This window comes from Physcomitrium patens, chromosome 15, assembly GCF_059467195.1.
Source record: "Physcomitrium patens ecotype Gransden chromosome 15, ASM5946719v1, whole genome shotgun sequence".
NCBI lineage: Eukaryota > Viridiplantae > Streptophyta > Bryopsida > Funariales > Funariaceae > Physcomitrium > Physcomitrium patens.
In genome coordinates, this window is record NC_143424.1 from 4,445,835 (window position 1) to 4,517,923 (window position 72,089).

At 34.8% G+C, this 72,089-nt stretch overlaps 1 protein-coding gene across 3 annotated transcripts; it reads left to right on the forward strand.

Moving 5' to 3' along the window:
* The first annotated feature begins 538 nt into the window (after positions 1-538).
* Positions 539-56,460, forward strand: LOC112292510 (cellulose synthase A catalytic subunit 7 [UDP-forming]). Of its 3 annotated transcripts, none has more exons than XM_090256279.1 (13): positions 539-1,042; positions 2,496-2,691; positions 3,051-3,256; positions 3,526-3,637; positions 3,936-4,122; positions 4,443-4,709; positions 4,914-5,259; positions 5,489-5,626; positions 5,807-6,145; positions 6,421-6,700; positions 6,977-7,173; positions 7,305-7,667; positions 7,785-8,971. In XM_090256279.1, the coding sequence occupies exons 1-13, from the start codon at positions 965-967 to the stop codon at positions 8,364-8,366; spliced, it is 3,291 nt and encodes a 1,096-aa protein (XP_090112405.1). In that variant the 5' UTR covers positions 539-964; the 3' UTR covers positions 8,367-8,971. The 3 variants fall into 3 exon arrangements, with proteins under 3 accessions (XP_090112405.1, XP_073395313.1, XP_024396834.1); XM_073539212.2 differs by lacking the exons at positions 2,496-2,691; positions 3,051-3,256; positions 3,526-3,637; ... (7 more) ...; positions 7,305-7,667; positions 7,785-8,971 and adding exons at positions 50,012-50,207; positions 50,567-50,772; positions 51,042-51,153; ... (7 more) ...; positions 54,815-55,177; positions 55,295-56,460 and having other exon boundaries at positions 816-1,042; XM_024541066.3 differs by lacking the exons at positions 539-1,042; positions 2,496-2,691; positions 3,051-3,256; ... (8 more) ...; positions 7,305-7,667; positions 7,785-8,971 and adding exons at positions 48,303-48,924; positions 50,012-50,207; positions 50,567-50,772; ... (8 more) ...; positions 54,815-55,177; positions 55,295-56,460.
* Positions 56,461-72,089: the final 15,629 nt, after the last annotated feature.

The following is a 72,089-nucleotide window of genomic DNA, read 5'->3' on the forward strand; positions in this document are numbered from 1 at the left end:
GTACACGTCCAAGCGCTCCCATTTACTCATTCACCATTATTGGTCACATCACTGTAAAATCCCACAGCCCGTCAGTGGAAAAGAAAAAAGTAAAAGTAAGAAACCCAGCCTTGCATCCTCATCCTGCAGCCCTCCCTGGCATCCAGGTATTCAACCCAGATGCCACAGAAGAGGGTCCCCAGACCGGGCCGGGTCGGGTGGAATGGTGGGGCTGCCTTGGTGTCTTAGGTCAACTCCTAGCTGACCGAGAAGGCCCTGCCCCTCTTGTCTTGGAGGCCTAAACAAAGTGCCCCTATTTTCCGTGTGTTTGAAATTCTAATATTAGTGATGGCCTGGGGTCTGCGAGGCGTGCATTAAAAAGTTACCGAATTCTAAGTATCGTGGTGGTGGTTAAATTCTGACGTGCGCTGCAGCTGCTCGGTTCGTTTGCATGACGCAGTCGATGTGAGAGCTTGTTCCTGTGGATTGTCATGGTGGGTTCGGCTGGAGTAAGTCTTTAAGGAGCCCTGGCGGATTTTTCCTTTTCGGGGGAGAGTTTTGTAGGAGTTCTGTTAGAGTTTTGTAGGAGTTTTGTTAGAGTTTTGGTGGGGTTTTAGAGGATGTTAAGTGAGGGTCGTAGAGTTGTCAGTGTGTTTAGGAGAAAAGGCCAGAGGTAGAGTGACGGAGACGGGGGGTGGGGAGTGGGGGGTGGGCAGCCATAGCCGTCGTCGCCTTCTGTCCCGGTCCTCCAATAATTCCAGCTCAATCGTCACGCGTCCTCCTGAGTCTTCTTCTTCTTCCTCTTCTTCTGCCGGAGGGAAGGGGAGATGATCACTCAGAGGTGAGGTGCGAGGAAGAAAGGGGGACGAGTTCCCGAGTGTTCTTCCCAGTGGCATGGGTGCTGGGTGAGAAGAAGGTGGTTTGTGAGGGAGAACAGGGCTCGAGGAGGTTGGAGCCGTGGGGGCAGTGGTGGAGTTAGGGAAGCATGGAGGCCAATGCGGGGTTGGTGGCGGGCTCGCACAACCGCAATGAGCTGGTTGTCATCCGACAGGAGAGCGATGGGGTAAGGAAGCTCTGGGCTGCGTTGTCTTAGTCATACTTTGGAAGTGACCAAGCGCTAAATTTAGACGATTGGACACATATGCTGTGAATGTGCTCCTCTGCAGCAAGTCCGAGTTCGATACTGAATGTGTTCTGGTTTGTGTGATCCGGATCGGTGAGGTAGAGTTGCTGTCCATGGCGGTCTGTTTTCAACAGTGCGTTGATACGGGCGTAGTTTCGTTGATGAATGAACGTTAATATTTTATGGATACTTCAAAATGTTATCGACGTGCATTTCGCGGAAACGATTGTAGTCTTGCCGCCGTCTATGTTCAGCATTCTTAATTCAGACTTTTCCGTAAAGTTTCCCTCCTGTGTTCGCCTTCCTTTGATCTTCATATTCCGGGACTTGGGTACCACTGGACGGAAATGCATCGGAACTTGTCGCTTCCTTAGGCGGCAAGATTGTTGCTAATGTTTTCGACGTACTTTAATGCCTTTTAATTTGAATCGGTTAGAGTGAAGCCCGAACTGAAGATTGTCCGCGATGCTGCTAGGTGCTTCAAAACTTTTTCGGGGGTTCTTGAGAAAACTTCATGGTTGACGCATTCAGATACGAAACCGAGTCGTCAGAATTTTCAGACTTGATCTGTAGGTTCTGCATAGCTCCCTTGAGGTGACCACACAATAGGGGAACCGACTGAGCCCCAACTAAATGCATTGGTACAGGGTGTGTGGACACATGTTTCTACACTTCATAAATGTAGCTACTCATATTACAAAATTACCCGCCCCCTCTCCCCAGGCTAACCTGCATCAAGACAAGCCCTTCAAACTTGTCAACTAATCCCCAGTCCTAGTGCACAGTCATCGCTCTATAGAGTTCTGCAGGCAGTCCAATAAATTGTTTACAAGCAATCCGTAGTCCATTAATCTTAATCGACAAAGTAAGTTCCAAGGAAAAATCAAAGATTACGCGCGATGCTCCTTTCAAGTTTCCTAACAGTTCTTAATTTAAGCCTCAACTAGCACAGAAGCAGATCACCAGGATACAAACCGGAATATTCTACAGCCGCTTAAGTAAGCCTTTAAGACCACATGTAATCCTCAGCGCACCCGAGTCTGTCTTTTCTCGCCGACATAACTGCGCCACAGCTCTTCTGCACATCATGCAGCAAGACCCCCGATTTCGTATTGCTGCTCGACGTCACGATAAAAAAGAATCCTTCCGAAGCTGCCATGAAACGTTGGAACAATAGTGTTTCCTGGAGTTTTCAAACAGTGCCCCCCTTCGTTTCACCGAGTCCCTCACCCCTGATACCCTCTTCTGCACCATGTGATGTGTGTTGATCCTGGTGCACCCCAAATCTGCTCCAAAAGGAGGGAGTTTTCCGTACTTGTGCAACGAGGTAACAGCTCCAGTTATTGTGGAAGTGGACACCAGTCTCATGGATCTTGTTGTTGGTTGTGTGCAGCCGAGGCCGTTGAGTAATGTGAACAGCCACATCTGTCAAATTTGTGGCGATGATGTGGGAGTGACACTGGAAGGGGAGATGTTCGTGGCGTGCACCGAATGCGGGTTCCCGGTGTGCCGCCCCTGCTACGAGTATGAACGGAAGGATGGGACTCAGGCATGTCCCCAGTGTCGGACTCGCTACAGGCGACACAAAGGTGTGCTTTCTATGGCGTCCACGTGTTACCGAGGTTTTCGTGGGTGCGGTGTTGCAGTGAGATTAGAGTTTCTGGAGCTCGACAGTGCTGCATTGTGGTTGAGGTAGTTGTGTGAGGGGTTGGATTGCGCGTAGGATGTTACCCGAAGATCTGTTCACTCCCGGTGCGGCTTACCGGCCGCGGTTACTGGGAGTTGGAGGTTTCCAGATTGGGGAGCGAATTGCAGTTGATTGCAGGATGTTGGAGCCTGTTGGTCATGTCGGTGAGGATTGTGAGCGTCGATGGAGCTGAGATGTGCATGGACTGTGAGAGCGAGCTTGAGAGTGTTGTTGACGGAATTGTGGGATGTGGTTGTGAAGGGAGTCCTCGAGTGAAGGGAGACGACGAAGAAGAGGACACCGACGACCTGGACAACGAATTCAACCACAATGTTGATATCGACAAGCACGACAAGCAGCAAGTCGTGGATGAGATGCTGCACAGCCAGATGGCGTATGGTCGTGACACGGACGTGATGATGTCTGCAATGCAGCCTCAGTATCCCCTTTTGACGGACGGACACACGGTACGTAAGGGTGGTTCCAGTCGCGAATTTCACATGCAACGGGTCGGATTTGGTGTCTGCGATCTCGGGGCGCCGGAGGCGCCGCAGATTTTAAGGACAGGGCGTCAGAAATGAGAGTGTGTAGAAATTGGAAATGAGAGATGTCCGTGTTAAGCTATGCGGTGTGGTTTCAGATTGGGTGGTCTGGATGGTAGCGAGGTGGAGGGTGGCGTGTTGATTGTGGCAGCTGATTCCAGTGGCACGTACCTGACCCAAGTGTGCACGCGCAGGTTTCTGGAGCAGGCGAATCGAATGCTACGTCACCCGATCATCAGGCGATATTTCCTGTTGCAGGAGGGAAACGGATCCACCCTGTTGCTTACAGCGACATTGGAAGCCCAGGTGAGGCCTTGCAAGGCACAGGAAATTTTGAGCGCGAAAGGATTGTAGTTGATCATGTTTTGTATGGAATGCGTTGGTCATATTGATAGATGACGGCCCTTGTCCGAGCTGCAAAGAAGCGCTGTAGTGCGTAGTGGTGGTACGAAGCACAGTGTTACGTCCGTGGAAGTATGAAATGCGTGAACGCAGAGCTGGGAATTGTGGTTCAGCGTGGGTGTGGTCTTCCGCAAGAGAGCGGAATAAAAGAAAGCAGCGAGCAGGGACATGCACTGACTGGGGCGTTGCATTCTGATAACAGCTAGGCCACTGGATCCGGCGAAGGATCTGGGATCGTATGGGTACGGGAGCATCGCCTGGAAGGAGAGGGTGGAGAGCTGGAAGCTGAGGCAGGGAATGCAAATGACGACGACGGAGGGAGGGCAGCTCCAAGCAAGCGGGAAGGGCGGCCACGATGAGAACGGGCCAGATTGCCCGGACCTGCCAATGTGAGTTGTGTCGGTGGGAGGTGGGGCGCAAGGGCTGGGAAGGGAGAAAGGGGTAGTGTTGTGGGAAGGGGGGCGGAATTTGTGTGCAATGCATTGTTGATGATGCTGGGCACAGGGCTGTGGAGAAGCAGAAGCGGTGGATGTATGTGGTGGCAGCGGGATGCGTTGGGATTGTGGGCATGGCACTGCTGTATGTCTTGGGGGATACGTGTGGGAGGTGTTGGAATCGCATGGTCCGGTTGCGGGGCATGCGAGGATGTGTGAGCAGTGTGAGAGTGATGGGACGTTGGGTGACGGTGTGGTACGGTTGTGGAGTGCAGAATGGACGAATCGCGACAACCACTGTCGAGGAAAGTGCCGATTCCATCGAGCAAGATCAACCCGTACAGGATGATAATTGTGATTCGACTGGTGGTGATTTGTCTGTTTTTCCGATACCGTATCTTGAACCCTGTGAATGAAGCGTACGCCCTGTGGCTGGTGTCGGTGATTTGCGAGATTTGGTTCGCCATATCGTGGATTCTGGATCAGTTTCCGAAGTGGCTGCCCATCAACCGCGAGACGTATCTGGATCGGCTGTCGTTGAGGTGGGTGCAGTGAAGTTGGCGGTGTGAGCAGTGGAGTGTGGTGAGAGTCGAGGGTGGTGGGGTGGTGGTAGCGTTAGAGAGGGTGGGTGGGGAATGTGGGTCCTAGTGCGTTGTGTATGTGGGCAGCGCGGTGGTGGTGGTGGCGGACGAGTGAGTGATGAACGTGACGTGTGGCGTTGTGATGCGGCGGGGTGGTTGGTTCAGGTTCGAGAAGGAAGGGGAGCCGTCTCGGCTGTGTCCCGTGGATATCTATGTGAGTACGGTGGACCCAATGAAGGAGCCACCTCTGGTGACTGCGAACACGATACTGTCGATTCTGGCTGTGGACTACCCCGTGGACAAGGTGTCGTGCTACATATCCGATGATGGTGCATCGATGCTGACGTTCGAGGTTCTGTCGGAGACGTCGGAGTTCGCTCGGAAGTGGGTGCCGTTCTGCAAGAAGTTCAACATCGAGCCCCGGGCACCTGAGGTGTACTTCGCCCTGAAGATTGACTACCTGAAGGACAAGGTGCAGCCAACGTTCGTGAAGGAGCGGAGAGCCATGAAGGTGAGCAGGCGGGTGGATGCGTGGAGCGCTGCACGGATGTGCGGTGTTTGGGAATGCTGTGTTGGGTGTGTGAGAGAGGGTGAGCGCATGCATGGGGAGGTGGAGCGAATGGCGTACGGCAATGCTGTTGTTGTTGTTGTTGTTGTTGGTGGTGGTGGTGGTGGTGGTGGTCGTGCGGGGCGGGTGGAACTGGGGGACTGAGTTAGGGTGATGAACGGGTTTTTTGCAGAGGGAGTACGAGGAGTTCAAGGTGCGAGTGAACGCGTTGGTGGCGAAAGCGCAGAAGATGCCGGACGAAGGATGGACAATGCAGGATGGAACGCCGTGGCCTGGGAACAACACTCGCGACCATCCCGGGATGATCCAGGTATGTGGGGCGGTGGATGGGATGGTTGGGTGCAAGGAGTGTGGGGTTTTGGGGAGTGGGATGAGATGCGTGGAGTTTGGCGTGGAAGGTTGGAGGGAGTGGAATTTATGTTGCTTGGACGGCGTGGGCGGTAATGGTTGTGCTTGTGAAAGATGATGAATGCGCGCGTGGGGATGGCAGGTGTTTTTGGGACACAGCGGGGGTCACGACACGGACGGGAACGAGCTGCCACGGCTGGTGTACGTGTCTCGAGAGAAACGACCCGGGTTCAACCATCACAAGAAGGCCGGTGCCATGAATGCGTTGGTGCGGGTGTCTGCGGTGCTAACAAACGCGCCTTTCTTCCTGAATCTGGATTGTGATCATTACATCAACAACAGCAAGGCGCTCCGGGAAGCGATGTGCTTTCTGATGGATCCCATCGTGGGGAAGAGGGTGTGCTACGTCCAGTTTCCTCAGCGGTTCGATGGCATCGACAGGAACGATCGATATGCCAATCACAACACCGTTTTCTTCGACGTAAGTGTGGATGGGAGCGTGAATTCCGTCGTGGGCCATCGTGAGGGCGGGAGTGTGCTGCATGTTATAAATATGTCCCGTGGTTGCGGAATGTGGGTTGGGAACGCGGCGGAGGCGGTGGGAGGTTGGGGTGGGGTGCAGGGGAAGGGTTGTGAGAGTGTGGTGGTGGGTGTTGTGGTTGCGCGGGCACCGATGATGGTTGATGTGGTTACATGGGGAGGGGTTTGGAGCACGTGAGGAAGTGACGCGCGTTTGGTGGTATTGCATGATTGCAGATCAACTTGAAGGGATTGGACGGCGTGCAGGGCCCGGTGTACGTGGGTACTGGATGTTGTTTCAAGAGGCAAGCGATTTATGGTTACGACCCTCCTCCGAAGGATGCGAAGGCGTCGGGTGGGCGGAGCCAAGGCGTGTGTCCATCATGGCTGTGCGGGCCCCGGAAGAAGGGAGTTGGGAAGGCGAAGGTTGCGAAAGGCGGGAAGAAGAAGCCTCCGTCGAGGAGCGACTCCAGCATTCCCATTTTCAGCCTGGAGGACATCGAAGAAGGCATCGAAGGTAGGGGGAGTGGGTGTCAGTGGGATGGTTGTGGGTGAGGGCGTTGTGATGCTGTTTGGCGCATGCAGAGGTTGTGGTTGGAGTCGGGGGGCGTGTTGATGATGATATGCCATGTGCATGGTTTGTTTGGAGAGCATGGTTTGTTTGGAGAGTGTGGTTTGTTTGGAGAGCATGGTTTGTTTGGAGAGTGTGGTTTGTTTGGAGAGTGTGGTTTGGGCGTGGGACGTGGTGTGTAAGTTGGATGGTTGACGGGGTGGGTTGGGTGTGCGGGCGCAGGCATTGACGAGGAGAAGTCGTCGCTGATGTCTTTGAAGAACTTCGAGAAGAGGTTCGGTCAGTCTCCGGTGTTCGTGGCGTCGACGCTGCTGGAGAACGGAGGCGTGCCGCACTCTGCGAATCCGGGGTCGCTGTTGAAGGAAGCCATCCACGTGATCAGTTGTGGGTACGAAGACAAGACGGACTGGGGGAAGGAGGTGAGGGTGAGGGTGAGGGGGTTGGGTGGTGGTTGAGGTGATGAATGTGTGGAGTGCGCGGAAATGAGAGTACGTGGGTGGACGGAGTGCGTGCAGCGCTAAGAGGTTTGGGTGGGTGTGGGTGAGTGCAGATCGGATGGATCTACGGGTCCGTGACGGAGGACATTCTGACGGGGTTCAAAATGCACTGCAGAGGATGGAGGTCCATCTATTGCATGCCGACGCGACCTGCGTTCAAGGGGTCGGCGCCCATCAACTTGTCGGATCGGCTGAACCAAGTGCTGCGATGGGCGCTGGGGTCGGTGGAGATTTCGCTGAGTCGGCACTGCCCTCTGTGGTACGGGTACGGTGGAGGGAAGAACGGCGGGCTGAAGTGTCTGGAGAGGCTGGCTTACATCAACACGACGATCTACCCGCTGACATCGTTGCCGCTGCTGGCGTACTGCGTGCTGCCCGCGGTGTGTTTGCTGACGGGGAAGTTCATCATACCCACGGTACGCGGCCGCGCGGAGAGGTTTGGGGTTTGTTGTGGCTGCGGGGAGGGTGGGTGGTTTGGCGAAGGTGGAGGGTACGGTGGTTCTGAGTGGGTGGTTTTGTGGTGGGATATGCAGATCAGTAACCTGGCGAGTCTGTGGTTTATTTCATTGTTTATCTCCATTTTTGCGACGGGCATACTGGAAATGCGGTGGTCGGGAGTGGGCATCGACGAGTGGTGGAGGAACGAGCAGTTTTGGGTGATCGGAGGCGTGTCGGCGCACTTGTTCGCGCTGTTCCAGGGTCTGCTGAAGGTGTTCGCGGGTATCGACACCAACTTCACGGTGACGTCGAAACAGGCAGAGGACGAGGATTTCGCGGAGCTGTACATGATAAAGTGGACGGCGCTGCTGATTCCGCCGACGACGCTGATCGTGATCAACATGATCGGCGTGGTGGCGGGGATTTCGGATGCGATCAACAACGGATACCAGTCGTGGGGCCCGCTGTTCGGGAAGCTGTTTTTCGCGTTCTGGGTGATCGTTCACTTGTATCCGTTCCTGAAGGGTCTGATGGGACGACAGAACCGGACACCGACGATCGTGATCGTGTGGTCGATCCTGCTGGCGTCCATCTTCTCGCTTCTGTGGGTGCGCATCGACCCGTTTCTGGCGAAGGTGAAGGGTCCCGACCTGTCGCAGTGCGGGATAAACTGTTGAGTGGGGGTGTGTGATGGAGGAATCGAGGAAATGGATGTTAGGAGTGCGACGCTTTGGAACGCAACGTCAAGGTTCTTTGGATTGCGACGCTTGGGCGGGGCGATGATTGTTTTCCGTGGTGCACGGAGGAAGTTGGTTAAATTATAAGGTTGGCGGATCACGGCCGAAGAAGCCTAGATGCGCGCTCTGGCGCGGAGTCGTGAATATGAAGCAAGGTTCCGCATTGGCGGTATCGAGGTGGGCGACGAAGAGGTTTGTAGATAATAAGCTCGAGTCGAGGTTGGGTAGATACAGGTTGGGGAGGGTTTGACGAGAGATGGACTAACAAGTAGGTGGGTGAGTCTAGAGTAGGTAGTAGCACGGTGGATTGTGTTGGTCGATTGGCAAGCGTTTCTGTTATCCATATTGCCGTTGGAGACTTTGGTAGACGTGTGTCGGGGTTTGTGTCTCGGTGCAGCTCCAAATGAAACTGGTGCCCTGGTTGGGTGGGAAGGGTAGCAGAGGGGTTTGCTCATACAAATTAGGCCGTTGCGTGAAGCAGGTGCCATATTGTGCAGTATGCCGGTTGTGAATGGAAAGATATCGTGAATCGGATGTTGAATGGAGGATGTGGGCATGTGAGTGCGGTGCTGGAAGTAAGGTTGTATGATGGCGTTGGTTCGGGTTGATTTGTTAGTTTATTGGGGCGGATGTGTGGTTGTGCGAAAGATCGTGGGCTTTTTTGTGTAGGTCGTCTCAGGCTCTGCTTTTATTGTGCAGCGGCTCGGCGGAAGTTCGGTCAGTTAGGAGGGGTATCAGATGTTTGGGGTGACGATTGCCGCGCTGAGTTCCATGAATTTGTGTATTGATTGGAGTGCCTACTGGTTGGACGTGAGAGTCTGATTTGTTGGGGGCGATGACGAGTAGTTGTGGTCAGCTTACTCACTTGAATCGTGGTGACACGGGCATGGGTGACGGTGCGGTAGTTCGTGGCAAAGTGCAGAAGTAGTTGGCTTGTCGTGGGAGCGCGGTTGGAAGGTGAGAGGGTAAGGAAGGCAGAGCATTGTTGGGAAATGAACACACCTTTGGTCGACAGTGCATGAGTGTGTCGGTGTGGTTTCAAGATAGTCTTGGATTACATGGGAATTTGGTTGGTGTGGGAAGTTTAGATGACGTTGATGGGAGATGCCTCTGTGGTGATGATGGAGTGTTGCATAATCAGAGCATGAGGAGTGTGTGTAGCATTATGGTCAGAGCTGTTGCGTGTTCCAAACTTGGCTTCTCTGATGTCGGATGCCCCTGGGTTGCATATTGCAGAGGGTATGAGTTTCACCTTCCAGAGCAGTGGTGGTCCTCTGATTTAATTCTTGAAACAGCATATCTAGTATAAATGCATTAATTTAGAATTCTTGACCACAATAATTTTAAAAAGCCTTAGCTTGCAAAGAAACTAATCATGAAAAATCATTCTCAGGTCAAGAAGACTTGAAAAACAAGTGAATAAATTACTAGACTTTCTAATTTACTGTTTGAACTCTTTGATTTGAATATATATTCATTCTGCACTAATATATCCCAATTTGTATTATGGTATATTTGTTTCTACAACTTCTTTTGCATGCTCTCACCTTTTATTGATTGTGCAAAATTTTTACATAAGTTCATTATGTTCCATAATCAAATTCATTTTGGTAATATAGTTGTCTTTCAATTTGTCATCAAGAAATTATTGCTGTGTAATTATGTAATTTTAAATTCATAAATTTATCTAAGTTTTAATATCATTTTTATTTTAGTTTTTATTTTTGTACTTTTTTTCTTGAATTACTAAATCATTGTTTAACTTTGTTTAAGTTTTTTGAGCCTTTATTGACTTTCTACTTACATTGATTATTCTCCTCTATCATTTAGTTTAAATAAATAAATAGACAAATTTTAGATTTTTTTTACAAAAAAATATCTTCACATAATTAATCACTGTAATCATCAGATCTTAATTTCTTCAATGCAATCCACCTTTAGTTCTTTTTACTTGTTTTAAAATTGTCCTTGCTAAATTGTAAATTATGCTTCAAGATATTTTTTTGATTACTTCATGTTGTCTTTTGTTCTTGCATACTTTGTTAATTTATACTTTAATTTTTGTTATTTTATTATCATTTATCAATAATATTTTATTTGATTAATGTTTTTAATTGTCTTCTCTTTTGTTTATCCTCAACTTATACTCACAGTTTAAAATAAAACGTCTATCTTCATTGATTTACTTTTATATTACAATAGTTGTTTACTATGATACTTCACATCATATTCACATCATGTTTCACACATTGATACTTAGTTGATTATAATTTGTATATATAATGTTCAAAAGATTTTTTTTGCAAAAATTGCAATGAAGTCATATTCTTCTGAAAGTGTTTTCCTTTGTTAATGTGTATATATTTACAACTTTTAATAAAAGTAACTACTAGGTAATAGGTGTTCAAGCTTGAACACCTCTCTTTTAGTGTACAGACACTCTACTATGCCACACCCTTGCATACATACAATAATATCCTTTCTATTTGAATTTTTTTTTAATGATGATATATTTTGATGATGATGCTGTTACTATTTAAAAGGATTATGAAAACAGATAAAAAAAATAAGAAAAAAATTGATATCTTGTTTTGTATTTAAATGATGCATTTTATATGCTAAAATTTGGACGTATGTTCTATATTACAAGAAATAAACTTTAAAATTATGCAGTCAACTTGTACAAGTAAAAAGATGTATAACATTTTTTTCAAAAATAAACATTCTTAATAAGTTAATGAAATTGCATAGGAAGAGAGAAGGAAGAAGAAAAGGCTCTATGTAATAAAATGAAGTGTCCACCTAGCAATTTTTTTAATAAAGTAAAATTTCTATTGTAAAAAATAAAAAAATTATAAAAGTATACAACACATTCGTACTTTTTTTGAAATAGTTTTTTACTTATTTAATAAATTAAGTTTTTTATTCACTCTTTTAAAGAAATATGAAAATGATTAATATTACTAATATTTATAAATCTATTGTTCAAGCTGGCATTAAGTTATCTAAGAAAAAATATATATTCTTTATTTACAAGAACCTGTAGCCATTTGCTCTTAACATTGTTATGGTGGATTTTTAAAGTATTATTATTAAAGTATAGTATATTTTTTGTAATTATTTGGAATAGAATGAATTAATTGAAATGAAACAAAAGTACAAAAAGACATCTAATGTAGAAAAATTAAGAGATACTTCAAGCCATCTTATACAAAAAGTGTCAATAGTAATAATATCAAAATACATAAAAAAATACCAATTTTAAATTTTATATAGCAAACAATAGTTCTTCTAAGATAAAACTAAATATAATAATAAATTATTAGTTTACTTTGTACATGCAAGTATGTCATGTCACGTGATATGGCATTGAGTGCCAAATTTCATTAGATGTATGTAATTTGATAGTAGTTTTTTATCTATTAATAATTTTTTTGTTAATTGATTTATTCATGTCAATTAAGATTTGAGTACTTAAGTAGAGAAAAACCCTTGACTTGACATTCTTGTCAAGTCATGTCTTATGAGTGATTTGGAGAGTGAAAAAACTTGTTGTAAGGATTTGCTTGGACTATGGTGTTTTAGCCATTTTAGTAAAGGTTTAGAGTTTTCCTTATTTTCATACTTACACCCTTGAATTCTTCCTTTATGATGTAAGAGATAGTTTGATTTACTTTGGTATAGATTTCTAATCTTTTACTTGATAAGAATCTCTTCAATTTGTAATATAGTAAATTAGAATTAAGTAGATCAAAAAAAAAAAAATTGCTATTGGATTATGGGCACTTTTGTACTAGGTAGTAAAATCTAACTGGGTTGTAATGCCGCACTACTGTATATGGCTATATTGATCATTATGGATATTATACAATACAAAGTATAGGAGTACTAGATCCAGAAGCAGTATTCAGTACAGGGCATTGAGGCAAAATTGTGAGGCAATAGTGGAGCACAAGGTCAGAGTTCAAGGTTGCAGCATGAGGCAATCATGAGGTGGTAGTAGAGCACAGGTGCTAGAGCACGAGGTTGCAATATTATGAAGTACAACATCATGAAATCAAAGTTTCGATACTAGGCAATTGTAATTGATCTATTCAAGATACAAAGTTATAGTAATTGGATTTAAGGTGCTAAGATAGAGCTTGCAATAGGCAATGATGTGGTACAATATCAATATTTGGACTGCAATAGAGGCATATTGTGACATAGAATTTTGATTGCATGAGTTTTGTAATATAAGAGGATTTTGGTGCAAAGCATTTACACTTTGTGCAAAAGATTCAATACAATAATTTGATAAAAACTACTATAAAAACAACAAGGATGAGTTGGTGGCTAGTGGTAATCAATAACAACTTGTGGCATTTTCTTGTAGTGTCATACTATAAATGCTTACAATATGTAAAATATAGTTAAAACATATGATATGTTGACAAATCTAGATGTGTGTTAGAGTGATTAGTAGATTAAATTATAAAGAAGTTGGTATGAAAAACCTTACTTTATTTTTTTTTACTTATTTTTATTTTGGCATTATATATATATATATATATATATATATATATATTTATAGGACCTAAATATTTAGTATAAAGCCTTAGAAGAAGGTCAAAGCCTAAGAAAGAAAATCCAAACTAGTGGGAGGCTAATTCGGAGAGATGAAAGCAAGGCATTGTGAGATGAAGGCAAGGAATGGAAAACTTCATCCTTATTGGACAAATACCATGCCCAATGGGCTTTGAAGAGGCTACTGACGACCTTAAGAAGGATTTCTGTGACTTCAAAGAAGGTATTTGGAAATTAGAAGCCATTATTGTTAGGTTTAGGATTTGAACTATAATTTTTGTGCAAAAATTAGAGGATTTGGAGTTAGGATGAAGAAATTGTAGATGTTTGAAGTTAAGGTATTAATTTAAGATATACTATTATTCTTTTGTAAATACAAGGAGTTTTACGGTAGTTTTTGAAGATTGGAAGATGCAATTGGAATGGCCATTTCAAAGCCTACATCTTTTATACATGAATTGTTACTTTTGAAATTCATATAAAGGAGATATAAGAAGTTGAAGGCGATACTTCCAAATCAAAGGCAATAAATAAGTGGTTTTGTTCATAGTAATGATTGGAACCATATCTTGAGTTTTTGGAAGAATTTTTGGCTCAAACCTTTTTGAGAAGGTAGATAATTGTGTTAAAAAACTAAAAATATAAATTTTGTAGAATTTTAGTATTTAGTTTGTGAGATATGAAAGAAATTTTACATAAGTATATAAAAACTAGAATTTGAAGCTATTGTTAGAGTTTTCAAGATATCTCAAGATCCACAATGAATTTGTAATTGAAATTTGTTGTGGAAGTTGATAAGAATACATCAGTACTTCATATAAATTTGGAGTAAGTTTGGACGGTCGGATCAAGAGTTATGAGATATTGAAGTTTGGAAAAATTTCCACATGAGGGTATACAAGGATTTAGAGGATTTTATCATATTTTGATGGTTGTTGGTTACTTGAGGCTTATGTATTTGGTGTAATTCCTCCAAAAGGGAAATTTTATATGTAAACTTAGGAATTTTCTTATTTTGAAGCTTGATTGAGTAATTAATGACAACTAAGAATCCAATGCTTTCTTGAGGCAAATTCTCTTTGTCTCAATAGTGGCTAAAGGTATCAAGCCATTGCGTTAGGTGTATACAATGACAGGGTTCTTGTGGTCATAAGACCATGGTGACAAATCCATGGTCATAGATCTATTACATGCTTATAAGATCGAATATTAAAAAAAAAAAAAAAAAAAAAAAAAAAAAAAAAAAAAAAAAAAAAAACACACACACACACATACACATATACACACATACAATGTCCAAAATTCTTATGTGTCAAGTTTTGAAGCTCATTCCAAGTACATATGGAGTCCAAATTTGATTATTTTTTAGTCAATTTTATGTATAAGAGATCCAAGGAATTTATTGGCATATTTAATTTTGGAGTGGAGATTATTTGGAACATTGAAGTGGCATTTGCTAAATCCTCATTGCTTTCTAAGTGAATTTTTGATTTTTTCTCACTTCTCCATATTTCATTTTATTAAAATTATCTTTTATTATCATAGATTTTATAATTTATGACTATTAATTATAGGCAAGTGTTGATTGCTCTAATTTACTTTGATTTTTGCTTATATGTTATTCGAGATGAGGATCTTGTGTGGATTTTAAATTTTTTGTCATTAGTATCTTCTTGTAATTTAGAATATAGTTCTCAAAGGTTTTTTTTGTGATTATTCCATATTATATTTGTACTAATTTGTATTGATAGTCATATCATAAAAATGAGGTTGAATTGATAGCCAGCAAGATGCTTCTATTCATGGATATATTGAACGTATAGTAATCTGAAAGTGATTATTGGTGAATTACAAAGCTTGGTAGTTTTGCAAGCATAAGTTGCCCTATTAGCCTTTAGATAGTTACAGATTTCCAAGTAGTTTCTTTTATGGTGTGTATTAAGAGTCAATATTATCAATCTCCTTCATCATATTACTTAGATAGTGACTATACTAAGGACTTTAAGATATGAGTGGATATTAATGAGGCTTTTTAACTTGTTTTAATATTGAATATTACTTGGAGACTTTAGGTCTCAAGAGTGGACATATTTTATAAGATGGAGGATGATCATTGCAACATTGTGAAGAATATATTCTCAAGAAGAATAAGAGATATTTCTTTGTCAGATTGAAAATTCAAGTTTTAAACATGGATCAAGGAGAAGCATCAAAAGTCTCTCACTTTCAATGAGTGATATGCCTTTGAGTTCTTATCACAATACTTGGAGCATGAGGCAATCCAAATCTATAGAAAATGGAGTAAAAAATACTCACTTGAGTTGTGTGAAGTGGAATATTATTAGGAGGCATGCATAGAATTTATTTCAATTTTTAAAGAGGATGTTATGTCAAGCTTTATGTCTATAATGAAAGAAGAAGATTCAATTCAAAAAGAAGTTGGTATCACAAAGAAAATATAATACATTTGAGTCTTTTTTTAACAAAAAAAGATACAAAAAGAAAAAGAGTAGTTACTTCTTTAAGTAGCACTCCAATTACTTTATTTTGGATAACTCAAGCATCGAAGGTAGCTTTAATGGAAGAGCCACCATCATTTAAACCTTTCCAAATATTTATTAAGCACTTGAAGCATGAATATGGGAATTTTAAGCATGATCAAATGTAATGTATTTAAGACTTCTATTATAAAAAAGAAGATATTCTACATACTATATATGTGCATTTAGCTTGGTTTGCAATACAGTCAAGAGGTGTATTTCTTTTGAGCCAACTTGTTAAGATTTTTTTGTTTAAGATTAATAAGAGACTCTTGGATTTAGCCACATCCAGAATTATTTTTAACTATGATATTAAAGCAATATTGGCACAAGCATTTGCTGAAATTGAGAAATGCAATAAAACACTTTATTAATATGATACTACTAATATGATAGCTTAGATGACAAATGTATGTAAGATGAAGAAGATAGCAACTGCAATAAGTGGCTTGACAAAAACTCAATCTAAAAAGATTATGTAATTTTGGAAATGTGATAGATCTAATCATACAAAGAATGATTCCAACTATCATAAAAAGAAGTAAGTCTTACACATAGAGAAGTCTAAGCCAAATATTGAGATAGCTAAAGTAGGAGATAAATCTTAGAAGAATCAATTAAAGTGTATTTATTGTGATAAGCTTGAATACAATGAAGATAATTGCTTCATATTACATCTATACAAATGGTCCACTTCAGGTAAAAAAAAAAAACCTTAAAAGCTAAAATTATTGAATTAGAAAAGATATTTAATAGTGTGGCCTCATTAAACTAAGTTATTAGATCTCATGTGACTCTAGAACTAAAATATATATATATATATATATATATATATATATATATATATATATATATATATTTCCAAAAAATTATATATTTGGTACATTGAGATAAATAGTGGTTGCAGCTACAATATGTCTATAAACAATAATTAAGAATATGGCACCTATAATAAGTGAGGTATTAGAATCCTTATCAAGCCATTCAAATAATTGTGAAGATCTTAATACTTATATAATTGCCTTTAACTTTTGGCCTTGTGGATATTCATCTGACAATAAAGTCTTCTATTTCAACTTCAATATAAGATAAAAATACTAGTATTAAAAACATGGTACATACTTTGTCTTACAAAGTATTGAATATGTCTATATTTTTTAGTATTGACTTATTATCACGGACATACAACTGAAGAATGTTTGAAAAGATTCTAGAAGATTCTAAAAGGTCCTAAGAAGATTTTTATAGATCCTAGATAGTTCTAATAGGTTCTAAGAAGATTCTAAAAGATTCTAATAGATTCTAAAAAAATTCTAGAATGTCATAAGAGATCTTGGAAGGTTTTAGGAGGCTTTAGATGATTTAGGAAGTTGCCAAAGAAGGATCTTAGGCTTGCTTTATTTCCAAGTTTCATGAAAACTTCTCAAGAAGCTTCTTAGGATTTAATATATATATGAGTCAAGGTTGAGAGAATCCTCAATGTTGACAATTCAATTCTTCTAGTCTAACAAGGATCTTCTTGCCTTATATCCAATTATTTTTATAATATCAAGCTAACTCCATTTCTTGGTCTAGAATCCTTCTCTTGTATACAATCACTAATAATTTGTTGAAATTACCCTAAAATAATATTAGAAGCATGATCTTTCTTGATTCAAAGTTGATTATCTATCTTCTTGGAAGTACTATAGCATTTTCAAGGTTATAGATTATCTTCTTTTAGACTAATATTATTCTTTTTTTTAATATTCTTTTAGTTTTAGTTTTAGTTTTAGTTTTAGTTTTTTTTTTTTTTTTTTTTTTTTTTTTTTCTTTGAATGCATGTATTTCTTTGATTTTTTTATGGAAGAAGGTAGAAAAGTCAATATGACAAACTCCAAAGAAATTAAGTTAGATTCTATTATTAATACTCTTGAAGCATTGAAGATCAGGACAAAGACTTTGTTGAAGTAGAATAAAGAACTATATATGATCATACATAATAGTCAAGGAACCAGAGTGTTTCAACTCCCACATCAAATGACAATAGAGGTTTTAAATTTTTAAATGACTATATTTGCTTCAACAAACATAGGAGGTGCATCCACTCAATGTAATTATTTGACAATAATAACAATACAAGAACCAAGGATCAACCTTTTAAAAAAGTTCAATTTTACTTGTTTAAATTTTGTGGCTTTGTAAACTAAGTACAACTAATCACCTTGCTTCAACCTCAACAATATTCTACTGAAGTATTCCACGTTGGTTTGATTATAACCTTACTCTCAAGTCAAGCTTTATCTTAGTTTGCTCCATTATTTGAAAAGATTTTTTTTATATTGCATAATTTTAAAGCATTTTTGGCAGCATTTGCAGAAGCATTTAGTGAACATGATAAGATTCATTCTTCAAAAACTAAAATTCAAAGCCTTTAATAAAGAATGTGTTTTACATCAATATATGCCTTAGATATTCAATAATTAGCATGTGATATAAATTAGAGAGAAGATACATTGATAAGCCAATTTCATTACAGATTAAGAGACAATGTCAAAGACTTATTGTTATGTATGCCATATCTTCAAATATTCAATGAATCCATTAATCAAGTTGTAAAGTGTAATAATTATTTATTTCAACAAAGATTAGATAAATATTTTTCAATTATGCCACATACATATACCAATTATTTTATAGCTTCTTTACTATCCAATTCTAATGCACATTTGGAAGCAAAAGATATGTAAATTGATATTGTTTGCTTTGTCTCAGAATGAGGTTGCAACTTTAAAAGAATACATTGATGAAATTCTAGCTAAGAAATTTATTTGACATTCTAAGTCCCCAGCTAGTATTCCGATATTATTTGTGAAGAAGAAAGATAGATCTTTATAAATGTATGTTGATTATTGCAATCTTACTAAAATCATGGTAAAGAATTGATATCTATTGGTGTTGATATCCAGACTTCTTGATTAACTTAGCCAAGCAAAGATTCTTAGAAAAATTGATTTATGAGGTGCATATAACTTGGTATGCATTAAAGAAGGAGATGAATAGAATACATCATTTTGTACTAGATATAGCCATTTTGAATACAATGTCATGCCTTTTGGACTTATTAATATACTAGCCATATTCCAATTCTTAATAAATGACATATTTTACGAGCATCTAGACAACTTTGTAGTGAACTATTTAGATGATATTCTGATCTTTTTTTAAGAATTTGAAAGACCACGAAAAATATGTTCGCCTTGTATTTGAAAAGCTACAAAGTATTGGACTATATGCAAAACTGGAGAAGTGTGTATTTCATGCACCTCAAGTGAATTTTTTTGAATATATTATTTTCAACAAATGCCTTTTTATGGATCCAAAGAAGGTACAAGCATTCATCAATTGCATAAAGCCAAAAATTATATATGATGTCCAATACTTTTTTGAATTTGTAAACTTCTACACGGTTTTTGTTAGGATTTATTTCAAGATTGGTACTCTACTTATGCAATTGACATGCAAAGATAAGCTAGACTACAGCCCCAAAGCAGAAAAAGATTTTTAAAGCTTAAAAGATACTTTCATAACAGCTCTACTTTTGATACATCCAAATTTCAATAAGCTCTACTTTATAGAGACCAATGCCTGAGACTTTGCATTGAAAGCAATCCTATCATAACATAGAAAAGATAGAAAGCTTCATCCAATTGCATTCTATTCTAAAAAATTCTCAGCAGCAAAAATCAACTACGAAATCCACTATAAAGAGTTGCTTGCCATAGTGGATTCTTTCTAAGAATGGCACCACTTTCTTCAAGGCACCTTTCATCATGTCACTATATATACAAATCACAAAAATCTTCAATACTTTATGTCAACTAAACTCTTGAATCCTTGCCAAGTGCGTTGGAGTATATCTTTATGACAATTTGACTTTTGTATTATATATCAATCTAGAAGCCTATATGTCAAGAACAAGAACTTGATAAAGATAAATAAACAAGTGAGACTTCTTTCAAAAAAAGATGAAAAAATAGAAATAATTCAATGTGTATATTAAGAAAGAAACTAGAATGGCTATTGCCAAAAGATAAGAAAACTACAGATCCTTGAAACTAGACTAGAATCAAGAAAGGAGTTGACAAGAGTGAAGAAGACTTTACTCTTGTCCCTATATATACTATCTAACTAGGGACTATGTAGCGATGTTCTATAGGACATCCAATATGTATTGATTTTGTAGAACACATGCCTTGACTTACAAGATAAGTTTTTTATATGTGGACCACATAGTTAGCTTGGTCTTCAAGCTAACAACATGTGTGGCACATGAGCAACTTGTTGACCACGTTTCTAATCCAAAAAGTCAATTAAAGACACCTATAAAGTCAAAGCAATGTCTATGAAGCTTCTAGGAAGCTTTCATAGCAAATATTATAGAATTAATTTATTTTTATTTACTTTTACTTACTTCTATCTATTTATACATGTAATTATTGGCTTACATGCATATGTTCGTGACATTACCTCTCTTTCTAGGGACAAGTATTACGAGGAGCGGTCAACATATGTTGAAGAAATCTATGATATGACAAATTATATTCGCCACATACTCTCATCTTTATTCTCTTCAAAGGTGATTGATAGGGCCTCTCAACCATCAATAGTATCTCATACCAGGCCGGAAAGACCACCCAATTATTTGATCGTTCTTGAGGCTTTTATAACTTCCTTCGAATAAAATATTTGGAATATCGTCAGCAGTTGTTCCTACTTCTAATAAAATCACCAAACATCGGGAGTTTCTTTCAAGGTCATGATACCAAATACATTGTATCTCTCCATCTATTCGAGGAAGAACATGTTGTTCTTGAAGATCTTCATCTTGTTTGTATTGTCTTGAAGGTTGTGACAACCATAATGTCTCTTTCGACAAGTCAACAAATAAAAGCTCTTGAGTCGAATCCACTGGTTGTTGGTTTTCCATCTGCTTGGCATCACAACTATAAAGAAGCTACAAACAAAGATTGAAAGTAGAATGTTATCTTGCCTAGATCTTGTTTTTTTTATAAGGAAGATTTTCATCTTGATTTTGATGGATGTCATCAATGAAAAACCTCTACCGCCTTTATTGCATTTGCAAGATTATTTACTAGCTTTCATGTGCATTCACTAATATCATATCCATACCAATGGACATATTATTTTAATTTATTTTGACGCCACCTTGAATCTAAGACTTCTTTTATTTTGAATTCTTCATTATTGTCCACATCTATAGGAGGAGGTAGAACTTGTCTTCTTTTTGGTATGTCCACTATCTTGTATGGTTTAAGAAGACACACATGGAATACTGGATGGATTTTTATTGACTCCGATAGGCATAAATGATATGTAACTGGATTGATTTATGCAGAAATAGAAAATGATCTAAGCTTTCGATAGTCCAATTTGCTTTAAAGATGAGTGGTCTTAATATTGCGATAAAGTAACCATACCTTGTCACCTATGTGAAATGGTGGTTGTTGCTTTCGATAGGCATCCGCATTGACTTTTTATTGTTCTTGAGCTTCTTTTAATTGTGCCTTCATCATTGCATATAGCTCTGATAAATAAATTTCCAAATCTTTTGTCGTAGGATTATCAAGTTTTGAAAAGTCAAAAGTTTTAAGTCATGGATGATAACCATAATTTACAAAAAAAGATATTTTTTTTGTAGAAGAATATACCGTATTATTATAAGCAAACTTTGCCAATGGCAAAAAAGTTGCCCAATCATCTTATTGGTAGTTGATGATACATCTTAAATATTGTCCCAAAACTTGATTAACATACTTTCTTTGTCCATGAATTTGAGGAATAAATATCAAAGATAGTTTAATATCCATTTTTAGAATCTTGAATAGAATCTACTAAAATCTTGATACAAACTTAGTTCTCCTATCTGATATAATATCCTTGGATAATCCATGATAGCAATAGATATTGTCAAAAGGAGCTTAGCTGTTTCTTCACCTATGATGGATTTTATACATGGTACAAAATATGCCATCTTAATAAAAATATCTACTATCACGAATATAGAGTCATAAGAACCTAAGATTAGAAGATCTGTGATGAAATCCATAGAAATAAAAGACCATGGTTGTTTTGGAATGGGTAGTGGCTAAAGAAGTCCCATAAGGTCAATGATGAAGAGTTTTTGAACTTGAGCAAATATCACAAGATTGTACAAAATCTTTGACTGCTTTCCACATTTGTAGCTACCAAAAGTCCTTGGATATTAGTTCCAAAGTTTTATTGTACTCAAAATGTCCTGCTACTGGAAAGTCATGACGAGCTTAAAGAATACGTAATCGAGTTTCACTTTCTGGAATATATAGGTGTCCCTCAAAATATAATAGATTATTCTTGAATTCAAACTTGGAAGTATGATGAGACTTTGAAGGATTTTTCTTAATATTACGAATAAGAAGATCAAAAGATATACTTGATTAAACTTGCTTAATGAAAGTTGAATCAACAGTTAATGTTGATTTCATTGTTCAAAGATAAAGATGCTCTGGCTTCAAGAGAATTGTCTGTTGTTGATTGAAAGTAGCATCTCCTTCCTTTAGTGTAAGATAAGATTGTCTAGAGAGTGCATCTGACAAACCTTGTTGTTTTCCTAGTTGATAAGTGATCTTCAATTTGAATCTTGATAAAGACATATTTCAATGGACTTAGTGACGATTCAAAATACATGCTGATATAAAATATTCAAGATTCTTATAATTCGTATACATAGTGACTGGACTAGAAGCACCTTCTAGATAATGGCACCATTCTTGAAATGAATCCACGATTGTAAGAAATTCTTTGTTATAGATCTCATAGTTGATTTTGGTTGCTGAAAATTTTCTAGAATGAAAAGCTATTGGATGAAGTTTATCATCTATTCCCATTTGTAATAATACAGCACCCAAAGTAAAGTCTGATGCATCAATTTCCATAAAAATAGCTTAGAAAAATCAACACAATACAAGATTGGTGTAAAATCAAAGGCTATCTTCAAAGCTTCAAATGCTACTTTCACTTCTTGATTCTATTAAAGTTTGTCTTTATAAGTCAAATGTGTAAGTGGAGCTACAACTTGAGAGAAGTCTTTGATGAAGATCCAATATTAGTTGACAAATTCCAAAAAGCATTGGACCTCTCTTACCATTTTTGAGATCTTCCAATCCATAATAGTTTAAACTTTCTTAGGATCCATCATAAGTCCATCATTTGAAATGATATATCTTAAGAAGTCAACTTAAGTAGTTAAAATATACACTTTTCTATATTGACACAGAGTCCTACATTTCTTAGTTTTTATAACACATGATGAACATGAAATTCATGTTCTTTTGAGTTCTTAGAATAGATTAAGATGTTGTCTAGGTAACAGACAACAAAATCATTTAACAACTTTTGAAAGACATCATTCATTAAATATTAGAATACTGCTCATGCATTTGTAAGTCTAAAAGGCATGACGTTGTATTTGAAATATCCATACCTTGTTTAAAATATAATCTTCCATTCATCTCCTTGTTTGATCCTATTAGATTGTATGCTCCTTGTAGATCTATTTTTGTATAGATCTTAGCTTGATTCAACTGATCAAGGAGTTCAAATATCAAAAGTAGCGGATATCTGTTCTTAATGGTGATTTTGTTGAGTCCTCAATAATCAACACACATCCGCAATGATCCATCTTTTTTCTTTACAAATAAAATTGGAGCTCCTGGTGGAGATTTGAAATGGTGTATGAAGTTCTTAGCTAGATTTTCTTCAATATACTCCTTGAGTTCAGCCAATTCATTTTATAATAAATTATAGATTGGTCCAAATGGCGATTGTGCTCCTTCTAGAAGATCCATTTAGCAATCATAGGAATGATGTTCCAGAAGAATATCCACATTTTTCTTTTCAAATATATCTTGAATATCTTGATATTGGCTTAGAATGCAACTTGAAGTCTTTTCACCAATAGAAACAAGTGTGGCATAAATAGTACAAGGTGATCCTTCTTTTGCAAGATGTAAGAAAGCTCTTACACCTACAAATATAGGTTTAATTGTACTAGACTTATGACTTTCTACTTGATTCATTTCACTCTTAATTAGGCTTTTAGAAAAGTCAAGGATATGAAAAAATCTAATCTATACAATGATTATATTTTTCTAGCCATGATAAATCTAAAATGATTGGATTGGAAGGAGATCTAATGATATTAAATATTACAAAGCTATTATGACCATTATTTGCTACTTTTATTGGAAGGATTTCATGAGTAACATCTCTTAAAGACAAGAGACGACCATTTATGACTTCTATATGAACAGATTTAGTTTTTTTCACTTAAAATATGTCATGTCTTTTAGCAAATTCTTCATCAAAGAAATATGCTGAGGCTCCTGAATCTAGTAAGGTAGAGGCTTTGTGATATTTAGGTCCTAGAGTAATAATTATCGTAAAACATAGAGAGGATTTTGAGGAGAGAATAGGACCTTTACTAGTTGTTGTACAAGGTTCCAGCCGCACTGTCCCTATTATAGATGGACAAATTTGTTTTCTGACATACTATCTTCTTTGATTGCAGTACTCTTCATTTTATAGTTACATCGCTTCTTTGGACAATGTTGAATAGTATACTTAGATTCTCCATAATATGAGTATAAACCTTCCTGATAACAAGAAGTCTTTTCTTGTTCAATAAGAGGTTTGAAACATACCACATCAATTTGCATATTCTCTACTTCCGAATGTATGTGTTGAATAGATGTTAGTATTGCCATTAAATTATAGTAACGTTGAAAATCACTTGTATGATTCTCAAATTGAAATTCAAAAAGACGATTCTCATACTTCACAGCAAAGTTAATTGCTTGACTTAATGTTTGAGGATTAAGTAAGTTGAGCATTAATTTTTTTACCTCTTATTATAATCCATAGAAAAATTGGCTAACAAGTGCAGCATCATCTCACTTGATATCAATTACAAGTTAGTAAAACTGTGAAGCATACAATGTTACTGATCGATTGTCTTGTCGCAAAATATGAATCTTATTGGTTACAATACAAATTTCATCATATTCTCCATACATGGATCAAAACTTTGCCAAAAAAGCCTCCAAATTATCCAATATTAGATCTTGTTATTCAAGAAAAGATGAAAACCATGATAATGTTAAACCTGAAAGAAGAGTACCAATGAATCTAACTTGCAATCATGGAGTTGGATAGCTTTGGAGTTCAAGTCCAATCACAAGTTGTACTTGATTGATAAATCCTCTAAACTTTGATATGGTACCATCAGACTTCTTGGGTAGGATAATTCTATGTTCTCTAATGCTGGAAGGATATTCCACCATAGGAGAATGGACATGATTTGGTACAAAAGTTGAAGCAACTCTAATCATTTCTATATCTTTACTTCCTACCAATCTTGTTGCTCTTTGTGGTGGTAAATTGAGTTGATGGATTGCAACCATTAACTCCTTCAATTGCTCTTGCATTTGTGCCATTGCACTCTTCATTTCAGTAAGTTTTGCCATTATAATACTTAGAAAAAAAAGATGTCTAATATCGCTCAAGATAAATAGAAGAAAGGACTTGTAAACAAAGAAAATACTAAGGACAATATCAGTTTAGAAGAGGATAATTGAAAACTTCTAATACGCTTATGTCTTATGAAGAGAAAGGAATAATCTACTCTTAATCAAGATTAGACAAAGCTTTGATGTTATAAGTGTACTCTTGTCAGTCTGTCAAGGACAAGAACTTAATAAAGACAAATAAATAAGTGAAACTTCTCTTAAAGAAATATGAAAAAATAGAAATAATTCAATATATATATTAAGAAAGAAACTGGAATGGCTATTACTAAAAGATAAGAAAATTAAAGACCCTTGAAACTAGACTAGAAGCAAAAAAGGAATTGACAAGAGTGAAGAGGGCTTCACTCTTATTTTTATATATACTATCTAACTAGGAGCTACGTGGCAATATTCTATAGGACCTCTAATATGTGTTGATTTTGTAGGACACATGCCTTAACTTACAAGGCAAGTTTTTCTACGTGTGGGCCACATAGTTAGCTTGGTTTTCAAGCTAACAACATGTGTGGCACATAGGTAACTTTTTGACTACGTTTCTAATCCAAAAAGTCAATTAAAGTCACCTATAAAGTCAAATTAATATCTATGAAGCTTCTAAGAAGCTTCTATATCAAATATTATAGAATTTATTTATTTTTATTTACTTTTATGTACTTCTATCTATTTATACATGTAGTTACTGGCTTATATGCATATGTCTGTGATACCATAAGAGTTATCAAATGCATTATCAAGATGTTTCTATCTTAAATCAAAAGAAGACGAGACAACATATGATTAAAAATAAGAAATCTTGTTAAAGTTTGAACAATTTCATCTTTGAGCAACCAATGTATCAATGCCTATGGATTTATCATTTCTTGATCAGATTTGTAAAGCCTCAAATGAGGACCATTTTGTTCTTAATATCAAGCATCTTGCCAACAACCTTTCTAAAGAGTCTTTTAAATTCAAGATTAAAATATATATATATATATATATATATTTTTGAAGAACATTTGTTCATTCTTGAAGGACCAAGTTGTCTACGCGTTCTTTAAACATACCATGACTTCGTTGCAGCTTAACATTTTGATTCTACAAGACCTTGGAACTTTTGTCTAGAGACTTTTGGTGGCTTAAAATGTAGAAGGACATAAAGGAATTTGTACTATCATGTGATACTTATTCAAGGTCAAAGAACCGTCAACATCAGCCATATGGACTTCTTCAACCTCTTCCTATTCCAATATAATCATCGTCATCTATCTCCATAGATTTCATTATAGATCTTCCACCATTAAGCTCATTTAATATTATCTTCATAGTTGTTAATCAATTGACCAAGATGGCACATTTTATATCTTTCAAGAAGTCAATTACCACTGAAGAGATAGCAACATTCTTTATTGACAATGTCTATCATTACCATGGTATTGTATTGTAACACGACCACATAGTGAAAGATAATAATATAGATCTTATTATAAAAGAACCAAGTTAAAAGAAAAAATAGAAAAATATGGATAAAAGATAGGAAGGTAAAAAAACTTTTAGTAGTAATGCTGCCATTTTTTTAAAAATAGCCTCTACTTACTTTATAGGACCAAAAATAAGGCAAAATAAGATAGATTGGAAAAATAAATGATATAGATAACTTTAGGAGGAAGTTAAGAATAAATTTTAGTAAAAATTATTTAGAAAAAATAGATATTGATACCCAAGGAGGGCCAGTTATCAATCTGGATTGAAATCAGATCCTAAGGCACAAAACCGAATACCTATGACAACTCGGAGATTCTTTTGCAGATTGAAGAAAGAGGTTAGAGAAAAAACTTAATAGGTTTTCAATGATCATTAGTTTTGGGTGATTTGGATCTATATTGACTTTGTAAGAGCTTTGCAAAGTCAAGTTTATTTTTGGATGACTTGGATTTTATGAAATAAAATAAGGTTGATGTTTTGGACAATTTCAAGAGTTTTATAATAGATCTATGAGAAAATTTTTATGGATTAATTATTATAGTTTTGCTTAATGTGTATTATAAATTTTAGCTTGATCTAACAGTTAAATTGAGGGTTATTGAGGTTTAAGTGGATCAAGGTCTCAGAAAGTAGAATTTTAGGTCTAGTGAGAGTTTTTAAGATTTCTTGTAATCTACTCGTTGGATTGGAGTGAAATTTTTAGGTGAAGATAGTAGACTTGTTTTTTTATATATATAAAATTTTTGAGATCAATAAAAGAGTGAAAAGAAGAGATATTGACCCTGGGAGATTAGCATCAAGGTTGGAAAAGGAGGCTGGTTAATACCTGAGCATGTTTTTAAGGTTATCGTCTATTTGGTAATTCCAATCTTTTTTAATTTTTTTGTAATTATTTTCTATTTGATTTTTAAGAAGTGTGGAAATTTTGAATTAAGTTCAACTGTTCATTCATTAGTTATTAAGATTTAATTCTGTTGTAGAAATTATTAGGATTTGATTTAGAGTTAGGATTTAGTTAGGATTTGATTTAGTGTTAGGATTTGGTTAGGATTTGGTTAGGATAAGATTTAGGATTACGGTTTGATTTAGGGTTTAGAGTTTGATTAGGATTTGATTTAAGATTTAGGACTAGAATTAGGATTTGGTTAGGATTTGATTTAGGGTTAGGATTTAGGATTTGGTTACTGTGTCGGGGTAGAGAGGTTTTGCCTCAAGAAAGCGTTGGGCTTCTGGTTGTCACTAATTACTCAATCAAGCTTAAAATAAGGAAACCCTAATTTTATATATATAAGTTCTCCTTTTGAGACAATTACACCAAATACTTAAGTCTTAAATAACCAACAACACCCAAAATATGGTAGAAGTACTCTAAAACCTTGTATATCCTTATGTGGAAATTCTCCCGAATCTCAATACCTCATAACTCTTGATCCAACCGTCCAAACAAGATCAAAATTTACATGAAGTACTGATATGTTGTTATTAATTTGTACAACAAATTACAACCACAAATTCATCGCGGATCTTGAGATATCTTCAAAACCCTAACAGTCGCTTCAAACCCTAATCTTTATATACCCACGCGTAATTTTCTTTATATCTCACAAACCATAAGTCCAAATGCCACGAAACTTGTACAGATAGCTTTTTAATACAAATTTTTACATTCTCCCAAAGTTTGAGCCAAAATTTCGTTCAAAAACTCAAGTTATGGCTCCTAACACTACTTTGAACAAAACCGTTCACTTACTGCCTTTGATTTGAATGCACTGTCTTTAACTCCCTATAACTCCTTCACATAAACTCCAAATGCAAAATTTCCTTTGCAAAAGATAGATTTCTTGAAGTTGCCCTTCTAGCCGCACCTTCCGATCTCCAAAAGCTTCCGTAAGACGCCTCTTAAATTCAAAAGAGTAACAGTAGGTCTCAAATTAACACCTTAATTTCAAATGGCTATAATTTATTCACCCTAACTCTAAACCCTATAAAATTTGCACAAAAATTGTAGCCAAAACCCTAAACTTTACAACCCTTGCCTCTGATTTGGCTTCTTTGAAGTCGCCAAAACCCTTATCAAGGTCGTAGGCAGCCTCCTAAAAGCCTATTGGGCATGGATTTTGACCAATGGGGATGAAGATCCTTATTTCTACCTTCATCCAACCATGCCTTGGTTTCATCCCTCTCAATTAACCTCCTATTAGTTTAAATCTTCATCGTTAAGCTTCTACCTTCTCCCAAGGCTTCATACTAAACATTTAGGTCCTATATATATATATATATATATATATTTAATGTCAAAATTAAAAGAAATAAAGAAAAAAAGTAAAGTTTCTTATACCAAATCTTTTTAATTTAATCTACTAGCCACTCTAACACACATCTAGATTTATCAACATATAATATGTTTTAACTAATTTTTACATACTGTAAGCATTTACAGTACGACAATGGTTTGATTTAGGATTAGGGTTTGGTTTAGGATTTAGAGATTGGTTAGGATTTGATTTAGGATTTAGGGTTTAATGTTTAATTAGGATTCTATCAAGATTTGATTTAGGATTTAGGGTTTTATTTGAAATTGTTTAAGATTTAAGATTTAGTTAATTTTTGGCCTAAAGTTGGAATGAAGTAAGATTTCAACTAGGATTAAATTAAAATTGAATTAAAATATATGTAAAATATGTTAGTAATCATTCTAATATTTCTTTATGATTTCTTATTATTTCTTTGGAATTTCTTTGAGGTTTTCTTTGAATTTGATTTAAGCTTATTTAGCATTGTTAGTGTTCTATTAGAATTAGGAATTTTTTGTTGCAATTTCCATTCTACCTTCCACAGTAAGGTGCCTGGAGCATTTTCAAGCAAGACTTCATATATTACGACAATGGGTTGCCAAATGATATTATGTCGAATCGTCGGCCAGAATTTGCATCAAGATTTAGGAAGGCACTCTTCAAGATTCTTAAGGTTGACATCAATCTTTTTTCTACCTTTCATCATCAAACTCATGGCTAAATAGAGCAAGTCAATCAAATTCTTGAAAAATATTTGAAAAGCACTATCAAGTATCAATTAGATGACTAGAATTCTTACTTGTTGTTGGTAGAGTTTGCATATAATAACATAATTCAAGCATCTATATAATAAATGCTATTCTACTCAAACTACGATCTTCATTTAAAGTTGGATATGATAGAACCTTTAAAGTTGGCAAATCTAGCAACAGAGGAGTTTAGTAGGATGATGGCCAAATTTCAAGCAACCATGAAGACTCACCTAGAAATGACTCAAGAATGTTATAAGCTAGTAGTAGATGAATTGAAGAAGGAATATCTCCTATTTCAAGTTAGTAACAAAATATGGCTTCTTCAACGTAATATAAAAATCAACAAGCCATGTGATTAATTAGACTACCTAAGATTGGGACCATTTATGATTCAAAAACAAATCAATAATATAACTTATTGCCTAGAATTACCTTCATCCATGAAGATTCATCTAGTCTTTCATGTTTCATTTTTGAAAAGGTATAAAGAATCAAACATACTAAGTCAAAGACAACCACTACCTCCTATGGTTGAAATGAATGATCATATTGAATTAGAAGTAAAAGAGGTATTATATTTAAAGTTAAGATATAGAATGCTTGAATATATGGTCTATTGGTGTAGATACAATATCAACAATTGCATGTAGGAACCAACTAACAACCTTGTAAATGTACAAACAAAGGATCAAAAGTTCCATCAATAACATCCATCCAGACCAAAAGTAGCAAAACGAGGAATAATAGCTTAGTAAGATAGCTTCACCTTGAAGATTTTTACTTCTTAGCTTCATAAAGAAGGGGAGGAGGTAGCCTTTGAAGAAGCAATTTTTTCAAATAGTATAAGTTAGTAGTTCAAGTTTAAAACCATAGCCTATTTATATTCTTTTGATTTTATCTATTTCATGTGATATAGATAGTCAAGAAATAGACACCCTGTCAGTTATACTATCTCAATTAAGTAGCTCATGGAGATGATTTCGAGATGAAGAACTATTTGAATTAAGAAGACGTCAAAAGATACCTAGTAATAGGTTGCTAGTAATTATGTTTGAGGTAGAATTGCCTATGAAGGATGCCTAGAAGGAGTATTTGTAGGATAATTTCATAACAAAGATATCAAAGTTCATGTTTGGTTACAAGTAGAAGGCTTGGAGTACTATTGATGGCTCTAAGGGCCTATAAACCATTTACCTTACAAAAAATAATTGGAATATATAAGAGATATTATGCGACAAATCTTCAACTTCTTGCACATATACTAACTTGTAGTAATATTGCTTCTTGGAGACTTCAAAGCTAAAAGAAGAGATGATGTCATAGACATATAACTAAAGAAGGTTTGAGAGAGTTCTTATAAATCTTAGAAGGTTCCAGTAGATTCTAAGAAAGTTCTATAAGGTCATAGGAGATCCTAAAAGATTCTAAGAGGCTTTAGATGATTTAGGAAGTTGTTGAAGAAGGATCTTAGGCTTGTTTTGTTTACAAGCTTCATGAAAACTTCTCAAGAAGCTTCTTAGGACCTAGTATATATAGGAATTGAGGTTGAAGGGATCCTCAGTCTCGACAACTTATTTCTTGTAGTCTAGTGAGGATCTTTATGCCTTGTATCAAATTATTTTTCTAATATCAAGCTAATCCATTTCTTGGTCTTAAATCCTTGTTTTGTATATGGTCGCTAACAAGTTTTTTTTATATTTTATATTAAAGATACGTGAAATTTATATTCTAAGAGTATTAACAAGCTTGTGAAGTTTTGTAATGGTTACAAATCTATATTTACTTCTATCAAGAGTGACATCTAAAATTTTTTTCCTCTATAGATAACTTATACAAATCTACAAATCAAATTAGAGGTTGTAGAATACCTACTTCTAACACAAAATAAAAATTTCTATTAAGAAGGATAGCCAACTCTTTTTAAGAAAAAAATGAGCATTAAAAAATTAATATGTTAGTTTTAAAAGTAGATGGTCTACAATCTTCATAATATAATAATAGAAGTAAAATAATTCAGTTAATTTTAAATATAAAAAATAATAAATTAGCACTCTTGTTAAACTATCAAGAAAATGATTTTTAAACAAATAAAAACTCAATACACTCTTGATTATTTAAAAAGAGTAGATATTTATTCAAAACTAATATAATATTAAAATTGGAATGGCTATTATCAAAGATAAGAAAATTTCAAATCTTGAAATAAGACTAAAGGCAAGAAAGATGTTGACAATAGTTAAGAAGGCTTGCCTCTATATATATTATCTAATTAAGAGCTACGTAACAACATTCTATAGGACTTTGACACATGTCTAATATACAAGATACGTGTCTAACTTATAAGACAAGTTTCCTATATCAACACCACATAGTTAACTTGTACCACAAGCTATTAACATATGAAACATGTGGTTAACTTTTTGGCCAAGCTTTTTACCTATCAATCAATTATAAATATGTCTAATGTCAAATATGTGTCTATGAAACTTTTAAGAAGTTATTTTTATTAAATATATTATATTAAGACTTGTAATACTAAAGCTTTGTATTTTTTGATAAATAATAGATTATTTTTTTTACTTGAAAGATTTAAATTATTTTAAATATTATCTATTATTTTTTAAAGTAATACATATATTTTTAATTTTTTTATATATATATATATAATAAATCGTAAGTACTAATAAATATGAAAAATTTAAAAGAAATAACAATATTATTATACAAACACAAGATTAAATAAAAAACTTGATGCATGATATATATAAATTTTTTTAATATTTTGACTAATATTAAGACTTATTAATTATGAAGACATAAAAATAAAATAAAATTCTTAAATAATTACAATAATTTAAGTAATTTTTGCAAATACATTCTTAACTTTTATTTTTGTATTTTTTTAATTTAAAATTTGGATATCTTTTTGTAAGGCCTTTGGTCTTGATTTTAGCATTATAGACATCTGTATCAATAAATTATTTAATAGATTAGTAGTATAAGCTAGTAACTTAGAATAGTAATTTAGGATAATAACTTAAGCCATCAATTTAGATTAATAACTTAGGAAAAAATTATAGTTTAAATAAATTTTGTATAGTTATTATATTGGCTGCAATAATTATATTTTAATAGTTCAATGGTACATATATGTTACAAGAACTTGATGGAACAAAATTAAAGACATCTATAGTAGTAAAATAAGTCAAATTATTTTAAAAAAGAGGAATATGTACATATTTTGGTAAAGAAAAAAATTTATTAAATGACACTAAAATGAGATTAGATGAGTAAATTGAAGACCAAAAATTTGACCAAGATGAAAAGCATCCTACATCAACATATTAAATAGTCATTTGTATATATTAGAGGATCTATAGGTTCAGAGGAAATAGATGTCATATAGTGGTATGACCATTAAGTAAAAGAAGAAGAAAAATATTTTATTATAAAAGAGCCTAAATAAAAATATATAATAAAAAAATATAGATAAATAATAGACAAGTAACAAAATCTATAGTATTAATACTATATTTTTTGAAAATAGATTCTATTTATTTTATAAAGCCAAAATAAGAAAAAATTAGGTAGATTAAAAAAATAAAGGATATAGAGATATATAAGAAAGAAATAAAAATTGATTTTAGCAAAAATTACTTGAAAAAGATAAGAATTTATACCAAGAGAGGATTAATTGTCAATTAGGATCAAAATCAAACTCCAAGGCACAAAACTAAGTACCTATGGCGACTTTAGGATTCTTTTATAAATCCAAGAATGGAATTTGAAAATAAACTTAAAGAAGGAATTTTAAATATTAATTTCATATTATTTGAATTAATATTAAAATTTTAAAGAATTTTTAAAATTGATGATATACTTAGTAGATTTAGATTTAAAAAAATAAAAATAAATTTATAAATTTGAAGATTTCTTGAGTTATGTAGTATGTGTATAAATAAAAATTGAACAATTTATTTTTGTGCTTATTGTTAATGTGTGGAAAAAATTTGAGGTCAATCAAAGGATTAAATTGAAGCATTTCAAGGTTTTTGTAGATTATAGACTTAGAAATTTGAGATTTAAGGTCGGTGAGTGATTCTAAGATCTAGTAATAGTTTTTAGTAAGATTAAAGCAAAAATTGGTGAAAGCAATAAAGATTTAAATATCTACACTTAATCCAATTTTTAAAGCAATTAAATAGTTCAACAAGGAGAATTTGGTGTTAAAAAATGAACATTCAAGTCTGAGAAGGAGGGCAACCAACTATTAAAGTATATAAGTAAATGTGAATAAAATAAGTAATATTTTAGAGGATATTACTTTAGATAAGTTGCTATTGATTAAAAGATTGGCACTTGATATATAAGAAGGCCATGGAATAAAATAAATGAATTGACGAAGGATCTTAAGAATATAAAGAATATATTAAAGACATATTTTCATAGTAGATAAGATAAGAATGAATAGTCTTGGTAGAATGTTGGATGGATGTATTCATCAAAGGATGGAAATTATCCATTAGGGCAGCAACCACCAGCTATAAGTAATGGGTGTTGGAAGTAAGAGATATCTTACTTCATATTCGTTTTGTGTATAATCTTGGTAATGCTAAGTGTTGTTACTTCAAAGTGCTTGTTCTTCAATAGATTATGGGCCCATTCACCTTTAATTATGAGTTTTGAAGTTCTTTGAAGTTTTACTTATTGTGAGGAGTAGATCTTTTAATTATTGCTAATGTTAGGATTTGGTATCATCTAATTCCATTATTGCATCTAATTGTTGATGTAGTTTTGCTCTTACTTGTCATTAAGTGCATTGATAGTTTTGGAGGTTATTACATACTTTAGAATGATATTCTAAAATACTAAAGTTATATTTTTTTGCTGATTTACATCATTTTTAATCTAATTTTGTGATTTTATACAATAAAATTTCTTTAAGATCTTATAGTGATAAGAAGTGTTTTATGAATTTAGAAGTATTTTATGAAAGAAGACAAGTGATTGAAGAGTGTAAAGCTCATACAAGAGGTTTAGATAGAGTATAAGACTTGTAAAAAGTCCTATAAGTGAAGTTAAAAGTGATTTAAGAGTGATATTACTAATTCACTCACAAAGAAGCCATTTTAGATTTCTAAGGCAACAATATTTGTTGATTTTGAGAGTTTTTTTTTTTTTTTTTTTTTTTTTTTTGATTTCTTTTTATATATCTCTTTCTTAGACATGGCTTCAAGTGAAGGTGAAGATTTGAGAGTAATTGAAAAGTTAAAGGATGATAATTTTTACTATTAGAAGAAGAAAATCTAGCTTTTGTTGGCTTCATTGGATCTTTGGAATATTTCGGATGAAAGTAATGAGCCTCTAAGTGACAATGCTAATGTTGAGGTGAAGAAGGAGTATAAAAATTGTTGTAATATGTAAAGTCTTGCTCGAGAATACACCAAGCAGCTAGTTGTGGAAGGTAGAATAGAAATCGCTACAGCAAAATCTTAACTCTAATAGAATAATAAATAAACTCTAATTAAATCTTAAAAATAATAAACAAGCATTAATAAAATTCAAAAGAAACTTTAAAGAAATTACAAGATAAGCAATAAGAAATCTTAAAAGAGTTGAAAGAAAATCTACAATAAATCTTAAAAGAATTCCTATGAAATCTTTAAAAATATTAGAATAATTACAAATATATCTTAAATAAATTTCAACTAAGTTTTAATTTAATCCTTACTGAAATCCTAATAGACTTCAATCAAACCTTAGACAAATCCTAAATTCTAAACCAAATCCAAGACAAACACTAAATCCTAAATCAAACCCTAGACGAATCCCAAATTGTAGACCAAATTCTAGACAAATCTCAAATCTCAAATCAAATCCTAAATCAAATCTTCAATCCTAAACCAAATTCTAGAAAAATTCTAAATCCTAAATCAAATCCTAGACAAATCCTAAATCTTAAATCTAACCCTAAATCAATCCTAATCTTATATTAAATCCTAGATAAATCTTAATCAACTCAATTTAATCTTAGTACTATTTAGAACTTCAATATCTATCAATTAAACCATTGATTTTATTCAAAAATTTATATAATTTTTAACAAATAATTTAACAACAAGCATAAAAAATTTGAAGATAATCTTATTTACTAAATAGAAGAAAAATTCTAAAATCCTCTTAGGTGTTGGCTGGCCTCCTACTTCAATTCAAATATTAAACTTCTAGTGCCAATATCTTCTTTTCAAACCATCCAATTATTCTCAAATTTCACAAATGTGTAGTAAATTAAGTCTATTATCTTTATATATAAATTATATCCTAATTCAACCAGTAAAATACTAAAAATCTTAGAAATCCTAATTGCCTTTCAAAGTCTAATTTTTGAGACCTAACCTACTTGAATCTCAATAATCTTCAATTCAATCATTTGATCAAGCTCAAACTTATAGCATAAACTTTTGACAACTATTTTCATCAGTTCTCAAAATTTAAATTATACATGTACTATTAAACTGATGAAATTTTCTAAAATATAATTCTTTTTTTATTTCACAAATTCCAGAGTCATCCAAAATAACTTTGACTTTGTAAAGCTCTTGTAAAGTCATTATACATTCAAATCATGCAAAATCAATGCTTAAATTTTTTTTTTTAAGTTTGCTTTCTAATTCCACTCTCTGATCTACAAAAAAACCCTTAGGTTGCGGTAGGAGCCTAGTTTTGTGCTTCATAGTCTAATTTCGACTCAGTTTGATAACCTATCTTCTTTGGGTATCAAGTTTTTTCTTTTTAAATTATTTTTGATAAAATCAACTTTTATCTTCCTTGTACATATGTTTTTATCCTTTATTTTTCTAATCTACCTTATTTTGACTTATTTATGGCCTTATAAAGTAAATAGAAGTCTACTTTGTAAAAAGATAGCATTTACATCTTTAGTTTTACTTTCTTTTGGACTATTGTCTACTTTCTAAGATAATTTGCTATAATATTTGAAGTAAGATCTTCTATAATATAGTAATTTTTTCATCTTTTTCACCTATTAGTTGTGTTACATTATGACAACGTTGTGAAAGAAAGGCTTTTGATATGATCACATAAAATTTGGATGATGTCCACTTTCCACATGTAATTGCTTGCAATAAATTAGCAAAAGCATAGAAGACTCTTTGTAATATCTATGAGAATAGAAACCTTCTTAACATTCTTTTGCAAAAGAAGAAGTTTTTAACAATAAAGATAGAAGAAGGAGATAATCTCATAACTCATTGTAAGTCCAAATTTCATCATTCAATAAAATAGATGCCACATAAGAAATACAAGAGGTGGAATGGAAGAACTTCCAATTGTGTAATTGCTAAGTTGATTTAAAACTTAATTTTAATAATTCAATTAACTTTAAGCCTTTCAAGAAATAGTTATTAATATAAATTAATTAATTAATTAAAAAAATATTATATTCTTCAAGGCTATTTACATGATTCCCACTTAAATCTCAGTAGGTTGTTCAAGATCATTTGTAAAATCTTTAATTACTAATTTTTATGTGATTACAAAAGTATGGTTAATTAGAATAAATAAATAATTAATTAATTGAAACTTATAAATTATAATCCTTTAAATAATTGATGGTGAAAGTAATTGATTAAATTATTATCATTAATCTATAGTAAAAATAAAAAATCTTGAAAGTTGAGTTAAAAATAAAAGTTAAAATTAAATTAAATAATAAAAGTTAAAAATAAAATAAATAATAAAAATTAAAAGTAAAAAAGAGAAAATTTAAAGATTAAAAGTTAAAAAATTAAAATCTAAAAGTTGAAATATAAAATTTGTAAATTATTGTAAAAATAAAAATAAAAATAAAAGTGGAACTTAAGAGAAATAAAAGCAAAGGTATCTTGATAATGCCTAAGAATTGAGGGCAGAAAGGGATTTAATTACCTTCAATTCCAAAATTTGCCAAAATTCGTAATTAATTTTAAACTGAAAAACTTTTAGTTTTTTGCAAATTTAACTTGAAGATGCTCTTGATTCAGTAAATTTAAATTCAATCATATGCCTAAGTCACAAGAAATGTTCCTTCAAAGTTGAGTGACCAAAACTGCCATGGCAGGTATTCTCCATCTACTTAAAAATTAAAAAAAAATTAATTCATCTTCATATTTAATTAAATTTATGCCATTAGAAGCTTAGCTTAAGGGTACTCTTACTTCCAAAATTTTACAATAATCCAATTGGGAGGCATTAAGAAATGCCTTTTCAAAGGTCGTTGATTTAAATTACCAAGGCAACCAATCCCTTTTCAAAGGTCGTTGATTTAAATTACCAAGGCAACCAATCCCTGTGCTTTCAAAATACTACCAAAATTTTTTCCTTATTCTAAATCAAGAAATTCTTATCTTGTTGGAAAGACAACACTAAAAGCTACAACCACAAAAAAAAAAAAAAAAAAAAAAAAAAAATCACGTTAAAATTCAAAAAATTTGATAATTGATTGAAGGAAATCTTAGGCTCTTGAACCCTTGGAATATTTAGGAGGCCGAGGAAGCTATCTACCACAAGGACCTATGTCTTAAAACCAAATGACCTTCATTCACTACTCAAGATTCATGAATGTACAACTACAAGTTCACAATGAGATTAAAAATCAAAAATTAAATTAAAATAAGGTTTTAGCGCCAAAATTTGGTATAGCTTTGCCCTTCATCAAAAGAGTGAAAGAGAGGGCTTGGAAAACCAAGTTACTCTCATACGATTGAGTGATGGACTTTGGAAGGGTGGCCACATCTCTACCCTTGATCTCTAAGATTCCTAATGTAAATCTATGATCTTCATTCATTTAAAAGCCAATTTCGTTATGAAGGCTGATGGCTCTTGTAAGTCATCAAGAAAGCAACTTTTGGTAAATCTAACTTCAACATTGTATTCAAAACACCTTTTTATACTAAAATCGACTACTCATATGCCTCTATCTATATTCAATTACAATTTTTATAAATGTTTTACCTAGTAAGATCTTGATAATTCTTGTAAAATCCTTCAAAATAAAAATGAGAATTTCATCACTCTACTTGTATTTTAAAAGAGAATAATTTCAAATTTCTAATCTTATTTTCTTTATTCCACGAGGTGAATTTGGTTCCACCATTGCATTAAAAAGGCTTCCATTAATTAAAAGAACCACTATTCCGCTTAAATTTTTTGAATAAGAGGAATTTTTAAAATTGCCATTGCTAAACTTCACTAAATCTTTTAAAATAATAATAATCTAACTCATTTTAAATCATGTGAAATGATTATAGGTGAACTCATAGGCTTTTAGTCAATCCTCATAGTAGTGATTAACAACTTTTAAATTATTAAAACTAACTAAGTTACTATTCTAATTTTTTAACTCTCATTACTTTGGTCCTAATTAATCTGACTCAAAGAATTAGGCTATAATTTATACCATCAAAGGTTGCAATCCTAAAAATTTTATAAAATTAAATTCTACTTATATAAATTTTAATCTAACATGCTCAATTATCATAAAATCAAGATATATTACAAAAATTTAAATTTTGGAGCATAATTGAGAGCTCACAATCATATCTACAAGGTAAAAGTACTTGCAAAACAACTAGCACTTGTTGACAAGTCAGTTCGTGATAAGAACATTGTATTGACATTGTTCATGAGTCTTCTCAAGTTTTATAACTACCTCATTGTGGCATTGGAATCTATCAACATCAAAAGCTTATCTTGAGTTATGTCACATCAAGGGTTGTCCATGAAGTGACCAAGAGGAAAGAAAAAGAGTTCAAAGTAATGATTTGGCTTTATTTTCAAGAGAAAGAAAAATTAGCTATTTTCATGAAGATGATAATTTAAAAAAATATATATATGAAAAATTAAAATATTTAATAAGTAATTAATTATAAATATATCTAAATAAATTTATTATAAAAAGGTAACAAAAAGTAGATAAAAATAAATTGAATTTATATTATTATTTTTTAAAAATATAATAGAAGTGTTTTAGTTATAAATTAGATCTTTATTAAACTAAACTTTTTGTTAGAAGGAAAATTTTACATGGTTCAATATTAGCTAGTATATAGATGAAAATTAATTATATTATTAAATATATAAATAATTTTGATATATATATATATATATATATATAATTTTATCTTTTTTTAAATAGATTGCAAATTAAATAAGAAAAAAAATAATCTTCTACTATTATTAAAGATGTTAAAATGAAAAATGAGAGATTATAAACTATACAAAAAGCAAGATGTTTGTTTGAAGCATAATACTAGATACATATCTAAAAACAAAGCAATATTTGGATTGCTCTAAATTTTGTATGAGTTAAATTGAAGAGTCTATTGTCTCATATATTTATTTTAAATAATTTAAATATATTTTTGATAGGTTTTATAAAAAATTATAAGAATTATAAAGTATTTTCTAAATTTAAATAAAATTGTATAATTTTATTTTTGAGACTTCAGAAGCTTTTGAAAGATTAAAAAGATTTCATGAAAGCTATGAAAAATTTATAAAAATTTGTGGAGTACTATAGAAATTTTCTAAATTTCATAATTAGTTATGAATTTATTTTTGAATTATATTAATACTTACATTTTGGATGCCTATAATAGGTTTGATTTTTAAAATTATATTTTTTGAAATTAATATAAACTTTAGTTATATAGTGATATCTGAATATTTTAAATGTTAAATCCTGTACTCTACTATTTGCTTAAATTAATTTTTTTAAAGAATCTAGTCGATTTCTAATTGTTATGTATAATTTCAAAAATGTGAAACCAATGTTTTAGTGTTAAAATTTTGAAATACAGGTATTTTACATGAAAAAAAAATAAAACATGTATGATCCTGTTGAGTCAATTACATCTGCAACTAATTAATGATCCAACAAAATAAATATATATATATATATATATATATATAAATACATATATCTCAGATTGAAACCTGTACCATAAAAATTAGTCTTGTTACTGCAATTATCAATGCTAAGAAATATCTAAGACAATGATCCACATTCCAACCATATTATAATGATTTCATTACCACAAATATTATATTATATATTAAAATAACTAAACAACAAATAAAATCAACTTTATGTTTAGCCACATGGAATAGATGAACAAACTTAGAGAACTTTATTTTACATCTCATGAGCCAACGCAATCAAACTCTCCACTTAGTGCAAGAGGTTGAACTTCTGGGATTCTAATCAGGTTTTCTAGAACACTTCACTGATTAATTGATCAAATAAATAGAGTTTATTAGAAATTAAATTATACTGATCAATATATTTGAAGAAAAAAAGAAAAAAAGAGACCAGAAACCAATTTGTTTTGTTTTTTATTGTGTTTGTTTTGATATGTATATGAATATAAATATATTGAATTTGTTTTGATTTTTACCTGCTGCAACTGCTTTCAAAGATTTGGTTGAACCACTTCCAAAGGCAACCCACACCAAACCATGATTGAAAAGGAAAGCTACATCTATCTAGCATGCTCACTCAACCTAAAGCACAATAATGCACGCCCAAACTCCTGGTTCATGACTTTGGTGACAACCTCACACAGTGTGAATAAGGGTATGTGAGTAAAGAAATTGCTAAAATAATTTTCAAACACTTTTTTAAAATTCCATTTTAATTTATACTAGGACTCAACACCTTGTACCTCAAAAAGGATTTTTTTCTTTTCTTTTTTTTTTTTTTCTTTTTTTTGCTGATCTCATTGTTTGTCAGCACATGGCATCAAACTAAACAATTAACAGGCCAATTGTAAATGCATTCACCAGAGCTAAAAGTTTCATTACGCATTATTTTACCACAACAATTCAACTAAATCCATTGGACTAGAAGAAACCCAGAATATTACAATTAATTATTGAAAATACTGGGTCTGGTTGATGTGAGAGTGAAGAGCTGTTAACCCTAATTGCTAACCCTTATTGCTAGCCCTAAACCTAAACTCGACCCGTCTGGTAAATCCAACTACTGCAGAGCTCCGGAATACATGGGCACTTCACAAGCTTGAGGCCATAAACACTGAGGGCACTCACAACGAGGGTTCCAAGTATTTGTCAGCAACAAATACCATGCCTGCTTTAATGACTTCTTACAACCCCAACAACAGCGTTCTTATACAGAAACCCACAAAAAATGATTAGCCCTCTGTGCCCCACAAATTAACAGATCCATAACAGAATTAGCAGAATTAGCTGATCTATCACAGCTGCCCTATTGATATTAAAAATACACGCCTGAATGAAGAAAAACATGTAAGAAAATGCCAGTGGAATCCTGTCTGGAATATATTATTGAACAGTGTATTGTGGGGGGTACATAAGAATCTGCACAAAAGATCTCCTTTGTCAGTTTGAGCCTGAGGCCCAACATCACACATTATGCTTTCTGTCTTGCTCGCTTGCTCTATGAATGTTCAAAGCCAAGTGATCCCTGGGTAGTGAGGGAAAAATAAATAAAATAAAATAAAATAAAAGCTTGATTGATTGAGGCAAGAGAACAAGCCTTCAACAGCCTGTCATGTGTGGGCTCTACAACAACAAAAGAAAAGGAGAGAAACATAAGAATAAAAATAAGAAAGCCAACAACAAAAACATAAAAAGCAACGACGACGACGAAGAAGCTACATCAGCTGCTTCAATAATGGGCTACAGTTATTTTGGCATGAGTTCCCTTTATGCAACTACAAGATCCATCAGGAAAAGGCTCGTGACTCAAACAAATGGTCTCATCCATTTATTTACTTATTTATACATTTTTTTCTCTTGCAATAATTTTGAAAAGCTCCCTTTCTGGTGTGAGGGTTGTAGGTCACCGGTTTGTATGTGCCCAAAGCTGTCAGTGTAAGTCACTAGGATGCAAACCCTAAGAAAACTCATACAGTAAAAAAGATAAATAAGAGCATATAAGTGAGCTCTTGCTTGTGAATGAAGAATCATGAATGGCAATCAGTTGATTCCATTCAACACACACAATCAATTATTTCAACGTTTCAATGAAACAGTAATGAAACATGGTGTGCAGAATTTCATTCATTCATTTGTTTACTTGGTCACTTTTGGCAACTTGTTATAACATTGGATCATAAACAAATAAACACAATTAGGTCTTGAATCTTTCTTTCTTTTCCCATTTTGCAGACTATTGTGAACAAGATAAAACTCAATCCATGTCTTGTGTAATAAGACATAAGAAATAATATTGTCTAGTTGATAGTAAGGTAACAAAATAATCAATGCAGATTGTAAAATTGCCATGTGCAAATTCACACACAAAGGGTGTAGAACCACATGATACAACATTTGAAGAGAAGAGCATGCTGAGAAATGAGTTCATAAGAAACCACTTGATGGAGCAGAAGAAAGAATGAACAAAATAATAACAATAAAAATAAAAAGACCCAACTAACTTACTAACTACATACATACTTACATGGAGAGAGAGAGATAGACCTGGAGATATATATATATATATAAATATATATATACACATGAAAAAGAAAATGGTAAAACTCTAACTGTGTGTTTGAAAATATCTCTTCTCCATATGATATGCTACAAAGATCAGAAGTTTTTTGTGCCAACTGGGCAAAAGTTCAAAGACACATTACAACACATTTTTCTTTGTCTGTTGGACTGCAATGAGTTTAGATTTCTTTTCCTTTCACTTGTGTTCTAACCTATGATTGCACAGCATATTGCTCTGTAAGCAAAAAGCTGGATCTGGCCACCAAAGTGTCTTTTGCTTCCATGAGTGTGTCAATGCCCTTCTATACGTTATTTTATCTTTGCTATTTGTACCCCACACAGGTCAAATTTTATTTCTGCAAGGTGAAATTTTGCCTTGCAAATAAAAGCCAAGGGTAGTGAAAGTGGAGCCCTATCAAAATAATTAAATAAAATGCTCTGATAGGTGCAAACAAAGATCAATCTTTTGAGACATGTGGCCAGCTGATCAGCCACATCAAAAACCAGAATTCTTCATTTTGACATATAAATTGTAGAATAAGAAAAACCAATGTCCTGTTTTAGATTTGCTGTGAATCTAATAGATAGCTCTTTTGTTGACTATTGTCTAGCATTGAGGATGCAGTTTTGTTGTTTTGCTGGGATACCACATCTCCTTCACTGGCAGTGCCAAATCAACTTTTATGTCATTGTGATCTTAACACCCATCTCTCTATTCTTCTTGCTGTCAAGTCTTGTGTTCAATGGCAGAGAAAATGTATTCTTTGCTTTCAAAGAAACAAGGGTTTTGACCTAAATTTTTGGTGATGTTATTTTTGCATGATGTTTCAGGTCCACAAGTTGAGGTTTTATTGCATGGTTTAAAGACAAATTTTGAGAAACTAGGTTGTAAAGATAATGGCTTTGATAACTGTATACATATAATTGTACTCATGATGGTGCTTTTCATGTTGCAAATCTTAATTATTGTTACTTTACAATTTTGATTTTTTAAAATTTCAATCATCTTGGGCATGCTATAAGTATGTATATTGGTACCAAAACAAAATCTCCATTTTATGTAATTCTCACTCATGCGTGTTACTGGCTTGTATTTTTGAGGTTGAATAAACAATTCTACTCAAATATAAGATTTTGAGGTAGGTTTATCTCATATTGTAATCTATCTACAGTTGGTGGTGTGACCACTCCACTATTCAACATCTATCATGTTGCTGCAAATGTTTTCAACCATTTTCTAAAATTTTTTTCATAATAAAGGAAAATCTCTTTTGTTGAAAATATGTATATTTTTATGGAATTAAAGTAACTATTTGTAATTACAGCCATCTTTTCATTTAACAAATATGCTGAAGTCAGAAACAATAAGGTTCATTTCATAATATGTTTTAAAATATTCAAAAAAATGTGCATTCTTTTTATCCTTTTTAAGTCATAATTTTAAATATACATTTATAAATATTTATATATATAATAAATTATTTAAATGATAGAACAAAAATATTCTACTAGTAAATTACAAAAAAATAATAAATTTTCCAATTAAATTCTCAAGATTTGCTGAAAAATAGTCAATTTATACAGTTAATAATTTCTTAGGTATGTCTTCTTTCATAGTTACTTAGATACATTTTACCACCATTATCATTGTTGTCTAAATTTTATTGTTGTTTCTCTTATTACCAAAAAGCATCTGCAAAGATATATATATATATATATATATATATATTTAGCAATCATATATTAAAAAATAGCTAACCATGTAAAAAAACCTTAATCAAGAAACTGGATACAAGATTTTGTTACACAATATTTGTCCTGAAACAAGGCATCACTAATAAACTCTTCTTGGCAAAGAAGATTATGTTATAAATGGAAGAACCCAAGAATATCTTTTGTACATGCTGTTAGATTTTTAAAAGACGTATGACCAAATTAAATAAAATTTCTTAAAACATTATGTTTTAAATAGGTTTTCTAGAATGTTAGCTTTACATGATTATGATTTTCAATAATGATATATTTTCTTTTGTTAAATGAATGAAATATTAAGATCCACATTTTAATTTAAATGCTTTGTACATCAAGTTCCTTAGAACCTTACTTGTTTCTGTTCATAAAACCTCATTCACAAAAACAAAAATAAAAACAAATCCAATAGCTTAAATAAAAGGTCTTGTATCTTGTTGTTGGTCTTATATTAGATTGGTATACAACCACTATAGATTGTCCAAATGTTTTATAACTAAAAAAAGCTTTACACATGGAAAAACTTGCATAGTTTTCTTGAGTGAATTTGTACATTGTAGATAAATATTGAGCTCCAATTATTTATCCTTTAGTATTAAATTTCGTGCCTTTTTAATTAAAAGAATCAAGGTTGCATTTATTAGATGTTATGTCTAGGTAGAACTAGATCAATTCCTTTCCTAGTGTAGTTAGATGAGGTGTAGGACCATAAAATTCCAGTTCATATAGAAAGAGTTGTTGTGACATCTTGGATAGCAAATTAAACACTAAATGCTTTAGTTGTATGTTGATGCAATCAAGTAAATCAATTATGTTTTAAATCTCAATAATGAAAGTTCTAAACTGTTAAAATCTCTTATTCTAATAACTACCAAAAACTAATTTTTATACTCTTATGACTATATTAATTGCAGTTGGTAGTTTGGGAAGATATACTGTTAAAATTTATGGATTTTCTTAAATATATTATTATAATTTTTGATGTTGTTTCTTAGAACTACAATATTCTGAAATATAATTCTTTTTCTGGAATATTTTCATATTTTTTGATATTATTTATCCAACATATTTTCTCTTTAAAATTCAACGACTAATTTTGGTCTCTGTTGCAGAAACAGTCATATAGTTTATTAACGTAAGTTTTTTTTTTTTTTTTTTTTTTTTTTTTTTTTTTCTGTTAATGATACTAATGCTTAAAAGAATATTTTCAATTCTTCTCTTGGGTGCTTGGTATAAAAATTCTCATTATGAAAGTGTCAACATTAAATAAAAAAATAATCACCAAAATGTATTCTAAATTCATCAAAATTAGTTTAAAATTTATTTATTTTAATTGACAACAGTAAAGCAAGCATCCACAATAATTTAAACTCATCATTTCAATCAATTAAACCATCTTTTTTTTAAATATCTAAAATAATGTTACAAAATCAAAGGGCAATTTTACATTTTATTTTTACCTTTAGTATAGAGATTAAACTGTTAGTTGTCTTATTCGAATATGAAAATTACTAGTCATATTTATTTACAAATCATTTTCGATAAATAAAAACTTGTTATTATATTAAGTATTCATCTTATTACGATTAAAATATGATGTGCATGTAAAATGAATGCATAGAACAATGAGTGTGTGTGCATTTGAAAGGTGCATATATATATATATATATATATATATTCATAATTTAGACATAGGCTATTGATAAATAAATATTACAGAATGTGTTTTTACATTCAAATCAAATGATTTAGAATGCCTTGTTTTGAAACGAAATAAATATATACTTATTGGTTTTTGAAATTTCATTGATTTTTATTTCTGTATATTTAAATGAAAATAAAATAATAATTATTTTTAAATTAAAAATTTTGAAGAAGCACCAATAAGTTTTTTTCTTTTTATTTTCCTTTTTTTCGTGTACAATATCGCATCATAACAAAAACATACATTTTTGCATGATTTGTCTCTGAATACTTATTTCTAAAAAAATAGGTTTAAATTTTAAATATTTTTGTTATAGAAGTCTAAGAAGACGAATGCTATTACAATAAAATAAAAAACATGAAAATGAAAAGTAATATTTTATTATATTATTAATAATTGAAACAAGGCAAGGAAATTGAGTATCATCCAAATAGTTCATCCAGAAAACATGCTTATTTCGTTTGTTTGGATGAACAGTGCATTGAGAAAATGGTAACCAAGCATGTTGGGGAGTGAGGTTTTTAATAGGATGGCAACTAAGTTAAGGGGCCTGGCAAAGTCTCCCACTCATTCCCATTCAGGGTTCTTACAGTGCCGTCTTCAGCATTCCTGTTCCAGCCTGCCAGCTCAAGACCCCCTCTCAGGTCTTGGACAGTCAGTCAGTCAGAGTCAGAAGTACTTGAGCATCCCAAGACCCACACCCCCCTTCCCCCAATGCCCCTAAAGGTTGACTGACTGAATACCCATCTTGCATGTCCCCTCACATCCAGCTAACTTACTGTGGCTAAGTTATGTGTTAAGTTAAATGTTGTGGGCTCAATGTGGACCCAATTGTTTGTGTTGGTTCCTTTGTTTGTTTTTCTTCCATTTTTCTGACTGACTGTCTCCTTCACAATGCCCCTCTTCATATTCCACTGCCACTGTTACACCAAAGCTCAGCTAGCTACAAGTTTAGCTGTGGCATGATGGGCTCTCATTGCCATTGAATTTTTTTTAATACCCAACACCATCACTTTCTAAATAAATAGTCCCAACTAGATAATGCATGTCTTTTTTCTTTCCATTTTTTTTTTTTTTTTTTTTTTTTCTCCCTTGCCTCTTTAAGATAATACTTACTTAATTACTTAGCTTGTTATGTATGTGATTAAGAGAATTTTCTGATAGTGATTAAAAGGTCTCAAATTTTTATTTTGACTTAGTGAATAATCAAGATTGAAAATTCACATAAAATTTATTTTCAAATGTGTGTTTTTGTAATTCACATAAAATAAGTTCAAGGATATCAGTAATCCAATATTGAATCAAATAAAAAATACTCTTAACCGCAGCCTTGCCTTGTTTACATTTTTCAAAGGGATAGGAAACGTGGGGCGAAAAAGGCAAAGAAAGTTACTATCTAACAGCGTTCGGAATCAACCGCTAGGTATAAAACTGCCACAACAGACACGAGCGTGCGTTTCCGTTGCGCATGGGACTCTATGACCGAGGAAACGAGGCCAGGCGTCACATTGAGTCAACACAACGCTGACCGGGTGTCCGACCGCGCCTGGCCTGTCCACATCACCTAAGGGCGCGCCTGAATATCCGGGCCTTCAAGGCCTGGTGTCACAGCCACCCCTGGTCCCCGCGTTAACTCCCGCTCCAGCCGCGCCGCTAGAGTGTACAATCAGTCCTCGCAAATTTAATTGAATACTCCGTTGTCCGTCTTAGATCCTCGTCTTGCGTGCCTGAGGGCGCCCGATCGCCCACTACACAGTGTGTCCAATCCGATTTACAACCGTCCTTTCGCACATTATCGAAGTTTCTGAAAAGGCTTTGCGAAAGTTTGGTGAGAAGTGAAAGTTTTGTAAGCTTGTGAGGGAGAGTTGTCAGAGTGTTGAGGACTGGGAGAAAGGCGCTGGGGCCAGCGAGTCGGCCATGGCCGTCGTCACCTCCCCTGTCCTCTCCCTTCAATAATTCCAGCTCCAATCGTTCGTCATTTCGGCGTCTGGAAGTGGTTCTTCTTCCTCTTCGTTTTCTTCTTCTTCATGCCGTGGTGGTGAGCAGCAGGAGGACAGATGATCACTCTCGGGTGAGAAGGGAGTGCGCGGGACGGAGTTCCCATGGGGGAGAGTGGCTTGTGAGGAAGTGCGGGAACTAATCACGTGAGGAGAGGCTGCATTGTGGTGGAAGGTGGTTTGGCGGCATGGAGGCGAATGCAGGGCTGCTGGCGGGCTCGCACAACCGGAACGAGCTGGTTGTTATTCGGCAGGAGGGTGATGAGGTAAGACATGGATTTTGTTGGCCGTGCGTGTCATTCGTTGCATGGATAGTGGGCTGGAGTGCCAAACTTAGGACTGCGGACTCAGCAACTGCTGAGACTGGTACCGCACACAGCATCAGGGTTTTAAGAGGCCGTGTCCCGAATCGATGAAGCAGCGTTTATCGCTGTGTCTGCACGAAGTATTAAGGTGTTGCATTGTATAGGTATGGGACAAAAATCTTATGACATAACGACATTTAATGAATTATAGTGAATTCCCCCGCGACGATTTTCTTCTCCACTTTAAGTCATCGATAGTGCACTGCACATTGTTTTTCCATTAGTTCACCGAATTTCTAGGTTACTCGGCTGCGCTGCACTTCAAAGAGCTATTTCTCCGAGAGTTCCCGCCTAAGAGCTGCATGTTCTGGTTTTGCAAGTCGTTCCAGAAAAATGTTGTAATGATAAATCCCCAGACAATATCTCAGTCAAGGTAGATGTTACAAGGATGAGCACTGAAGCTGTAATCTCATCACCCCTCAACTAAACGGAAGTCCTGGGTTGTGCCGGGTAGTCCTAGCTCCGATCCGTAGATGAAGCCTCCATTTGTGGTACTCCATCTCTATCCAAACTGTGAAAATGTACTCCCGATGCCTGGTATACCAAACAACGTAACCTACAGCAGCAATACATCGCCTTTGAGAGCACATGTATTCATAAGCGCAACTGAGTCTGTCACTCCTCTCTGACACAACTGCGCCAGAGCTCTTCTGAACATCACGCGGAGAAAGTTCGCCATTCAGCTGCAGATATACCACTGATTATGTATTGCTACTCGACGTCACGATGAAAAAGAATCCTTCCGAAGCTGCCATGGAACGTTGGAACAATCGTGTTTCCTGGAGTTTTCAAATAGTGCCCCCTTCGTTGCACCGAGTCCCTCACCCCTGATACCCTCTTCTGCACCATGTGATGTGTGTTGATCCTGGTGCACCCCAAATCTGCTCCAAAAGGAGGGAGTTTTCCGTACTTGTGCAACGAGGTAACAGCTCCAGTTATTGTGGAAGTGGACACCAGTCTCATGGATCTTGTTGTTGGTTGTGTGCAGCCGAGGCCGTTGAGTAATGTGAACAGCCACATCTGTCAAATTTGTGGCGACGATGTGGGAGTGACACTGGAAGGGGAGATGTTCGTGGCGTGCACCGAATGCGGGTTCCCGGTGTGCCGCCCCTGCTACGAGTATGAACGGAAGGATGGGACTCAGGCATGTCCCCAGTGTCGGACTCGCTACAGGCGACACAAAGGTGTGCTTTCTATGGCGTCCACGTGTTACCGAGGTTTTCGTGGGTGCGGTGTTGCAGTGAGATTAGAGTTTCTGGAGCTCGACAGTGCTGCATTGTGGTTGAGGTAGTTGTGTGAGGGGTTGGATTGCGCGTAGGATGTTACCCGAAGATCTGTTCACTCCCGGTGCGGCTTACCGGCCGCGGTTACTGGGAGTTGGAGGTTTCCAGATTGGGGAGCGAATTGCAGTTGATTGCAGGATGTTGGAGCCTGTTGGTCATGTCGGTGAGGATTGTGAGCGTCGATGGAGCTGAGATGTGCATGGACTGTGAGAGCGAGCTTGAGAGTGTTGTTGACGGAATTGTGGGATGTGGTTGTGAAGGGAGTCCTCGAGTGAAGGGAGACGACGAAGAAGAGGACACCGACGACCTGGACAACGAATTCAACCACAATGTTGATATCGACAAGCACGACAAGCAGCAAGTCGTGGATGAGATGCTGCACAGCCAGATGGCGTATGGTCGTGACACGGACGTGATGATGTCTGCAATGCAGCCTCAGTATCCCCTTTTGACGGACGGACACACGGTACGTAAGGGTGGTTCCAGTCGCGAATTTCACATGCAACGGGTCGGATTTGGTGTCTGCGATCTCGGGGCGCCGGAGGCGCCGCAGATTTTAAGGACAGGGCGTCAGAAATGAGAGTGTGTAGAAATTGGAAATGAGAGATGTCCGTGTTAAGCTATGCGGTGTGGTTTCAGATTGGGTGGTCTGGATGGTAGCGAGGTGGAGGGTGGCGTGTTGATTGTGGCAGCTGATTCCAGTGGCACGTACCTGACCCAAGTGTGCACGCGCAGGTTTCTGGAGCAGGCGAATCGAATGCTACGTCACCCGATCATCAGGCGATATTTCCTGTTGCAGGAGGGAAACGGATCCACCCTGTTGCTTACAGCGACATTGGAAGCCCAGGTGAGGCCTTGCAAGGCACAGGAAATTTTGAGCGCGAAAGGATTGTAGTTGATCATGTTTTGTATGGAATGCGTTGGTCATATTGATAGATGACGGCCCTTGTCCGAGCTGCAAAGAAGCGCTGTAGTGCGTAGTGGTGGTACGAAGCACAGTGTTACGTCCGTGGAAGTATGAAATGCGTGAACGCAGAGCTGGGAATTGTGGTTCAGCGTGGGTGTGGTCTTCCGCAAGAGAGCGGAATAAAAGAAAGCAGCGAGCAGGGACATGCACTGACTGGGGCGTTGCATTCTGATAACAGCTAGGCCACTGGATCCGGCGAAGGATCTGGGATCGTATGGGTACGGGAGCATCGCCTGGAAGGAGAGGGTGGAGAGCTGGAAGCTGAGGCAGGGAATGCAAATGACGACGACGGAGGGAGGGCAGCTCCAAGCAAGCGGGAAGGGCGGCCACGATGAGAACGGGCCAGATTGCCCGGACCTGCCAATGTGAGTTGTGTCGGTGGGAGGTGGGGCGCAAGGGCTGGGAAGGGAGAAAGGGGTAGTGTTGTGGGAAGGGGGGCGGAATTTGTGTGCAATGCATTGTTGATGATGCTGGGCACAGGGCTGTGGAGAAGCAGAAGCGGTGGATGTATGTGGTGGCAGCGGGATGCGTTGGGATTGTGGGCATGGCACTGCTGTATGTCTTGGGGGATACGTGTGGGAGGTGTTGGAATCGCATGGTCCGGTTGCGGGGCATGCGAGGATGTGTGAGCAGTGTGAGAGTGATGGGACGTTGGGTGACGGTGTGGTACGGTTGTGGAGTGCAGAATGGACGAATCGCGACAACCACTGTCGAGGAAAGTGCCGATTCCATCGAGCAAGATCAACCCGTACAGGATGATAATTGTGATTCGACTGGTGGTGATTTGTCTGTTTTTCCGATACCGTATCTTGAACCCTGTGAATGAAGCGTACGCCCTGTGGCTGGTGTCGGTGATTTGCGAGATTTGGTTCGCCATATCGTGGATTCTGGATCAGTTTCCGAAGTGGCTGCCCATCAACCGCGAGACGTATCTGGATCGGCTGTCGTTGAGGTGGGTGCAGTGAAGTTGGCGGTGTGAGCAGTGGAGTGTGGTGAGAGTCGAGGGTGGTGGGGTGGTGGTAGCGTTAGAGAGGGTGGGTGGGGAATGTGGGTCCTAGTGCGTTGTGTATGTGGGCAGCGCGGTGGTGGTGGTGGCGGACGAGTGAGTGATGAACGTGACGTGTGGCGTTGTGATGCGGCGGGGTGGTTGGTTCAGGTTCGAGAAGGAAGGGGAGCCGTCTCGGCTGTGTCCCGTGGATATCTATGTGAGTACGGTGGACCCAATGAAGGAGCCACCTCTGGTGACTGCGAACACGATACTGTCGATTCTGGCTGTGGACTACCCCGTGGACAAGGTGTCGTGCTACATATCCGATGATGGTGCATCGATGCTGACGTTCGAGGTTCTGTCGGAGACGTCGGAGTTCGCTCGGAAGTGGGTGCCGTTCTGCAAGAAGTTCAACATCGAGCCCCGGGCACCTGAGGTGTACTTCGCCCTGAAGATTGACTACCTGAAGGACAAGGTGCAGCCAACGTTCGTGAAGGAGCGGAGAGCCATGAAGGTGAGCAGGCGGGTGGATGCGTGGAGCGCTGCACGGATGTGCGGTGTTTGGGAATGCTGTGTTGGGTGTGTGAGAGAGGGTGAGCGCATGCATGGGGAGGTGGAGCGAATGGCGTACGGCAATGCTGTTGTTGTTGTTGTTGTTGTTGGTGGTGGTGGTGGTGGTCGTGCGGGGCGGGTGGAACTGGGGGACTGAGTTAGGGTGATGAACGGGTTTTTTGCAGAGGGAGTACGAGGAGTTCAAGGTGCGAGTGAACGCGTTGGTGGCGAAAGCGCAGAAGATGCCGGACGAAGGATGGACAATGCAGGATGGAACGCCGTGGCCTGGGAACAACACTCGCGACCATCCCGGGATGATCCAGGTATGTGGGGCGGTGGATGGGATGGTTGGGTGCAAGGAGTGTGGGGTTTTGGGGAGTGGGATGAGATGCGTGGAGTTTGGCGTGGAAGGTTGGAGGGAGTGGAATTTATGTTGCTTGGACGGCGTGGGCGGTAATGGTTGTGCATGTGAAAGATGATGAATGCGCGCGTGGGGATGGCAGGTGTTTTTGGGACACAGCGGGGGTCACGACACGGACGGGAACGAGCTGCCACGGCTGGTGTACGTGTCTCGAGAGAAACGACCCGGGTTCAACCATCACAAGAAGGCCGGTGCCATGAATGCGTTGGTGCGGGTGTCTGCGGTGCTAACAAACGCGCCTTTCTTCCTGAATCTGGATTGTGATCATTACATCAACAACAGCAAGGCGCTCCGGGAAGCGATGTGCTTTCTGATGGATCCCATCGTGGGGAAGAGGGTGTGCTACGTCCAGTTTCCTCAGCGGTTCGATGGCATCGACAGGAACGATCGATATGCCAATCACAACACCGTTTTCTTCGACGTAAGTGTGGATGGGAGCGTGAATTCCGTCGTGGGCCATCGTGAGGGCGGGAGTGTGCTGCATGTTATAAATATGTCCCGTGGTTGCGGAATGTGGGTTGGGAACGCGGCGGAGGCGGTGGGAGGTTGGGGTGGGGTGCAGGGGAAGGGTTGTGAGAGTGTGGTGGTGGGTGTTGTGGTTGCGCGGGCACCGATGATGGTTGATGTGGTTACATGGGGAGGGGTTTGGAGCACGTGAGGAAGTGACGCGCGTTTGGTGGTATTGCATGATTGCAGATCAACTTGAAGGGATTGGACGGCGTGCAGGGCCCGGTGTACGTGGGTACTGGATGTTGTTTCAAGAGGCAAGCGATTTATGGTTACGACCCTCCTCCGAAGGATGCGAAGGCGTCGGGTGGGCGGAGCCAAGGCGTGTGTCCATCATGGCTGTGCGGGCCCCGGAAGAAGGGAGTTGGGAAGGCGAAGGTTGCGAAAGGCGGGAAGAAGAAGCCTCCGTCGAGGAGCGACTCCAGCATTCCCATTTTCAGCCTGGAGGACATCGAAGAAGGCATCGAAGGTAGGGGGAGTGGGTGTCAGTGGGATGGTTGTGGGTGAGGGCGTTGTGATGCTGTTTGGCGCATGCAGAGGTTGTGGTTGGAGTCGGGGGGCGTGTTGATGATGATATGCCATGTGCATGGTTTGTTTGGAGAGCATGGTTTGTTTGGAGAGTGTGGTTTGTTTGGAGAGCATGGTTTGTTTGGAGAGTGTGGTTTGTTTGGAGAGTGTGGTTTGGGCGTGGGACGTGGTGTGTAAGTTGGATGGTTGACGGGGTGGGTTGGGTGTGCGGGCGCAGGCATTGACGAGGAGAAGTCGTCGCTGATGTCTTTGAAGAACTTCGAGAAGAGGTTCGGTCAGTCTCCGGTGTTCGTGGCGTCGACGCTGCTGGAGAACGGAGGCGTGCCGCACTCTGCGAATCCGGGGTCGCTGTTGAAGGAAGCCATCCACGTGATCAGTTGTGGGTACGAAGACAAGACGGACTGGGGGAAGGAGGTGAGGGTGAGGGTGAGGGGGTTGGGTGGTGGTTGAGGTGATGAATGTGTGGAGTGCGCGGAAATGAGAGTACGTGGGTGGACGGAGTGCGTGCAGCGCTAAGAGGTTTGGGTGGGTGTGGGTGAGTGCAGATCGGATGGATCTACGGGTCCGTGACGGAGGACATTCTGACGGGGTTCAAAATGCACTGCAGAGGATGGAGGTCCATCTATTGCATGCCGACGCGACCTGCGTTCAAGGGGTCGGCGCCCATCAACTTGTCGGATCGGCTGAACCAAGTGCTGCGATGGGCGCTGGGGTCGGTGGAGATTTCGCTGAGTCGGCACTGCCCTCTGTGGTACGGGTACGGTGGAGGGAAGAACGGCGGGCTGAAGTGTCTGGAGAGGCTGGCTTACATCAACACGACGATCTACCCGCTGACATCGTTGCCGCTGCTGGCGTACTGCGTGCTGCCCGCGGTGTGTTTGCTGACGGGGAAGTTCATCATACCCACGGTACGCGGCCGCGCGGAGAGGTTTGGGGTTTGTTGTGGCTGCGGGGAGGGTGGGTGGTTTGGCGAAGGTGGAGGGTACGGTGGTTCTGAGTGGGTGGTTTTGTGGTGGGATATGCAGATCAGTAACCTGGCGAGTCTGTGGTTTATTTCATTGTTTATCTCCATTTTTGCGACGGGCATACTGGAAATGCGGTGGTCGGGAGTGGGCATCGACGAGTGGTGGAGGAACGAGCAGTTTTGGGTGATCGGAGGCGTGTCGGCGCACTTGTTCGCGCTGTTCCAGGGTCTGCTGAAGGTGTTCGCGGGTATCGACACCAACTTCACGGTGACGTCGAAACAGGCAGAGGACGAGGATTTCGCGGAGCTGTACATGATAAAGTGGACGGCGCTGCTGATTCCGCCGACGACGCTGATCGTGATCAACATGATCGGCGTGGTGGCGGGGATTTCGGATGCGATCAACAACGGATACCAGTCGTGGGGCCCGCTGTTCGGGAAGCTGTTTTTCGCGTTCTGGGTGATCGTTCACTTGTATCCGTTCCTGAAGGGTCTGATGGGACGACAGAACCGGACACCGACGATCGTGATCGTGTGGTCGATCCTGCTGGCGTCCATCTTCTCGCTTCTGTGGGTGCGCATCGACCCGTTTCTGGCGAAGGTGAAGGGTCCCGACCTGTCGCAGTGCGGGATAAACTGTTGAGTGGGGGTGTGTGATGGAGGAATCGAGGAAATGGATGTTAGGAGTGCGACGCTTTGGAACGCAACGTCAAGGTTCTTTGGATTGCGACGCTTGGGCGGGGCGATGATTGTTTTCCGTGGTGCACGGAGGAAGTTGGTTAAATTATGAGGTTGGCGTATCACGGCGGAAGAAACCCAGATGCGCATTTGTTAACGGTGGTGTTGTACTGGAGGAGGTCCCCGCATGGGCGACGAATTGGTTTGTAGATAATAAAGGAGAGATAAGGTGTGTCAGATACTTGCGAGGAGTCCTATACGAGAGAAGACCAATAGTTATAAGGGTGAGTGTAGAGTAGGTAGTAGCACGGTGGATTGTGTTGGTTGCGTGCCACACGATGTTGTTTTCCAGGTTGTCGTTGTAGCCTCCTTTAGGCAGATGTCGGGCTTTGTGTCTCGGTGCAGCCACAGTTTAAACCGGTGCCCTGGTAGGGTGGGAGGAGTGGCAGGGGGGTTCACTCATACAAATTAGGCCGTGGCGTGAAGCAAGTGCCATATTGTGCAGTATGCCGGTTGTGAATGGAAAGATATCGTGAATCGGATGTTGAATGGTGGATGTGGGCACGTGAGTGCGGTGCTGGAAGTTAGGGCTTTTGATGGGGTCGGTTTTGTTGGGTGTTTGACTTAGTTGGGTCGGATGAGTGGGCTTCGAAATGGGTTCGACTATGGTGCCTGGGTGCGGCAGTATTTGCTTTGATTACCCAGAAGCTAGGCAGGAATTGTGAGGGGTGACGAGTTTTGGTATTCTTTCGGTTTACGTGAAGCCTGGTATGTCGGGCATTAGTGAAGGTGCGTCGGTCCATGGCAAAGTGCAGCCGCGGTTGGCATTGCGAGAAAGCGTGCGTTAACTGAGAATCTGTTGTGATGCTGAGAGGTGAATGAAGGCAGAGCGGAGTCGGTGTGGGAAGTGTAGAGTCGCTTGGTCATATTGGGCATGTGTCGGTGATGTCGATTGGAGCTTGGCCCGGATGACGTGGGGACTTTGGGTGACGTGGATGGGAGATGCATGATTGTGGTGATGATGAAGTATTGCTTATTCAGAACATGAATAGTTGGATTAGCAGCAAAGCGAGAGATTGTGTTTGCATTGTCAGATGGACGTAGGTTTCATGTTGCAGAGTTATCAAGTTTCATTTTCTAGAGTAGAGGTAGTTTCATCTTGCAAGGCTTGATAGGAAATGATACTGGTTGTTAAACAGCATAAGTTGTGAGTTACAACAGTTCACTATTTTATATGTTTTTATAATGAAATTTTAGTGGAGAGTTAGTGTATGATTTGTATCCCTTAAGTTAAATAACTTTGAGTTTAGTATATTATTAAAAAAAATAAATTGTACCTAATGTGACACACACGTGTATGTTAATATACAGTAGGAGAAATAATGATCATTGAGTAGGGACTTACCTCACATAAGCTTGAATTAATTTTTTCACTTGGAAGATATCTCATGTGAGCAGAAGCTAGTTGTGTTGGTCAAAGTTACATAAAACATTGACCAAAATGAAAGCTATTTCCTTTTATTTTCATTCTTGAATAGTTGTTTCCAATATGAAATCTTTATGTTTTTATAGAACCATAGAATCAAGAATGATTGGTTTGTAGTAGAACATATATATTAAAGAAACAAACAAACAATACTAATAAGCCTTCATTTTGGCCTGGACTTTACTTAAACTTTTGATTTTTTGATTAAACTTCTAGCTAAACGTACAAAAGTGTTTTCAAATCAAGACAATAATAATATTCAGACTTAAGGTTTTTGGATGATATTTCATCCATGATGATATTCCAAAGTATCTCATGATATTTTAGAATATCACTTGATACTTCACCAAATCATCCATCTTGCAAGATAGGTGATTTTGAAATCAAAATATCAAAAGAGGGATATGGGAAATATCAAAAGCTGAGTCTCTTTAATCATTATTAGATCACAATCTTGTCCTTTCTCTGTGAGCCAAAAAACAACGAATCCTGAACCTCTTTGATTTTTTACTACACCACAATCCCACCATGCCTTGATGCTCCAAAAAATAAAGAACTTTTGAGACTTAGAAATGTTGTCCACTTTCTTAGTTGATGGAGAATTTGATATAATATTTGAAGGACAATGCCAAGATATTGAAAATATGTTTTAGAGTAACTTTCTTTGAGTTTGACGATGCAAATGAACTTGCAATGGTTCATGGTGCAATCAACAACATTCATTATGTGTTGACTCAAAACATCATACCTAAATCAATTGATCAGATTTTGAATTATTTTATTTAAGAACTTGATACTAAATTTTGCCAAATCCCAAAAATGTCAAGAGAGGGCTTTCAAATGGTGCTTTTAGTCATCAAAGACCACATCATTTTAAAAAATAAGAATTATTGCCTACAAAGTGAAATTACTTGGTAATTGACTATAGTATTGGAGTGTCTCAGGTCATACAAGAATAGAACCAATGTTGAAAGATTGAAAAGGGCCTAAAATATTCGCAATGATACAATATGCATCTTTACAAATTGGATAATTTAGGCAATTTTTTTACTTGAATAATAGTATGTAGTGGCCAAATACTACTTGAAGGCTTCAAATTAGCCAATCTTTTAGTCTTTTAGGATTTGAAGATTGCATTGGATTTATCAATGAGACATAGTTTCTCTTAAGCTAATGCCTTAAACAATGATGGAGATGCATTCTTTGACATAATAAAGAGGTATTTTGTTAATGCCTAGATTGTTTGTAACATTGACTACTATATTATTGAGCTAACTGTTGATTGGCTTAAATTGTATATAGATATAACAATGTTGAAGACAATGGAGATATTTAAAAACTCCAAAAAATACTTTGACTTTAGGTAGTACTTGTTGGCAGATTTGGCATAAGATGTGAGTAAAACTATAATTCTTAGCTATAATTCTCCAACCACCAAACAATTGATCAACAAGGAATTTAATTATTATTTGGCTAAAGTGCAAGTTTTAAATAAACATTGCATTAAAATTCAAAAAAGTAGGTAGGCTTTGCTCAAAGAAATCTCCATCCAATTCATTTGAACAACAAATAAGAAATTTATTATAGATTAGATTTTTTTATATTATATTTTACATAATATATTGGCTAATTTGAAAAATATATAGATGAATGAATTCAAAGAAATTAGTCAAGATCTATTAGAAAATTTTATTACTGTATTGAGAGTGGTAATTCTTTTAAATGAAAAGGTTTAGGATTAAGCTATGGCTTACAATTATACATTGGATATTTTACCAATACTTAATTTAGATTAGTTTATTGCAATCAAATTTATGATTTAAGATCTTTAGCTATCAAAGTTATGAATGCATGATGTTCTTTGTATATTATATGAATAAAAATAAAAATAATTATTTTGGTTCTTTGTATTGTTATGTAATTTTTTTTATCTTTCTATTATTATGTAATGCATTGTATAACTTCAAGGCTTCCAAAACTATAGATTTTTTTCTTTTTTTTTTGAAGAATAGAATAATGGATAAGTAAAACTTAACTCTTCTTCTATAACTACTATGCCTTATATACTATATACATATATACTAATATTCTATTCTAAAATTAATTGATATTTAAAAGAATGAGAGATAAGTACATTAGAAGAAGTGATTCATTAAAGATTGGTGATTTTGATATGGAAAAAGTACCAGTGGTAGGAAAATATTATAAAATATAGTATAGTAGGATTTAGGATATTTGAAGTATTTGAAGGATTATATCAAATCTCCCTCCTTTCTCTTCTCTTCTTTACCTCTTCCTTGATTCAACACTTCTTAATATTAACAAATGTTACATATTATGACTAAATATTATGTCAATTAACATATATGAGAGTTGTAGAGCACTTCAAAGGAATTATAGAAGAATTATTACTAATAAAAATTTATTCTTAAATTTACTTGTGTAATATAATTGTAATGATAATCAAAAAAATTATGAGTGTCTTTCAACATAGGTAGACTTGATTTTATTCATCTTATGGCTTTTATCCATCATTCTTCATCAAATTTGTAACCTACTATCTTTGAGCACCTTTTTTAATCTCATAGATTCTATACAATATTATAAACAAAGAGACACCTTCCATTTTGTGGATTCTATGGAGCATTGTAAAACAAGATATAATGAGACAAACTATAAATACAATCACGAGGCTTTAATTGAAGCAACTCTATTACAATACCATATTCCTTTATTTTTGATCAAAGTGAATTCTTCATTTGTCCAAATTCATTTGCCATCAATCAAGGCATCTACATCATAGAAGAATCTAAGTAGCATCAATTTTATATCAATAACTTCATTATATAGAGTATTGATGAAGTTTTACATAATTTAAAAATGTTGTATTATGGACATACGTATTTATTCCAATAATTATTTATATGATTAGGTAGAAGTAGACAAAAATGGATTTATTTTATAATATCATCTAGAAGCTTCATAGACAAAATTTTGACTTTACATATGTTTATAATTGATTTATAGGTTAGAAACTTGGTCAACAAATTAACCACATATTATACATATTGGTAGCTTGTAGAACAAGCTAATTATGCAGTGTACATATAAAAAACTTGCTTTGTAAGTTTAGACATGTGTCTTATAAAGTCAACACGTGTTGGAGATCCTATAGAACATTGCCACATAGCTCCTAGTTAGATAGTATATATGGAAGCAAGAGTGAAGCCTTCTTCACTCTTGTCAATGCTTTTCTAATTATTACTCTTATTTCAAGACTTTTTAGTATTTTTATTTTTAGCAATAGATATTTTAGTTTTAATATTATTTCATCTTTAAGTAATTATTTAATCTTTTCAAGTAACAAAAGAGTATCTTGATCTCTCAATTCTTTAAGATTCATATCTTTGATAGTTTGATAAAAGTGCTAACTAATTACTCGACTAATAATTACTAGTAATTATTAATAATATTTATTTATTAATAATAGTTATTTATTAATAATAGTAATAGATTAAATAATTACTAGTAATTACTATTATTGTGTTTGAAGGTTGTAGACTATCTACTTTTGAATATATATATATATATATATTTTTAAAGAGAGTAGATTATTCCTCTTTGTAGAAATTTCCATTTAATATTAGAGGTTGTGGATTAATTTCTTCTAATTAAACTTTTTGAATTTGATGAGTTGTCTATGAAAGAAAAGATTATGGATGCTACTCTTAAGAGAAGTGAAAATAAATGTGCAACTATTGGAAATCTTTATGAGCTTACCAACATTCTTAGAGTAGAAATCTCACATATTTCTAACATGAATCATACTTATGATGTAGATTGGAATAACATAGCCCTTATTAATCAATTTCAATATGGGTTAAAAGATAATTTCATAGATTTATTGTTGACAATATTAAGAGTAGTTTCATTGTAGCAATTTATTATTTAAACTATTACATATAACAATCGACTCTTTAAAAGTTGACAAGAATAAATATTTGATAGAAGAAGAACAAGTCAAGCTATGGAAATACCTTCAAAGTTTCTACAAGCTTATTCTTTAAGACTAGAGTCTATGTGAATTATTATAGTATATTTTAAACTTCTTATTAAATAAAAAAAGACTTATTGAGGTTAAGAAGATTTATGCCTATATTTTGGAGAATCCAAGTACATTGCTTAATATTATCTAAGAAATCAATGCAACTACAAAATGAAGAGCATGGTTACCAAAGAAGATGATGTGTTGGAAAATAAGTTTTTTTAGCTACAATAAAAATTATGTGGCTGAAATCTTACATAATATCTAGTAAAGATCCCATTCTTTCCTCAAATCTATCACCTTATTTCACGATAGGTGTTTATTTAGAATCAAAAAATTACAAAATCTTAACCTTGTTAGATTTAGGAGTTTCAACCTGTTTTATAGATGAAGACTTTGTCAAAAAATAAAAAATAGTATTCATTAAAAAAACCAAATCTATACATGTAAAAATAATAGATGGTCATTTGTTGTCTTCAAAAGATGTTACATATGAAACTATGGTAGAAATATCAAAAAAAAAATCTTTGATGTAGTAATTGATTTTCATAATAATTTAATAATATTTAATATGATTAAATTTCTTTTTAATTCAATTATTTTAAGATTATTATAGCTAAAAAAGTATAATCCTCAAATAGATTGGATTTCTTGTAACTGTGATTTTTTTCATAGTTTACACTAAGATTTTGTAAGATAAATAAAAATAAATAAGATCAATATATCCAAATCATTATTGATAGATGCAAGAGCTTCTATACATGCTGCATGAGAAGGATCAACTTTTTTTTATATATGCCACATTGATTGTTAATAAAAAAAAGATTTCAAAAATTATTCTAAGCCAATATTAAGATTATTAAAATATTTTTGAAAAGAAGAATGCAAATATTCTTTGAAAGCATTGTCTTGTCAAAGACATGATTCTCAAAAAAAAAAAAAAAAAAAAAAAATCTCAATACACTCTTTTGTTAATTGAAAAGAATAAAAAATCACTCAAAGATGGTAACATATTGAATTAGAATGGCTATTATCAAAGACAAGATGACTAAAAAGACTTTAAATAAGATTAAAAATTAGAAAGGCATTGACAAGAGTAAAAAAGATTTCATTCTTGCCTCCATATATACTATCTAATTAGGAGTTATGTGGCAATATTCTATAAATTTTTCAACATATTTTAACTTTTTAAGACTTATGACTTAACTTATTAGGCAAATAGTCTATATGTGTGCCACATATTTAGCTTGTTTCATTAGCTATTAATATATTTATCATGTGATTAACTTGTTAACCAAGTTTCTAGCCTAGTAATTAACTATGAATATGTACAAAGTCAAAGCAACATCTATGAAGCTTTGTGAGCTCTCAATTATACTCTAAAATTTATTTATTTTTATTTTCTTATTTTATGATAATTAAACATGTTAGATTAGGATTTATATAAGTAGAATTTAGTTTTATAGAATTTTGAGGATTACAATCCTTGATGGTATAAATCATAGTCTAATTCCTTGAATTAAATTAATTAGGACTAAAGTGATAAGAGTTAGAAAATTAGAATAGCAACTTAGTTAGTTTAATAATTTAGAGGTTTATAGTCATTACTATAAGGGTTGACTAAAAGCCTATGAATGCATCTATGATCATTCACATGATTTAGGAGTTGGAATTATAATTCTCTAAAACATTTAGGAAAGTTAGCAATGGTAATTTTGGATTTTCCTCCAAATTTGATAAATTTAAGCGGCATGGTGGTTTTTCTACTTAATGAGAGTCTTTTTAATGCAATGGTGGCACCGGATTTACCTCGTGGAGTGAAGAAAACAAGATCAGCAACCTCTCCTTCAAATTACAAGAGAAGCAATGAAATTCTCATTTTGAAGAATTTCACAAAAATTACCAAGACTCTTGTAAGTAAAAACTTCCATGAAAATTATAATTGAGCATGGATTGAGGTATGTGAGTAGTTGATCTTAGCTTAAAAAGGTGTTTTGAATACAATAGTGAAGTTAGATTTACAAAAAAATGCTTTCTTGACTACTTACAAGAGCCATCAGCCTTGGTAATGAGATTGGCTCTTGGATGAATGAAGGCCGTAGATCTAGATTAGGGATCTTAAAAATCAAGGATGGAGATGTTGCCAACTTTTTACGAGCCTCCACTCAATTGTATAAGAGAGGCTTGGTTTTCCAAGCCTTCTCTCTCTCCTCTTTTGGGTGAAGGGCGTAGCTATACCAAAATTTGGCCGAAACCCTAATCTTAATTTTATTTTGATTTTAATTCTCATTTTGAACCTTGTGATTGTGTATGTATGGATTTTTCATTGTGAAGGATGGTCATTAAGTTTTAAAATATGTTTCATTGAGGTAGATATCTCCTCAGCCTTCCAAATATCCCAAGGGTTTCAAGGGCCTCGGATTTTCTTCAATTTGTCACTCAATTTCTATTGTTTCAATGTGAGATTTTGAATAGTTGTAGCTTTTGTTGTTAGCTTTCCAACAAGATTAGACTTGATTGATTTGGAATAAGAAGAAATTTTTGGTGAATTTTTGAGTTTGAGCGAGTCGACTGCCTTTGCAGTTTGAATCAATCGAGTTTGGAAAGTCATTTCTCAATGCTTGGTGATTGGATTTATTTAAAATTTTGGGAGCATCAAGTTTTATAAGCTAAGCTTTGAAAGGCACAAGTTTTGGTGAATGTGAAGATAATCTGATTTTTTAGTGAAATTCTAAGTGAAGAGGGTTAGTCACCGCGGCAGTTTGGATCACTCAACTTCAAAGGAGGAATTATCATGATTGGATCATTAGATTGCAATGAGGATTGTTGGATCAATAGCATCTTCAAGTCAGCCTTGCAATAAGCTAAGAATCATTCAAATTGAAGCCGATTACAAATTTCGAAAATTTTTGGAGTAGAGGGGGGTCGCTGCCTTCAATCCTTAGGTGTTGTCAAGATACCTTTGCTTACACCTCTCTCACTTTATTTTTACTATCATCTTCACAGTGAATTGTAAGCCCCAAATTTCACTTTTTGGGTAATAAATTTTAATTTTAACTTTTAACCTTTAATATTCTCACTTTAACTTTTAACTTTTAATTTTAACTTTTAACTTTAACCTTTAAATTGAACTTTTAATTTTAAATTTTCACTTCACCTTTAATCTTAACTTTTAACTTAATTTTTTTACTTAACCTTTTAATTTTAACTTTAACTTAACCTTTTAATCTTAATTTTTAATTTTAACTTTTTTTTTTAAACCTAACTTTTAACTTAACTTTTAATTCAAACTTAAGTTTTATTCTTATAGTCAATTAATAGTAATAATTTAGTTAATTATTTTTATTGTGTTTGCATAGTAAATTTTATTTAACATGTTAATTTAATATTGGTAACCATTGCTTGGAAGGCCTAAACTAATTAAATTTTTAATATAAAGATTTAAATTAATCTAACAATTACACAATTGAGAGCCCTCCAATTCCATCTCTTGGACTTGTTGTGTGACATAGGTTTCATCAAGTGGGGAAATTTGGCCTAACAAGCTTTTAAAAGTTTTTTTAGAAGATATTATATATTTTATCTATTTTTATCTAATTCTACTTAATCATATAAATAATTATTAGAATAAATACATATGTCCATGATATAACTTTTTCTTCTAGGAACAAGTTTTATAAAGAGCGGTCATCATCTTTTATAGATCTTGGAATTCTTCATCTTTAATTTGATGGATATTGTCAATGAAAAGCTTCAACTTTCTTTGCTATATTTGCAAGATTTTTTGTTGGCTTCTATATACATTTATTAATGTCATATCTATGCTAATAAATAAGATATTACAACTTATTTTGGCACCGCCTTGAATGTAAGTCTTCTTCTACCTCAAATTCTTGATTATTATCCATTCTAATAGGAAATGGTGGTATTTCTCTTCTTTCCAAGATATTTAGTATCTTGTATGGCTAAAAAAAAGACATGTCAAATACAAAATAGAACTTCATAGATTCTAATAGATATAATTGATAAGCAATAAGATTGACTTGTTCACAAATAAGAAAAGGTTTAAGCTTATAATAGTCCAACTTGTTACAAAGATAAGTAGTCTTGCTATCGTGACAAAGTAGATATACCTTATTACCCAAATTGAATTGTGGTTGTTCCTTGTAATAGGCATCTGCATTGAACTTTTGTAATTCTTAAGTTTCTTTTAAATATACCTTTATTGTTATATATAGCTTTGATAAATGATTTGCCAAATCTTCTATCTCTAGATTATTAACTTTTGAAAAGTCCAAGGTATCAAGTCATGGATAATAATTATAATTGGCTTATTGAATAGAAGAATATACTAAATTATTGTATGCAAACTCTACTAATGGCAAAAATTTTATTTAAATATTTTAATGATAGTTGATGGTACACTTCAAATATTTCTTCAAAATTTAATTCATCTATTCTATTTATCTAACAATTTGAGGATGAAAAGCCAAATAAAGCTTTATATCTACTTTTAGAATCTTGAAAAGGATTTTTTAAAATCTTGATTTAAATTTAATTCTTTTATCTATTATAATATCTTTGGATAATCCATGATAGTGATAGAGGTTGTCAAGAAAAAACTTAGCTATTTTTTCACCTGTAATAGATTTTGTACATTCTATAAAATATACTATTTTGATAAAATGATCTACTATCATAAATATATAATTATATAAATTTGAAATATAAAAGATCCTTGATAAAATCTATAGGAACAAAAGACCATATTTGTTTTAGAATAAGTAATGGCTAAAGAAGTCTATAAGGTTGATGATGAGGAATTTTTGATCTTGAACAAATATCACATGATTATATAAAATCTTTGTCTGCTTTTTATATTTGAAGCTACTAAAAATTCTTGATATTAGTTCTAAAGTCTTATTGTATCCAAAATTTTTGGTTGTTAGAAAGTCATGATGAGCTTTAAAAACATGTAATTGTAATTTTTTTTTTAGAATATATAACTATTTTTTAAAAAATAGAATAGGTTATTTTTGAACTTGAACTTCAAAGCATCATAAGACTTGAAAGAATTATTTTTAACATCATAAACAAGTGGATCAAAGAAAATACTTGATTGAATTTGCTTGAGAAAGATTGAATCTACAATCAATGTTGATTTTATTACTCAAAGTTAAAAATCCTTTTGCTTCAAGAAAATAATTCTTTGTTAATCAAAAGTTATATTTCTTTCTTTTGATGTAATATAAAAATATTTAAAAAAAGAATATAAAAAATCTTATTATTTTTTAAATTGATGAATAATCTTAAAATCAAATCTTGATAAAGACATGCTCTAACAAGCTTGGCAACAATTCAAAATACATGTTGATATAAAGTACTTAAGATTCTTGTATTTTGTATATATTGAAACTAGATTAAATGCACATTTTAGATAATGATGCCATTCATGAAATAAATCTATGATTGTAAGAAATTATTTTTTGTGGATTTCATAGTTAATCTTGATTGCTAAAAATTTCTTGGAATGAAAAGCTACTGCTTGGAGCTTGTCATTTGCTACCATTTGTAACAAAAAAACATCCATAGTAAAGTTTGATGCATTTTTCTGCATAAAAAATTTCTTAGAAAAAATTGACGCAATACAAAATTGATGTAAAAATGAATGTTGTCTTCAAGGCTTCAAAAGATGCTTTAGTTGCTTTATTCCACTCAAGTTTGTCTTTATATATTAGATATTTAAGAGGAGCTGTAACTTGAAAAAAAATCTTAATAAAGTTTTGGTAATAATTGATAAATTTTAAAAATTATAGGACATCTTTAATTATTTTTTGAATCTTTTAATCTATGATAGTTTTGACCTTTTTAAGATCCATTATAAGACCATCATTTAAAATAATGTATTTTAAGATGTCAACTTGAGTAGTGTAAAATACTCACTTCTTCATCTTGGTATAAAAACTTATATTATTAAATGTTGAAAAGTAATTGGCATTTGAAATGTCTATACTTGATTTGAAATTCAATTTTTTATTTGTCTCCTTTAATGCATATCAGATTATATTAAAAAAAAGCCCAATCTATCATAAAAGTTTAAGACTCTTCTAGTGTATAGTAATATAAAACTTCATCACAAAGCCGAACAAAATGGATTAGAACAAAATTGAATAGAACTAAATAAAATAAGACATAAAAGACAAAATTGTACAAATAAAAATAGAACAAAATAAAATTGAACAAGAAGATGTAAAATCAAACTTTATTAAAAAAGAAGGTCCAAAGCTATACATGATCAGATGTCCAAAAGACCATGGCTAGTCTTATTTATACTTTCTTCTACTATCATGGATTTTTTAGAATGTTTCTAGATGATGGACCCTACTTATATAACCACCTTAAACTCTTTTTAGAAGGTTCTATGGTAGATCCTATCTAAATAACTGTTCTAAGTTTTTTTTAGAATATTCTATAGTAGATATTACTTAGTCTAGTAATCTAGTCTCAATTCTAAAAACTTCCATAACCTCTCAAACATGGTTTCAATTATCTATTTATATGTATTAATAATACTAATATTTTATCAATACCTTGTTAAAATTAATCTCCTTCTATTAATGCATAACATCCTTGTTTTGCTTTTGATGGTATCTCCAAATTGTTTCTTGATAATTGGTGAAGTTTTGTATAAGTTCTCACGTTGCATTGTTGATGGGATAACCTTTCTAAAGAACTTTGCATTGAAGTTGTAGATGTCCATTGCCATGGAAAAGGTAGCAATGCTCTAAAATGCCATCCATTTCATATTCTTGTTGGCCATCAACTACAATTGGTGGTGATGGTGGTTGGTGTTAATCTAAAAAGTGATTTGATTTGGTATGAAATTTTTTTAGTTGCAAAACATAAAAGATTGGATAGACCCAAATATGTAGTAGAAGCTTGAGGCAATATGCAACATCAAAAATCTTTGCAAAAATGTAGAAAGGTCTAAGCTACTTACGTACTAGTTTATGGATTTGTATTGATGTAACAAGTGATAAGTTGGAATTGGAGAGTAATACTTGAACATCCTTCTAGAAGGTCTTGTATTGTTGATGGTTATCCACATACTACTTTTGTTAATTTTGTACAATAAAGAGAAGATGTTGTAGCTCTTATAAGGTCATTGTAAGCTGTTGTATAAACTCCTCTACTATCACGTTGTTAGTGTTGATGGGACAATAGAGAATTGGCATAATTGGATGCTCATTGGTGTTATGAAAAAAATGATAAATGACCAATATTTACTTAAATACTATCATTGTAAGCAAGCTTTAAAGGCGTCAAATATTCATCTCAGTCATTATGATGAACTATCACAAATGCTTGCATCATATCTTCTAAGGTTTAATTTGCATGCTTTATTTATCTATCTATTTGGAAAAAAAAAGGCTATAGACATGACAAATCATGTGCTTAGTAGCTTGAATAAGATTTTCCAAAAGATTTTTTTAAAGCATGGATCTCGATCTAAAACAATAATACAAGTTAATCCATGGTGACAAAAGACAATATCAAAGAAGACTTGTACAAGTACTGGAGCATCAATATTTAAGGACACTACGGCCAAGTGAAGTTGCTTTGAAAGTCAATTTATAAAGATAACAATTTCAATGTGATTTTGAGGTGTTTGTGGCAAACACATAATGAGATCCGTAGTCATCTGCTTCCAATGTATCATACATAGTAAAATTGGCTGCAATAGTCCAAAAAATACTGCATTGTATGCTTTATTATATTGACATGACTTGTAAGAGTACATAAAAGCTCAAACATCACGATCCAAACTTGTCCAAAATCATATCCTTAAAATCCATTCCAAAGTCTTCTATCACCTTAGATGTCAAAATATTGGGATGTCATATCTCTCTTGAAGTATACACATTTAGAGTATAATATTGTTAGGTACATAAATTTGCTTCTTAAAATAGAATAAGACATCATTAAGACTATAATCTTAATATTTTATATTGTCCACTTTCAACCAATCATTAACCATCTTGAAATAAGTACCATGATGCATAGCTTCCTTTTATTTTGTCTCTTTGGTTAGGTTTGAAATAATACTATTAATAGTAATAACTTCTATCTTATCTCACAATTTATCCTTTCGATTTGGTCCTTACAATAAGCTATCAGATATAATATGTTGTCACCCTTGTTTGTACTCAAGCTAAATGTCAAAAAATTATAACTATTCTTTCTAACAATGATGTTGTAATTTCATATTTTTTTAAATATAAATTGTGTAACAAGAGTTGATAGTCAATCCAAACAACCATTGGCTTTTCTAATAGATAGTATTACTACACCTTTGTGGCATGTATAATTTCTAATTACTCTTAATCACATGTAGAGTAATTGAACTCTATCCTCCTAAGCTTGTATGATTCATATGCTATAAGTTGAAGGCTCCTACTAAAGTCCTATTGAAGGATCGTTCCAATAGCAAAGTTAGAAGCATCAATTTTAAATATTTAAGGAAGGTTGAGATCATATAGTTGTAATATTGGAGTAGTAATGAGTGCCTCTTTCAACCTATCAAAGGTACTTTGCTACTCCAATTTCCATTCAAATGAGGCACTTTTCTTCAATAGATTTGTCAATAACGCAATAATGTATTCAAATTGCCAAATAAAATGGTAATAATATGCAACAAAACCTACAAATGAATACACTTTAGAAGCATCATTGGAGGTTGATTAATATTCTATTGCTTTTATCTTATCTTCTTCCATATGCATGCCTTCGGAAGACACTATATGCTCTAAAAAGATGACTTTTAACTTCCAAAGTTATATTTTAATTGCTTACAATAGAAGCGACTATCTTGTAGCTGATACAACACTTCTTGTAGGTATTGCTAATATTCCTTAAATATTTTATTATATATAAGGATATCATCAATGAAGATAACTACACACTTATCCAAAAGATTTAAAAATAATTTGTTCATATGACGCATGAAAGAGATTAGAATATTGATAAGACTAAAAGATAAAACAAGCCATTCAAATTATTCATAGTATGTATAAATACCATCTTTTTGATATCCTCTCTTGCAATAGATATGTCTCAATATCCGCTCTAAAGATCCAATTTGCTAAAGATGGTCACACCTCAAAGTTAATCAAGAAGATCATTCATGTATGAAAGTAGATATGTATTTTTAATAGTTTGCTTATTGAGGCCTTGATAGTTCATGCAAAGCTAAAGTCTACCATCTTTTTTAGATGCAAAGAGTACAAGTGGTCTCTATGGTGATGTATTTTTTTAAATGAGAGTTTTTTTAAGAATTTATCCAATATTTTTCATAGTTCTTCAAGTTTATTTGGTACTAGGTAATAAATTGGCTGACTTGCTGGATTGGCTCTAAGTAATAGTTTTATTTAAAATGAGGTACCTTGATCAAGAGGCATGCCACTAGGTAGGTTGGTTGAAAAGACATCTTAATATTCTTGTATGAATTACTTTATTTGTTCTCTTCTTTTGACTGTCTTGACTACCACTAATGTAAGATTTAGAACCACCATATATATCAGTTGTTTATGTTATATTTGCTTTTTCATAAAGATTTTTCATAAGAGTAAATCTTTAGCTATAGATTATTTTTTTTCTTCATTTGATATAGAGGTACAAAGAGTCACTTTGCATCTACCATCTTTAAAGGAGATTATTCTTGCTATCTAATCAACTTACTTATTTTTTACCTCTAGCCATGGCATACCAAGGATAATATCATATCTTAGCTTTGTTACCTTGAACCTCTTTCTTAAGATATAAGTATTAGTTAACCTAAAGGTTTCTTTTTTATATATTTCAATTGATATGTTTTCTCAATTATTTATAAGGTATATACTTTTTTCCTTAAATACCTTAGTTTTAATGCCAAGTCAGTTGGTACTTTCAATTGAGATGTAATTTTTTGTAAAATCATAATTATTAAGTACTTAACATAATTGTTTTTTTTAGTATTTCTATTAGATGCACAAGTTGACTCTTTTTATAATTATCTAATACTATGCCATTTATTTCTTAAAGACAATAGCTATTCTTAATACTTTTCCTTGGCACCTTTACTGAAAAGCTTCATTTTTCTTTTCTATTTCATTATTAACTTGGTGAGTCTTGAAACTATGAACTCATCTTGTTTTGTTAAAGATAAAATTTTGACATTTTGGACAACCTTCAATTTGATGGTCTGGCTCTCGACAATAGAAACACAATTCATTTTGTACCAATATTTGTCATCTTTGTGGTATTAGTGATCCTTGTAGGGCATCAATCTCCATTGGCATTGATTATTGAGTCATAATATTAGATAATGGCATAAGATTTTGTATTATAGGTTATACTCCACAATTTTTAAAATCTATAGTATCAATCTTCTCTCTAATCCTAATTACCTCTTTAAGCATTTGTGGATCCCTTAGTTTCACCTCTTGCTAGATCCCAGCTTTCAAACCTCATGGAAATCAATCCATTATCTTTGCCTCTGAAACATTGCCAATTTGGAGACATAAGAACTTAAATTGGGAGACATAATCTTGTACTAACTCAGATTGTGTAAGATTTGTCAACTGATTGCGCACTATCTTCTCTACATTG

Bases quoted from the DNA above. Each gene is read 5' to 3' on its own strand.
- LOC112292510 (XM_090256279.1), top strand. From the start codon at position 965: ATGGAGGCCAATGCGGGGTTGGTGGCGGGCTCGCACAACCGCAATGAG. The intron at 6,146-6,420 runs GTAAGTGTGGAT...GCATGATTGCAG, and splicing joins ACAACACCGTTTTCTTCGAC to ATCAACTTGAAGGGATTGGA. The intron at 7,668-7,784 runs GTACGCGGCCGC...TGGGATATGCAG, and splicing joins GGAAGTTCATCATACCCACG to ATCAGTAACCTGGCGAGTCT.